Raw genomic sequence first — 72,089 nt, forward strand, 5'->3', positions numbered from 1 at the left:
CGAGTCTGACACTGAGTGCATCTCTGGCAGGTCTGTTATTAGGCGCTTGCTCTACCCTGTCCTCAAGAAACGATTTGTTTCCTTATAAGGATCCTCTTCAGCTCCCTGGATACCAAGCACTGTCTTCTTCAAGAACAAAGCTAGGACAGAGAACCTGTCCCGCCCCCATCCCACTCCCTGGGTTTTAAGCAGTCGAGGAGGCCCCTATCACTGAGGTTTCTAAGAAACCAGTCCTGCTACAGGAATCCAAGCTGAAGAGGAAAGTCTGTAGAACAATGCAAGCTGCTCACGCCAGCTGCCAGAATAAAGCAGTCTGCGCTACGACAGCTTCTCAAATCCCACTGGCACTTCCCCACTACCAGACCTCAGATACAATGTGCACTCACTGATAGGTGCACCCTCATAGAAGCACCGGACATGCAAACTCACTTCATCACAGAGGACTGGACTGGCTTTTAATGCAGTTTTACAAAACCCTCTCCGCAGCTTTCAGCAAGTCTCCATTACCAAGTAAACCCAAACTACTTAGAGGCACCCCAACTTCACATCACAGTGCCACCCCCCCCCCCCCGTTTTGAAAGTTTATAGTCTGGGGCTGGAGACTTGGCTCAGTAGTTCAGAGCACTTGCTATCCTTGCAGAGAACTCAGGCTCCATTTCCAGGACCCACATGGCATTCAGGGATGCCTTCTTCTGGCCTCCAGGGGCACCAGGAACATGATGCTTATACATATATACATGCAGGCAAAACACTAATACAGGAAAAAAATGTAATTCTACAATCTACTCCCCCCCCCCCAAGCCATGCTTTTACTTGGGAGACCCTTCCCATTCTTTCTTGGTAAGCTCATACGTGTTCTTCAAAAATTGTGTGGTTCTCTCCCTTCCAGATGCTAACTTGGAGACCCGCCTTGAGAGCTCTGGGAGACCCTGACTTACCTATCAGTGCATCCACAGCCCTGCAATTCCATTTTATCTTCCCATCTCCACCGGATGCTGAAGACAAGAAACATATTCTACACTTTCTATTGTATCCTCCTGTGTTCCGGTGAGAGGCCTGATATGTGTTAGACACAATAAATGTTTTAATGAATAGTAGATACTGCCATCTCTAAACCTTTCTTTTAATAAAAAAGAAAATTCTGCTCTTTAAAACCTGTTATAAAACCCGAGAGTCACCTTCCCCTTTTGACCGGATGCACTGCCAGGCCTCTGAGAGGATGCTATTTGGGTCGTGTGCTGGGTTCAAGAACCTGGAAGCTGCCTGCATCTGCCACGGGAAGAGAAGCAGCACCCACTGCCTGCCCACCACCATGGACCACATTCAGGCTACAGTTATCAGTTCGGCTCAGCACACAGAGTGGCTCACTTCAGTTCAACTTCGTTAAAGAACAGAATGCAAGATCAGGACTAGATTTCCTTCTTAATGAACTGAAAGATAAGGCCGGTTAAAACTAAGATTTCCCAGAGGACTGAAAAGATGATGAAAACAGCAAAAAACTTGTACATTTCAGATTGTGGGTCTGCACTTTTAGCAACATAAACTGAAAACCAGTCTGTTCCCAGCCAGCGTTTAGGTAACTACACACCCTGCTACCAGGCTGTCAAGCAATGGACACATCAGACATTCAGGTTGAGTACTGTTTCAAAACAGCTTCTCGAATTTATTGAACTCGTGGGTAACCTGGTTGAGTGTATAAAACAGAGAGAAAACATCACCACACAATGCTTGCTTAGCTTCTGCAGGCAGCTCCAAACTCAGGTGGGGAGCTGGGTGCAGGGACCAGAGACTCGTACTCTCCCTTGAGAGGAGAACCCCAGATTGCACCAGAGCTCCAATTCAAACTCGGTTTTATTAGAAATCCCTCCATAATCAGATTTAAAGAATACTGGATTGTTGCCTTGTACTTTTCCATTCCCATTTGGAAAAATGGCCAGAGGCGATGACAAAAATAACCACTTAAAACAAGGGACTCTTCTCCAGAAGCTTCTTGTCAAGCCTCAGTCCAGGCATTCCACTCTTTTCCACTTAAAAAAAAAAAAAAGGTCTGGCGTGTGCCAGCCTTTACTCAGGCTGACGTGCAAAGCCTCGGCCCTCCAGCCTTCGCCATAAGGCCAGGACTCATCTCCCAAGCTGCTGGTCCTAATCAAGCCCATGCTTGGTTGCTAAAGCAGCTGTGTTAATGCCAAGGTCAGTCCCAACCCTAACTTCCAATAGTAGGCAGCTGCTTACATCTCTGTGACACAAGCCAGGCCTCAGTGGAAGGGTTGGGTCAGACACCCCTCATCGGCTGAGAGCGAATCACATGGGCAGTCATGTCTGTGCTCCCTTCCCCCAACTCCGTGCAAAGCCATTGCCACACAACCTAGATGGCTCTCATCTCCTGCCCAGATATAATGGAAGGTGCTTGAAAGCCATTATCAGAATAAAGGCACAAAAGCCAACGTTTTCATCACTGTTTAGACCTATAACCAGTCAGTCCCCCATCTCTTCCTGGGAGCCTGTACTGCTCGAGGAACGGGAGGACCTGAAAACACAGGGGAGCAACATCTCCTAATGTGTGCCTTAGGTCTCCATGCCTTCCTGGGATGGGCATTGCCACTTCTCCCTTTACTCTGTCTCACTGTACTGGCTCCACTCTCTAGGTATTGAGACTGGAAATGTATTTGGGAGAAAGAAACTGTGAACACAAGAGTAAACTGTGTACCCTGTGTTAACACGGCAGCTCTACCAGTGGCTGCCATGCTGACTCTTGGTGAGGTTTGGTATTTGTGCTCTATCCTAACCACTTGAGTGTGAGCAAAGTTCTGGAGAGCTTCTGTGGTCTGCCTGCAGCCGAGTGTCACTTGCTATATGACAGAAATAAGGGATTACAGAAGATTTTAGTTTTAGCTTTTTGTCTGACCAAGATTTAAAAGTTTTACGGAAAAGAGATTTGCGGGGTCAGGGAACAGAAGTGTGTCGGCACGGAGAGGGAAGTGAGAAGTGGTGAAGACATCCAGTAGAATTCATAAAGTAAAAACACTGCCACACAAGCTCACAGAATACAGAGGACCAGAAGAGGAACAAGGTATGAGTGGGGCCCAGCAGGTAATTCTCAAATGAATTCTTCTAGGCAGGTCAGAAATTGTGCTTTATAAACTCATTACAATGTAACAGCTTTTAAAATATCTTTTGCCTCCTGCTTCTAGGTGACTCCCTTTTGGTTAGAAAAAAAAAAAAAAACCCTAGAAATAGTCCAAGTGTCACGTGATGGCAGTGCAGCATTTTGATACAGATGAGGCAAGGAGCTAGGCAAACTTACACAGTAAGTGACAGTCTATACTTGTTGGTCTTCTCCCTTGACCACCCCAAGTCCTGCCTGGGACAGCATTTACTTCTTCTGGAAGAAGCCAGTAATAGACACTTGTCTGTTGGCTTTGCCCAGAGCTGCGGTCCCTTTCTTGGGGCCCTTTCGTGGCTCCTCTTTGGCCTCCTTTTTCACAGCAGCGGCAGGGGGTCTGTGTACTGGTGCCACCTTCATCTTACCCTCCTCTTCACTGTCCGTGCATGATTCAGTCTCGTAGACTTTTTCAGTCACTGGAATAACAGAAAAAAAAAAAAAGGAACATGGTGGCTCTGAGTTACCAAAGGGGAGGTTGCCCTGTGCATCAGGTCCTGAGTTTTTACTTACTGGGAGAACACATTTACCCTGAGGTCACATGGCTGAGAATCCCCTACTCCTTCACAGCTAAGCCCCATGTCATCAGATTGCCCAACCCTGTTCCTTGTGTCCTTGTCTACACTGGCTATGTCTACATACGAGCTGTCTGTATCTCAAACATCTCTTCCTAACTCCATGCTCTGAGTGGCTTCCTGAGTCATCTTCTGTGTCCTACACACCTGCCCATTTCCAGTGCTCACTCTCCTGGCTCTTCATTTAGCCTGTCAGAGCTCTCACTCTTCCGCCATGGGTGCTTCTAGCTTACTCCATCCTGTGTCAACCACTGCCGCATCTGAAGCCACAATTCGTTACTCAACTTCTCAGTTCTTTTAACTGAATGACTGCTAATGAGCCCAAGATTTACTTCAGCTTACATTATGAAAATGGGGAGCACACTGACCATCAGCACACATGGATGTACCTGGCAGTCTTTGGCAAACACTTCTCAGTGTTTTTTCGCATGGTGTACTCTGCTGGAGGTCAACTGGCTACTGCCTCTTTAGCACACCCTTCACCCATATCCAGTTAACCCAGTTAGGCTACAAAACTACCTAATATCTCCCCTGGGGAGTTCTTAGAATTGGTCTTTACTTTCAAGAACCGATAACCCTCTTTGATGATTCCTGCAGACTTAGAGGGCCAAGGGCATTTACAAGTCTTTAGTCCTGGGCCTCAGGAGGCAAAGACAGTTGGATCTCTGAATTTGAGGCCAGCCTGGTCTACAAAATGAGTTACAGGACAGCCAAGGATACACAGAGAAACCCTGTCTCGAAAAACAAAACAAGGAAAAAAAAAAAAAAAAAAAGAAAGAAAGATATAGTTCAGATGAGAGAACTTGGCCTCTCTGGTAATCTAATTAGGAACACAGCATCTCAGTCAAGCGTGGTATGGCAAACACCTGAAATCTGTGCCCTTGGAGACTGGTAAGAGAACCCTGAGGAGACCATGCCTACAAAGGAAGAAAGGAAAAGAGAAAGACAAGAAAAATGCAGAAAAATTTCAATTTTAGTAAGACTTTCAGGTAATTTGCGTAGTTAATAATATTAGAGAAACGTGTCAATCTTTTTGAGAAGACACTTGAGACATTCCCATGGAATAAATACCCTGTAGTCCAGCAAGCACAATCCCAGAACACCCTCCACCCCACACACCCACCATGCTACATACATCCTATAACTCAATTCATGGACAATACTATGAACTGTTATTTATTTCTATGTTGGGAAGACCTGAGGAGCTGTCTACAGAAAGGAAATGATCTCATGGTTGGTAATAAGCCCCTGATACGTCATAAGCTGTAGTCTCTACTCAATGGCAGCAAGTCTACAGCATCATATGTCAGGATCAATTACAGTCACAGTGGTAGGCCTGTCAGGAGAAAGGGAGGCAGAGATAATAGGACAGGGACTGCGACCAACACAACGACTCCAGGAGCTTCAATCAGCACTTGATGAGGAAGAGCTGATTCTTCAGAGCCAATCAATCTTTTAAAGAAAGAAATTTAACAAGAAAATGAAAATCAAAAGGGCAAGAAAGCCAGGCATTGGTAGCACACACCTTTAATTCCAGTGCTCAGGAGGCAGAGGCAGGTGGATCTCTGTGTTTAAGGCCAGCCTGGTCTACAAAGCAGGTTCCAGGACAGCCAGGGTAACACGGGAAAGAAAAGAAAGGGGAGGGACCTTCTCTAGGAGATCTAGCTTCGTGACAGGTACCATAAGAAAGGAGAAGAAATTATTCATGCTCCAATCAACCAGAACTTTACAAATCCATGATTGCCTCTAGGTAGGAGAGCACAGTATTGGAGTCTGAGCATCTCAACAGGGTTCAAGTGCTGAATCCCAAAAGCCCCACCTCAGACCACTCATCTATGGAAGGAGCCTCACCTGGAGTAAAGAGGATGCCCAGGAAGCAGGGACCCCATCAAGTCATACTCTTCTACGGATGAATGGCACGGGACACCAGAGACTTGACACTCCCAGGTCCAATTACCCGTGGGCAGCCTCCTGCCCACTACTGAGCTGCTAACACAATCAGTCTGACCTGACTCAGAGGCCACTCTCAGAGCTTCATTTCATGGTGCAGGTGCTGACCTCACTGCAGCGTTCTGTGTACTCTGCTCCTCAGTGAAGCCTCAGAGAAGGAGCGACAGGCAGCATTGCATGGCCTAAGTCCATGTGCGCTCACACTGCAGACAGCTGCTCTGCAGGGAGTTACAGTGCCTCACTAAAATAAGAACTCAAGCCTGATGCCAAACATTTGCCTTACCTATGCAGCCCTCTTCATCCACAAAGGTTTTAGATTTCAGTACACGCTTTCGTTTTCTTTTGTTTTCTCCACTTGAACTCTAAAAGATCAGAGAGTAACAATATTAAGTCGACCTGTGAAGCTATAGAGAAAAATAACAGAAGACTCTAAATCTACAAAAACCACCCCTATCATGCCATTATGATCAAACGGAGAACGAGGAACTCTACACTTCACAGGCACATAATGCTTACTGTATGCACAGGTCTGGCATCTTCCCGATTACAGAAAGAGAAGCAGTGTGTTTGGGAAAGATTTGAGTTCTTGGTGAAAAAGACACACAGATTAAGGACCTTAGTGGAAGAGAGGGACAAGGAAAGCATACTACCGCAATATGTTGTGTCAGGACTTTCCAGGAAAGCACTAGATACTTCCATGTTCAGCCTTGGCATTTGAACGTCATACCCAACTAGTTTAGCCAGAAGCATATATTACTACTATCAGTTCCCTTTTATCTACATTTTCATCCTGTTTCTTTGGCTATGATAAAACAGTATGAGATTTACATTAAAAGTCTTAGCAGAATGAATTAAAGAAAACTAGTGGTTACAAAGGAGGCTTATCAGCATTCATCTTCTCAACATTTCACCACCCACTATTAGCAACTTTTAGAAACAGATAAGCCACAGCTAAAGAGCATTCAAAACTGCATGTCACTGTTTGCTGTGGTTTTCTCATCTAGTCCTTTCCCTAAGAACAAATTTGAGTTTTGTGTTTCCTTTTATCTTTCATAATTTGCCCTGGTGGAGGCTGGGCCGCAAGCAGTCCTGATGGCGATGATCACAAAAAAACCAAACAGCTGCCCAGAGCCATACCCCTCACACACAACCTTCCTAAGGCTATCCCCCACAGCAATGTCTGCCCTCAGGTAAGAAGAGAAGTGTGTCCACCTGGTCAACCTGAAGGGAAGCAAGATGAGACACGAGCCAGCTATTGGCCACTGGAGAAGACAGAGGGCACACAAGATTCAACACAGTGACTGTAGGGTCCTGAGAGAAGACACACAGAAGGGAGAACTGGGCTGGGTTTACCTTGACGGGAGGAGACTCAGGTTTTGGCACAGACTCAGGAGGTGGAGATGCAGGAGGAGGTGGAGATGGTGAATTTGCTTCATACATTTCAGGAGAGTCTGGGAAGACTGGAAAATGGAACAAGCTTAATGAAGAGAAAAAGCTCTAACTAGCACAATGCCTTCTCCACTGCATCTGCCTTGAAACTTCTGCTTATCAACGCGTATTTTGCAAGCAGTAATTCATGATGACCAAGGAATACAGTCAGAGACTTAAAATACACATTAATTATTTTAAATAATTACAATCAAGAATTTCTGAAGTTGGCAGTACCTTAGAGATTCTCTTAGCCAAGTGTTCTGTCGTACACAAGACCAGAACATGAAGTTGGTTGACATATAATGACCACGTACCACATATCAGGAGTCTCATTTTATTCTCACCACAACCCAAGAGACAGATCTTACTCCCATAACACAGTTGAGTAAACAGGTTCCAAGACTCCACTTGGCAAAGGCTCACGACTCATAAAAACAGGTCTTAAACCCAAGCCAGTGTGAATCCATAGCCTTTGTAATCCAACCATCCGTTCTCTTCCCAGTATGACCAAGTCAGTAGAGACAGCCTGTTCTCCTCAGTGCTCCACAGCGTCTTTGTTCCTAGTGTCTGAGGATGACTGACAGGATTGCTGGACCCAGACCATCCAGCTGGAAGTAAGTGCATGGTTTGGGGAAGAATCACCTTTGAAAGCTAATCTCCATGAAAGATCTAACAGCCAACCCTGACTGTAAGAGACTATTTCTAGTGACTTCCCCACTGATAAGCCTTATAAGTCTTGCTTTGCCACACAGAGAACGGGCAGGAAAAAAGTCAGGAGAGAAAGAATGTTGTGGAAATGGTATCTGACAATGGAGTACCACGCAGGGATCCCAGTTTCTCAGTAAAGAATCAGGTCTGAGAGAAGAGAAGGCCACCAGAAAGGAAGGGAGGGACCTCAGCAGACTACTGTTTTGTTTATTTGTCTGGTCATCTTTTTTGTAACTTTTATTTTCCTCGAAGCTGAGGTCTGAACCCAGGGCCTTGTATTTACTAGTGAGCACACTGAGCTAATCTCCCCAACTCCCAACCTACTGCTTAATCACCACCAAGACACTGCTGGCCATGGGCCTGGGTAGCTGCTTAGCCTCACCTGCTCCCTGAACCTCCTGGCTACATTCAAATTCTCTGCACAAATCTTGGATCTGAATTTCTCCCAACTGATTAGGTCAGTGTTAAAAATTATGACAGTGGAGGGTTCATGGCCAAATGACCTAAAGAGGTGGAGGAGAGTAAGAGCCAGGATAAAGTAGTAAATTGGACACCTCAAGTATGAAATGGGTCCCAACTTTATGAGTTCAGAGAAACAAGAGACAGAGACAAAGGAAAGCAGAGCAGCTTCAGTCTAGCTATGAACTCAGCTCGCGAAGGGAGTCTAAGCAAGAGCACACCACAGAACCAGGACCTCACTAGAATGCTGGGCTGTCGTGGGCCCTCTCGGACCCCTCCCAGCACTGCACGCAAGTGTTTCCCTGTGTCTGCCCTCAGACTCAGTCCAAAGAGCAGGGGCGCTACAGTTGTCCTGCACTGGGCACAGAGCAACAGTAACTCTTATATCTTAAATCAAGGAGAGTAAGTACTTCCTGGATAAAATCTGGGGTGAGGAACATCCAGGTCAAGGGAAGGCCACAGACAGTTCCCACTTCCTACTTTCCAGTTGCTCACCTCCGAGAATCATACGGTAATAAAATGTCATAATTCCCCTGGCAGAGAAGAGAGCAGAGGAATAAAGAGATTTCAACACGGCCTGAGAGATGGAAGGCAGCTGGGAGGAGCTGACAATGAGAGCCAGTTCAGTGATTCAGATGGCAGGGATTATCATCATAAGCTTTGTTTTATCGGACTTTAAAAACTGTCTTGTGTTTAAACTTAGATATTTTAAGAAGGATAAGCAACCAATATTTTCTACTTTATAAACATCAATCACTCGTTTTCATAATAACCCCACAAATCATTATTTGTCTCATACAACTGAAGTTCAAAGAAATTTAAAAAAAAAACCTTGCCCATACTCAGTCTTTACCATTAATCCAAGCATTCTAACTCGGGACATTTTTACTGACGTAAATATGACGGATGCTTTGTGCATTAGTGTGCTCAATGACGAGAAACATTCAAGAGATGAAGCATCACCTCAAGAAAGCAGTTTTTACTTGGTCAGAATTAAGAACTGTGGGAAAACTCGTGTCAGTGAACCAGCAATGTAACCACTTGTTGGTCAAGAGTCCTCTGGCAGAGACCAGTGATTCCAATTCCTGGAAAGCAATCACTGTTTCCTAGGACTCAATATATATATTTTTTAATACCTATCTTACAAAAAAAAAAAAAGCGGTGTGCGTGCATGTGCGTGCGTGCGTATGTGCGTGTGTATGTGCGTGTGTGTTCCATAGGCTTGAAATCCACCACAAACCTGCAAGGACTGAAAAAGTTAGCAAATACTTAACACAGCTATAAGCTATTTCTTCCTAGCAACACAGATATTAATGTTATTTCTTTCTGGGCCTGCCATTTTTGTTTTGTTTTAAATATGTAAAACTACTAAAGGTGCTTAAGACACTTCCAGGGTAAAGGGGGAAGGAATTTGCTGAGGAGGTATATCTAAGAACCTCTGTTACACACTGAACATTCAGTGAGGTCGGGGAAGGGAACAATGCAAAAAGCTACTGTGTGTCAAGCGCTGTCTGGGCATTTCTGGTGTGTTGTCTTAATATCCACAAAGAGCACCAAGCAGTGGTGGCTCATGTCTTTAATCCCAGCACTCAGGAGGCAGAGGCAGGCCGATCTCTGTGCGTTTGAGGCCAGCCTGGTCTACAAGAGCTAGTTCCAGGACAGCAGGCCAGGCACCAAGGCTACACAGAAAAACCCTGTCTTGAAAAAAAAATAAAAATCCACAAAAAGCCGGTTTGTAGCAACATTGCAGTTCTGGAAGAACAAAGAATGACCCGAAGTTATGGCACCTGCAGTGCAGAAGACACATTACACCTCGATTCTTGGAAAACTGCCTCTGATGGTTCCAAGTTTAGCCGAGTTTTTTCAGCATACTTCCCTGGATAGAACAATGTAGCCCCCAAACCTTTCTCTTTAGCTTCTTTCTACATACCATACATGGTTTGGGGTAAGATCTAAAGAAGACTTAGATACTGGGTTGGAGAGAGTGCAGATGCTAAGAGTACTGGCTGCTCTTCAGGATCCTGCTTCAGTTCCCAGCATCTACGTGGCAGGCAGCTCACCACCTTGTGTAACTCCAGTCCCAGGGAATCAACTGCCCTCTTTTGAACACTGTATGCATATGGTACACACAAACATGTAAGCAAAACACCCATACACATACTTTAAAAAATATTAAAAGTACTTGATATTTGTTTTGAAGCACAGCACATTAATTTTCCTGTAGAGATTCCTGTGCTTACTCTGCTTGCTTATCGTACAACCCTGTCCACATCCTGACCCTGGAAGAACCACAGCGACACTATACATGCAGGGTCTTGCAATTTTACCATTTTTATTTATTGGTATGTCTAGAATATGTACTTGAAGGCAGCCAAAGGAACACTAGCCTTAGAGAGAAAGGAAAGGGCTTAGATTGTTTTGCCTGTATGTGTCCTTGCAGGCCAGAAGAGGGCACCAGATCTCATTACAGGTACTTGTGAATCACCATGTGGTTGCTGGGAATTGAACTCAGGACCTCTGGAAGAGCAGTCAATGCTCTTAACCTCTGAGCCGTCTCTCCAGTCTTTATTTTAGGTATTTTCACAAGTTACCAAATGATCACTATTCTGATAAAAATCTGTAGCAGACTTCAGAGAGAATTATTCTCTCATTTGTTAGGACTACTGCTCTCATTGTAGTCCACAGTAAGTGAATTTTTCAGATCTTTGAGCATGAACCAAGAAATGATCCCCTACCAAAATTAACAGCAATGCCTACCTTCATCTTCACTGCTATCAGACTGAGGAAGCTTGATTCTTCTCCTCCTCTTTTTCTTCAGGTTTTCCGTTTCCTTGGCTTCCTCATCAGATAAGTCTACTCGCTTCCCCCTGCAGCCATTACACAGAACAGAAAGTGTGCACATGTTTGAGTATGCGTGTGTTCCTATGCAGCTTCTGTTAGAGCCTACAGCCATAAATCCAGAGGGTAGAAAACAACAAAGTAGGTAAGGAAAGACCGATTGATTTTTATTTGTTTATTTGAGACAGTGTTTCTATGTAGTCCTGGCTGTCCTGGAACTCACTAGGTAGACCAAGCTGGCCTCTGGCTCAGAGATCCTCTTGCCTCTGCCTCCCAAGTGGCGTACCACTGTGCCCAGCAGAAAGATTGATCCTTCGGAGAAAATATACAGCTGGCTATTCACAACTATATCACTTTATAGGGTAGTCAGAACAAAGGGTTTCACCAGTTCTTTCTAGGCCAGTTTAGAGTCCTGTCAATGCCTTTTCCCTTCTACTGGCCTTTCGGTAATTTAACATGCATTAAATAAGCAGCTGAACAACCACATTGCAAAGATCAGGAAAGAAATGCTGTCCTCAAAAAGCCATGGCAGGCCAGACATAGTGGCACATGCCTATAATTTCTGCAGAGAGGTGGGAGGATTCTAAGACTGAGGGCAGCCTGGGCCACACAGTGAAACCTGCCTCAGAAGACAAACAGGTTTTGGCCAGCAGCACTAGCTATTATACAACATGATAAAATTTAATGGACAAATAACATTGTGAGACACAACTGTTAAAAGCTAAGTAGATATTCAACAGGTAGGAAGGGAAGACAATATTCTAAATTGAAAGAACAACGTGAGCAAAGGCATAGATAAGACCGTAAATTCGTTCTAGTGATGTCATAAAAACCTAGACTTTCTCTTGACATTATTTAGCTTCTCTGTCTGCTTTCTCCATTATGGCATTCATCAATAAATAATTTAAGGGCCTATTGTGTGTTAGAGACAAATACATGTAAACCATAATCTTTCTGTCATTCAGTGCCTATGTCTTATTTAATTTTGAACATCAACTTTTTTTTTCTACTTTAGCTAGGAAAATAAAGCAAACTCAAAGCAAGCCAAAGGGATTAATATTAGAGTAGAAAACAATGCAGCAGAAAATAAAGAAAACTAACAAAGCCTAAATTGTTAGGTTAAGAAGAAAAGATTAATAAGCCTTTTACAATAGAGGGAAAGCATGTATTTCCAAGTGGAAATTAAACAGAATAAAGGACTCTGTAGTCATAACTGCAGAGTCTACAAATACTCTAAGAACAAGGCTAGATTATGAACGCTTCAACAAGCTCAGGCACTTAGAGGAAATAAAGTCCTTTAAAAGCACAAACTGGTCCAAAAAGAACTAGAAAATTTGACTAACATTATATAAAGCTCTCACACGTGTACACACACACACACACACACACACACACACACAGAGAGAGAGAGAGAGAGAGAGAGAGAGAGAGAGAGAGAGAGAGAGAGAGAGAGAATGAATGAATCCAGGCCGAGATTCACTAATAGATTGTATTATATACTTAAATGTATTAGAAATATATCCACACATAGGGCCAGAGATGGCTCTGCAGACCAAGGTGCTGCTGCCAAGCCCAATGAACCAAGTCCATTCCAGGGCCCCACACTGTGGCAGGAGAAAACTGACAACCACAAGTTATGTCCTCTGTGTCATGGTATGTACATAAACACATTAACACACACACGCTAAATGTTAAAAAATATGATCCACAAACTTCTTTTATGAGGTTAACACAAGTTGAATACTAAAACTAGCCAATTACCAGGAAAGAAAACAGCTGAGCTGTAGTCCTCAAAAATATAGAAACAAAGTCCTCCTAGGGCAATGTTCACTAATCTAGCAGTGTGTAAAAACAATAAATACGACCAGAATGCAAGGCTGGTTTAACATTTTCATGTCAATCAGTATAACCGATCATATTAGCAGAAAAACTGCATGAGCCACCTCAATAAAAGCAGAAAAAGCATGCTAAAATTTAAAAGCAATGAGTAAATGCCTCTCAGAAAACTTGGGATAGAAAAAAACCTTCTTAACCTAGTAAAGGACACCTACTAAAAACCTAACTTAACTGGCTATTTAGTGGAGGGATGCTGAGTACAGGCCTGGTAACAGCCTCCCACACTGAGTGCTGGGATCATGGCTGGGACATTTTAATCCACATATATCATGGGGCAAGGCCTACTGGGCAGAGCTTTACCCCTCTGAAATGTCACCATTTTGTTGCTCCAACTTCACCACAAAAGTTGGTTCTTTGTGGGCCTATCAGTGCTGACAGTGTCCTTTAGAATTTCTTTCAACAGACTAATTTCTACCAGCTATGAGGTAGTGTCTCAAACTCCTGGATCCATTTTTAACAGCTTGTGTGCTTTTTATTTTCTTTTCTAATTACATTTTACCACTTGAAAAATAAACTCATTGATATAAAAAGAAAACAAAGAACTTCTTTTCTTAAACTGGACTGGAAACAGTAACTTCTCACTGGGTAATTTGATGTGAAACACACACACAGGCACACTTTCATGGTGTCTACACACTTACTCTGAAGTCTGGGGGCAAAGACGATCACAGTTTGCATCAGTGGTCAGCCAGGCTTCACCAGGTGAGCCTGGGGCTTCTCTCTCATTCTCACAGCCTTAGGTAGGATTTAGTACTCAGCTGAAACTGCCTGCCGTAGAAATCCCAAACAGACCTTCTCACCTCCACAAGACACTCCCCTTCCCAAGTGACAAAATTTTCCTACCATTTTTTTTCCTTCTGCTGCATCTTCACAGGCTCTGCCTTCCTGCTGGATTTCTTCAGGGCTGTGGGAGCTGCCAGCTTTGTTTCAGTGACAGACACCGGAGGCTGCTCCACTGTTTTTTCTTCTTTCACTTCTTGCTCTGGATCCAAACTGACTTTAAGTTTATCTACACATAAAGTACAGCAGACCACAGATAACCACCGTGCACTGTTAACCATCACTCCCAAGCCAGGTAATGCTAGGAGCAAGGGTAGAAACAGTCCCTGTCCTAAAAAAGAGCAGTTGATCGAGAAAACACCTATCATCTTCATTTCTGATTCACACTAACCTCTCACTACACCACTGCCCAAATTTTGGGTTTATTGTGTTTTTGTTGGGTGTGTGCTCGCCGTGATACAGCTGTGAAGGTCAGAGGAGAACGCTCTCTGTTTCTCCTTCTACCATGCAGATCCCAGGGATCAAACTCAGTCCTCAGGCTTGACAGCCGCTAAATTCAACTTTCATGAAGTTATCCTCTTATTTTCAAATAAGGAAAACAAGAGCTGCAGGTAGTCACGATGATGTTTAAGAATACAGCTTAAAAATGGGCTGACAGCTAAATGTGAAGCAACATCTTTTCTATTCAACCTTTTGAAAAAATTATTTATTTTGCTTGTATTGATGGTTTTTTTGTTTTGGTTTGTTTTTTTGTCTGCATGTATGTCTGTGCACCACAAGCATGTGTGGTGTGTGTGGAGCCAGAAGAGGCATTGGACCTGTGGGACCGCAGTTAAAGATGATTGTGAGCTACCACATGAGTGCTAGGTCTTTAGAAGAGCAGCCATCTCTCCAAGCCCTGTAGTCCCATCTCACTACTACCTTCAATCATAAAACTTAATTCAAATCCTGCTTCCCTCTGGGCAAGCCTAAAAGCCATTTTTCTCTTTAAGAACTGGGATAATATTTATAAGACTACTATCAGGCAAAAACATTAAGTGAGTTACCCAAGGTATCACTGAGAGAAAAAGTAAGTGCTGGATATGGGCCTTAGTTAGTTCAACTCCTGACCTGGGTCCCTACATTAAGCTGAGATACCACAGCACACACAAGTGGCCATGCAGAACAGAAACACATCAGCCACCCGAGAAATACAGAAATGCATAATCTAGCCTCGTGTACCCAGTGATAGCTATTTATAGGCAAAGTCAGAACACACAGTTAGAAAGCCATACACAGTGGAGGTTCTTCAGAAAGCCGCTTGCGTCACCTGGTCTGTAACCACCTGTCTTAGTCTTGGCTGACTGTACAGGTTAGGACAACAGTTTTTCAAAGCATGTATGTTCTCTGAGAGTGCAGACGGATCAAAACACAAAATGCCATCTATTCATATTTTTGAGTGTTTATGTGGGAAACCTAATGGGTGGGCTTCACTAGTGCAATAGTGGTAACCATGGTTTCAATTTTAAATTCTCTCTTTTTTGTTGTTGTTATTTTGTTTTTCAAGACAGGGTTTCTCTGTAGCTTTGGAGCCTGTCCTGGAACTTTCTCTGTAGACGAGGCTGGTCCAAACTCACAGAGATCCACCTGCTTCTGCCTCCCAAGTGCTGGGATTAAAGGTGTGCGCCACCATTGCCTGGCTAAATTCTGTTGTTCTCATCTGTACTTTTTAAACTTTCCCACTAAATATCCCAAATTGACTAGAAAAGTGAACATTTTGCAAGTAACAGAATTTCATGCTCTTTAAGGCTAAGCAACCTTTCATTGTCTGCATCTAGCTACAGACACAGGTTTTTGTCTTCTTTTTCCATTCTATCACTAGTGTGAATAGAGCTAAGCACATAGTAGGTATACAATCAACAATTTCAAAATTTGGCCGTTTTTACTGTTAACTGTGTATTTTACGAATTTTTAAATGATAAACGAAAGAGTCTTCATTGGGTACTAGAGGCTCAGCGGTTCTATCTGCTCTTTCCACAATGGCCTGGAACACCTCTTTCTGGATTCCATGGAAAACTAACGCCACAAGTTACACAGGTACAACAAGATAACACAAATACAAGTTATCCAAAAAAGTTTTAATTAATTAAAATTCTTCACTGGATCTTATAAATACACAAAATACACAAAAACAAGAAAATCATTAAATTGTCAAGAAATAGTAACAGACTGAGTACAGCGTACCAGTCCCAGCCATGCAGGGGAATGACATCATGATGTGTTCACAGAAACAGGGGCCCCCATGCATTGCTCCAGCACCAGTCGGAGCCATGCAGGGGAATGACATCATGATGTGTTCACAGAAACAGGGCTCCCGTGCACTGCTCCAGCACCACCACCAAAGCATGTTTCTGGATAACTTCCAGGTACCACATTTTTCTACTTTCACAATACAAAAACATCCTTTTCTGAGAACCTCCACAGCAAATAAAACACCATCACTCCATTCCCCCACAGCGTATCAATCTGACCGTCGTGGGAAAGCAGAATTCAGACTACTGTCCTTGGATAGACACGCGACAAAAGGTCACAGGTCTCTGTAAACCTGATGTTCCAAGAGAGAGTGCAGTAAGCACCCTGTGGTTCCTACTCTCTACGGGGTATTCTGCCGCATACCGCCAAGGGATGTGTACTTGATATGAGTAGTATAAAAATATATAACTATTGGCTCTTTCCATTAAGAAAGAATTCTTACTTAAATAAAGGCCTTTCCTTCCAAAAAAAAAAAAAAAAAAGAAGAAGATGCATTTAAATGGCCTGGCCATTACTGCCCATTGCTGCCCATCACTGCCTATTTTCACATTGACATTTAATTCAGTGCCGTGAGTAATCTTAAAAAAAAAAAAAATAACCTAAGAGAGGCAAATCTTTGTTTTTGTGGTCCCTGGAGTCATCTGTAGTTAGGGTCACACCACGCAAACTGGCGCCAGGGTCCGTGATATTAAGTGCGACTCTCACTTTATCACCAGCTTCAGAAGCTTCACTACCTAAGTATTTTATTTTCTTCCTAAGGCCAGAAGTGAAAGCAGAAATAGCCTCCAGGAGCTCAAGTAAACCCAAAAGTTCCCTTCCTTTCCTCAATACATTGGTCAGCACACTATGAATATGTTAGGGAATGGGAATGCCTGATGGGCAAAACCCAGACCACTGGCCTTGACCGCAGGCACACGCTACTACAGTAACTTTCTTCCGAGAGTTCAAAGAAATTAAGAACATACTTACTCATAGCTGCTTTTCCAAAAAAGTTGCTCATCATATTTCCTTTTCCTGGTGCTTTGCCCCCAGCTGAAGATGCCTAAAAGCATAAAAAACAAACAAACAAACACACATACAATTTCTAATTTTGTCTAACATTCAGGCTGTTCTTGAAGTACCATGGCCTCAACCGTCTCTAACAGTATAGCATAGTAAAAGTCAGGCATGGTGGGACAAGACTGTAATTCCAGAATAATGGAGGTAGAACTTGGAAGACCATCCTCAGCTACACTGCAAGATCAAAGCCAGAATGGGCCAGGTGAAGCAGGAAAGACAAAGCATTCCAACTTGACAGTACAGACTCTAAAACATCATGGCAAAATGTGCAGATGTTAACTAAGAACCTAGAGCAAAGTCGGGCGGTGGTGGCACACGCCTTTAATCCCAGCACTCAGGAGGCAGAGGCAGGCAGATCTCTGTGAGTTCGAGCCAGCCTGGTCTACAGAGCTAGTTCCAGGACAGGCTCCAAAGCCACAGAGAAACCCTGTCTTGAAAAACCAAACAAAAAGAACCTAGAGCAGAATTCCAGACCAGCTAACAAAGCCTGCTTTCTGTTCTCACAAATTACTTATGAGTACATCTGAGCTTTTCTTGAGCATATTTTGAAGTGATCTGTCCTAAGAGAATTCAATCAGAAGTGGTATGCATGGCAAACGGGAGAGAAGGTAGAGTATTTTTAATTCTCAGGGGGATTTGAACCCTGGGCCTCCATTTCATAACAGTATGGCTGCAGGCAAATTACTTTACACATAAACAGCAGGATTCAAACAGAATGATACGAAGCTTTACACAGAGGTCAGACTCAGTGCACAGAAGGATTCAATGTGTGCTTGTTTCTGCCTTCCCTCCTTTCTCTTTGTGAGATAGTGTCTCTATGTAGCCTCCTCTTCCCGAATGCTGGGATTACAGGCACAGACCACCAAACCAAGAGAGCTTTTTTTCCTTACTGCCCTTATGTTAGTTCAGACAACTGGACAATAAAAAAAGATAAGGGGGGAAAAAGCATGAACTAGAACATGAAGGGCAAAGCTCCAGCTAGATGTTCTCAAACATCACACCCCTACAATTCCTCCAACCTGCAATTTTTTGAGCAATTTTCACATACATTATTTCAATGGCTGTCCCAATGACCTTATTTAGTGTGCAAACTGGGTATCGCCATTTTATAGGAGAATCCAATCTCGGAGAGAGTATTATGGGGAAGAAAGAACTACCAGAGGAGAAAATACAGATCCCATTAGGCCAAGCACGGTGGCTCATGCCCCTTCCCAGGCTGGAGAGGCAGAGGGGAGCCTAAGTTTGAGGTCAGCCTGGACCTGAGAGCAGGACCTCAAACAAATTATCACAAATGTCCAAACTGAAGTAGATCGCTCGGCACTGATTGTGGCCCTTCTATAAATAAACTCGCACAGAAATTCTGGAGGCTTTCCTGGACCCCATCCCGCTTTTAAAGGCCTAGTGTCGAGAGACTGACTTACATTTGTTACCTCTTTAGCCTCTGCTTTAGTATCCTTGCTGGTGTCTTGGGTTTTAGTAGCAGCTTTAGAGAGCAACATTCCCATGATTCCTTTGGGCTGCTGGGACACCTGTTTGGAGGCAGGTGGGCCATGGCCATTGGTGGTCAGTTCATTGGCTTGTGTCTCACTTGCTGCCTGAAGACTTGATTGCTCAAACTTCCTGGAAGATGAGGATTCTGCAGGAGCTCTGGGGACGGCCGCCGCACACTGAATGGCACTAAACCTAAGTACAGAAGTGTGTATAAGATTAATGGCACTACCAAACCTCATTTCCAAACCCTGTGCCTTCAATATATCTTTTCACATCAATATAAAACTAGAGAATTTAAAACTAGACTATCACAGAAAAAAATTTCATGTAAACTCTCATTTGGGTGAAGAAACATGCAGTGGGGAGAAGCAACTCTGCCTAAAATTTGCGCTCACCTAGTTACAAAGCGAGGACCAAATCAGCTAAACACACTTGCTTTCTTGTTTGGGTTTTTGTCCTTCCTAGAACTCACTATGTAGACTAGGCTAGCCTTGAACTCACAGAGACCTGCCTGCCTTTGCTCTAGAGAGCTGAGAATAAAGGCATGCATCACTACACCAACTTCTACACTTGTTTTCCCTTTACCTTTACTGTCCAGCAAACAGTAATACTCTCACCATCCTTGGGAAACAAGATGGTCTTTTGACCAAGTTCAAAGAGCAGTAATTATCAACCAAACTAGAACTAAAGCTACACATTATTAACAGTGTTCTGAAAACTCTCCTAGCCAGAGTGTGCCATGCTTTAAAACATGAAATAGGGATACACCCCGTAACTCATGCTCCTTTATATCCACTTGTTCCTCATTTCTAAAAAGACCAACTCACACCAGGAGGTTACATGCTGAAGGCTCAGCAACAACATTCGGTTAACAGTCTGCATGGCACATTCCTGGGGATAGTCACCTCCTCCTCTCCAGTCACTGCCAATGGCCCTGTTCACACGCCTGCAATGCCGTCGTCCACGACGTGAATGGGAACCCATTTACCCTCTCAGGGGTCAGACATCATATTCCTGGGGATATTCACCTCCTCCTCTCCAGTCACTGCCAATGGCCCTGTTCACACGCCTGCAAAGCCATCATCCATGACGTGAATGGGAACCCATTTACCCTCTCAGGGGTCAGACATAGAGCAGAGTTGCCCCAGCTTTTCCTAATAAAGAAAACATTTTACTTTCCAGTGTTTTGCTTATTGGGGGCAGGTGAAAGTTCCCTGAAGGCCCTCTTCGTTCTTTGTGTTACAAGCATTCAGCATAGGACCTCGTACACGAAAAGATCGAGAAGAATGCCTGGCTGAAGAGGAGGCTTCTGGCTCCCCTCTCTTCTTCAGTGTGTCACCTCAACTTGAGGAAGACACACAAACTGTGGAGACAGAAGCTATTCAAAACTAACCAGAATAACTGCCTGAGCAATGGTCCCTGAACTGCATTTCAGAGATAACTTTAGACTAAGTGGATCCAGAGCAGCACAAATCTTCACTGAGTCATATAGTCCACTCAGAACACCTGTGGTTGATGAGAGCCGAGAACCAAGGGAAACCATTTACTTTACTCTCTGGTCTCCTCTCTGGCCCTGCAGCGCTTCCAGGTACAATGGGAAAGGCAATGTTTTATTTCATTGTCAGCATCTAAAGTTGGTCTTAAGACAACTCTTTATTTGGTCTGCATTCCACACCTTAGGATCAGGACCAGCAACTGGCAACCAGGAAGAGACCAAGTTGGAAGACTGCTCAACCCTGAAACCTCACCTCCCCTGCTTTCAAAACATCTCCTAAAACACAACATCTCATCTCAGGAGGCTCACAATTCTTAGGAACAAGCACAAACTTCTTTATTGGAAATAAGCTCCCCCTCCTCCTACTTCATCTCCAGATAAGATGAGGTGGTTAATCTCAATTATCAACTTGATAAGATCTAGCATTAGCTCGGAATTCGGCCTTGATTTAGATAACTGAGGTAGGAAGACCTGCCCACTGTGGGAAGCAACCGTCCCTAAAATGGATCCTGGACCATGTAAAAAGGAGAAAGTGAGCTGAACAGACTTTCATCCATCTCTGATTTTGACTGGGACTGTGATGTGACAAGCTGCCTCAAGCTCCTGCAGTCTTGACTTCTTCACCATGAACCATGCCACTAAACTGTAAACCAGAATAAACCCTTTGTCTTTTACGTTGCTTTGGTCAACAACAGAAAGAGAAACCATGACTCGGAGTCTCACGTGGTACAGGAGCTTCACACTCCTACACAACTGAGGAGGAGGATGAGCTAGTGCTCTTCTTGCCTCACCTCCTAGTCCTGGGGTCAAAGGATGCATTTCCATGCCTGGCCAAGTCTGAAATTCTACAGAGGACATGCCCAGCAGAGTTCACTGCAATACCCTGGTATTTTCGTGCACGCGCAGATTTTGCTTCAAACTCAACCTGTGAGCTAGGGATTTTTTTTATCAGATATCCTGCATATAAGATATTTACATTATGATTCATAACAGTAGCAAAATTACAGTTATGGAGTAGCAACAAAGATCATTTTATGGTTGGGAGGATCACAACATGAGGAACTATATTAAAGGGTTGTAGCATTAGGAAGGTTGAGAACCACTGCTAACTTCTGAGTTCACTTTCACCCATTTGTCCACTTGCTGGACATTAACAGGACAGATTTTATCTGATGTCGGATATGATGAACCACAGCTTGGCATGCCACAAGATTCATCATCATCATCATCATCATCATCATCATCATCATCATCATCATCATCATCGAGACAGGGTTTCTCTGTGTAACCACCCTGGCTGTCCTAGAACTTGCTAAGTAGACCAGGCTGGCCTTGAACTCACAGAGATCCACCTGTCTCTACCTCTCCTAAGTGCTAGGATTAAAGGCACGCACCACCATCACCCAACCACAAGATTTTAAAATAATACAGACATTTTTAAATAAAATTAGCAAAGTATTTTTTCTTGAAATCCTTCTCTAAGACTTGTAAATTACTCTTTGACTGTATATTTATTTAATAAATATTCAAATACTTATTATAAGAGAAAAAAGCCAACTCTAATGCCCATCGTTAACAGTTAACATTAGTTACTGAAAATGTTTACTGTGTACTGGGCACTTTTGGAAAAGCACTTAACTGACAGGAATCCTAATCAGATGGTGTTTAAAGAAAATACAGTTGCCAATTCTGTATCAGTTTCTCCAAGGATCTGTCTCTGCCGGTTATCCCAGACCCTCCTTTGTCTTCCATCACTCCTCTCCCACTCTTTCCTAACAACGCATCTTAAGTCTTTCCCTTGCTGTACAGCCTGGCTAGTCTGGGACTCACTACTAAGTGGTAAGCTCGCTTGAGCTCAGTGATCCCCCTGCCTCAGCACCAGTTCTCTCATTCTTTCTGTGGTTGGGGTTTATTTTATTCTGCAGAGCTGGGGCAGAACTTGGGGCCTTATGAATGATAGATAAGAAAGCTTGACCACTGAGCCACATCCCCTCAATTCTAAAATCATATCTATCTATCTATCTATCTATCTATCTATCTATCTATTATCTATCTATCTATCTCTTTCAAAGTTTCAGTTTCTCCTTAGCTACTGTCCTCCTTTCCCTCAAATTCAATCACATTTTCTGGAAAAAGCTGCCCATGTTAGGTGTCTCTCTTCTTCATGTCCTATTTACCCAGCTGGGTCAGTCTGGCCCTGTACTGACGCATCGAAGGCCATTACTAGATCCAACGGGCACTTTTCATCCCTACCTAACTTGCTTCTCCTAAGCAACCGGCATCGTCCCATCAGTCCCTCTTTCTTGAAACTCCACCTTTAGCTTCTGGAACCCCAACTATTTTCATAATTTTCCACTTCACTGCTTCCTCTTAAACCCTTCTTTTTCTGTCCATTAAAATAAAAGCTACCATTAAAGAGTACTTACTGTGTGCCAAGTGCAGCTTAAGAACTCTGCTGGGAGGCCCTGTGGTCAGAGGCTGCAGTCGACCATGGCCTGGCAGCTCTCTCTAGCAGGCAACATGAAGCCCTCCGTCCCAGGGAAGGGCTTCCTGCTCTCTCCCTGACCTTATTTGGAGACCCGCTCTAGGTATGGACCCCTGACACAGCTCTCTGCAGAAGCTTTCCCCTTGCTGCTCATGTGGTAACCAGACATTGTGCTGGGAGCTTTACAACAGGACCCCCCCCCCCCGCCCCCGCTTCCACAGATGACATTGTGCTGGGAGCTTTACGACAGGAGCGTACTGTTTAATACAAATTAGGTGATACCCCAGCCACTGGCCGCATCCTTTATGTCTCCCCACACTATGAAATAAAGTTGGCTGTCTCACTAGAGCTGTCTCCAAAAAAGGTTATTCCCACCGTGTCCACAGGCCATACAAAACTCTCCATCACCACTTCTGCCCCTTTGTCCCTGTGGACTGCACTCTGCATACCTTAATCCACGTAATCCCCTATTACGTGTGAAGTTGGTACTATTGTGGGCTCTACTTTATCATAAGGAAGTTGAATCATGAAGAGACTAATAATTTGTGCGAGGTCATACAGCTGGTAAAAATCATACCCCTGAATTTTATTTTCTGGCCTTCCTTCACTCTATACATTCTGTCTGCATGGCTGTATCTGCTGCCCAGGCCCAGCAGCTTCCCTATGCTCCAAACCCAAACCATTCTGTTTACCTCAAGACTTACCTATTGTAATGACTATCCTTACTTGAGATTTCCCAGTAATTCCACATGTCCAAAACCCAACAGCTCTTCTCAGAATACAGTCTGAGCTCTATGGAAATACTCAAAGAGAACCCGACTCCAATCTTCTAACTATCTCCCAGCTGCCACCCCATGTTCTAGCCACAGACGATGACTGTACAGTGCCGAGTCTCTCTCAGCTCCATCTTTGCTCTTACGCTCCTTTATCTGGCGGTTTCTCCTGGACCGTTAAGTCTCAGCCTAGATGGTGTCTCCTTTGGAGTGACACCTGTTTGTCCACCTCACCACACCCATCCAGAAGTTGGCAATAATGCTGGCCTCCAGAATTTTCTCACATCATTCCTCTTACGACAGCACTGTGCTGCAACTGCTACCTCCTGTAAGCCACTGACCTCAGGAGCAGGCACCGCGCCACATTCTCAAAAACATGTAGGATGGAGACCTAATGGTCTTCATCAGATACAGGCCAAACAAGTTCAAATTATCTTTTAGAGGTATACCTGCTTTTACATGTGAGAGTACTTGGCTGGCACGCATGTCTGTGCACTACACACACACCTAGTACACAAGGAGACCAAAGGGGCGATTATAAGCCACCACGTAGGTCCTGGGAATCAAACCTAGGTGATCTCCTGATGTAGTAAGTACTATAAACCACTGAGCCACCTCTCCAGCCCCAAACTTACATTGTTATTAAATCAAGGTGGTAGATACCCAAGTACATTCTCAGAGAACTGACTTGAGCCCTCAGTATAACCTCACAAAGTAGGAATTATCGCAACTAATTTAAAGATGAAGAAGCTAAATATAGAGAGTATTAGGTAATTTGTCCAAAGTCACTGAGCTATTAAGCAGCAAAACACAACTAAAACCTATGATCACTAGTTTCTAAAATGCACACACATTATAGTCTGTCACTATCCAGTGCCCTGAAGAACACAAAAGATTTACAAGATCTAATCTTGGCCATGGAGCTTTGGAGCCGAGTTACTTTTGGCTGGAAGGAATAGGGACATCAAATTTAGGAACAGTTTTTTGAAGGGCAACATTTGAACTAGCTCCTAAAGGATGGGTAAGATTTAGACTCGCAGAGACTGGGGCAAAGGGGTAGTGAGGGGACACAGACATTTCTGGTGGTGATGACAGGACAAATATATGAGAAATAGATTTATGGGCAGTCCACTGGGGTTCTCAATATGGGCTGTGGCTGCTATTTTTCACCTTACGATGTACTAATAAAACTAGGCATGTGTCTTACTGCAAGATAAATGGGGTTTTACTAGACTTGGCATTCACTCTTAAGAGGCAGCCACTGTGTAAACACCTTACAAAATCAATTCGTAAAGAAGCCCACAGGAACATTAAGGAGCTTACTTGCTGCAGTTCTGCAAATTGCTTTTAAGGATGTCATAGTCGGTGTTGAACAGAGGCCCACTGTCCTTCAGCTTAGCTTTCTGGATGCTGTACACATGGACGCTGGCCGTCACAGCGAGCTTGGACTTCACTGCTACAAGTCAACAGGAAAAGCAGTCTGTTAATACACAGCTTCATAGCTTGTGGGGACTTTAACAAGAAACTCTTCTGCACTAAAACCATTTGCTGTCTATGGTGGTCCAAAACCTAAAAGGCCAACAGCTGCACACACAGTGTAACGTCAAGCCTGTCTGTAAGGGGGCGATGGTGCTGGGCCCTTCCCAAGTACAGCACCTGCGAGGGTACCGCTCACCAGGGACACTCAGCAAACACGGTGACGATGTTAAAGATAATGAAGTAATCCCTACCTGAGAAAACTTAAGTTATATGTTCCAATTTCAGTTTAGAGAAAGCAACTGCATAATATTATTACTAATAAGCTGAGTCTACAGAGCAAAATCAAAAGACCATCACAGGAGCAAACTGTGGGCTCTGCAAGGGAAGACACTGTGCCTAAATTATTCCCTGTCCCCAGTGCCTGGCAGAGCTCGAGACGTAGTAACCATCACATATGGCACAGTTTCTTAACATTTTCTTTTTCGTCAGAGAAATTTTTATGCAACATTATATATAAGAAACAGGTACATAATTCAAGTATTTACTGATAAGTCATAAAACATCTTACTTTAAAACAACCCTTTGACACATATAATTTGATTACTTATTAAAAATAAAAACAAATGATTATTAAAAAAACAAATTTAACATAATAATGGAACAAGTGTGCGTGTTTATTTTATATAAAAAATGAAATCTTGGCTGAATATTTGATACTGCAGAATGAAGAAGACATCGGTTTTTTTAGCTCATCAATATTTTGCTTTTACAATCAGCAGTGCTGACAATGCCACAACTTTGCAGCAGTACACAGTACAAAATAGAGGAAGTATATTTAGACCATTTCAAGCTTCTGGAAACCCTGTTCTAATCCAAGCTGAAATTCACTGAATGATTTAAAAACTAAATAAATAAAACAAGTAGCAACTGAAATAGCCATTTTTAGAATCAAATAATCTATCACAAATATAATCTCCAAACATATTAATTTGATACACTAAGGAACAATTATGGGAAAATATTAACTATTTGTTTTCCATAATTAAAGCATTGTTTCTGTAAGAGCACAGAAGCTTGCGTATACAGCAAAAAGACTGCAGCCGAGAACATCCAGCACAGCCCATGACAGACACAGCCTCAAGTCTGGGCCGAGGTGGTTCAGACCGTGATGTCACACAGTGCAGAGAACACTCACTGTGTTCAGAACTAAGGCTACAGTGAAGTTCCTCGATGCAGCATGGGTGAGCACTGCCACAAAACCCTCAGCACGTTGGATTTTGAATTAAGTTTTGGTTGTCAGGAGCTCTAATCTTTTTACAAGCTCTAAATTCGGTTATTCAACCCCACATGGGGTCGCGACCCACAGTTTAAGAAACCATGTCATCTAGAATTCACGGCAACTTTTGTATGTCTCTCATGAGTCTTGAAATCCTGTCATAGATTACTTTATAAATATCAGCTGACTACCCGTAAAAACGGGAAGTTAGGCAGGTGTAAGATTTTAACTTTCAGAAACCATTAATAAAAGGAACGAAAATACAGCTCTTTGGTTAAATAGCCAAATACACTTTATGCAGACTGCACCCAATCAATGCCATAGCCAGAAAAGCAGAAAGTCTACTTAGCTACTAAACTCTTACCTTCCAATTTATCTTCTCTCACTACTGCAACCTTGTGGCACTGCAAGGAATAACACTTCATCAGTGGTGAAGTTAGAGCTTGGGATTTCAGTTTCCTTGACAGTAGCTCCATGACAGTAAGTTATGCTTAGCTATGAAATTTGAAAAACACTGGGTACCCTGAAATATACTACAGTATAGAGCAGTCTGACTTATTTTTAATTTGCGTATTTTACATATTCTCAAAAGAAAGAGATAAAGGAAAATGAGAGGCCAGCCTCAATATTTTTATGAAACAAAAATACATCTCAAATCACTGTAAGAACAATTTTTGGTGAATGATCAAATGGCAAATACTGTCTAATCTATGGAACTAGATAACAATTAGACTGTGTCACTCCATGGGTCAGGGTAAGTTCTAGAGACTACCCTGAGATTAACTCAACATCCAGGAATACCCGAAATAACCTTCAAAGAAAAGAAAGCCTTTTTTCCTTTTCCTCATTGCAACTTTTTAATAATAAACAATTTTTTATTGAATTCTCAAGAGTACCCCATGTTTTTCCTGTCACAGACACTAGCTGTTTTTAGAAATCAAGAATATTAACTATCAAGTACAGCATCTGCAATTAACCTAAAACAGAAGGCTGAAAAGAAAAAGGCTTTTTAAATGAAAGCAGAAACTTTAAACAAAGTACAAATGATGAAGGAAAAAAAACTAAACTAAAATTTGTATCACAAAGGACATTACAGCTTCAAAACATAAAGACATAAATGAAGAGAGGAAAACGAAGAGCTTTTAAAGAAACAGGAAGTAGGAGAGAGACAGGAAGTGTGAGCAAAAAGTTCACAGTCAAAAGCAGCAATGGCCCTGACCCCTGACTTTAGGAGCTACACTAACTGGTGTTGAGGATGAGAGCAGAACTATCCGCTCAGCCCCAGTCAGCCCTCTGCCCAGCAACACCATCTGTAGCAGTCACAATGGCCAAGAGCTCAACAAGGGCTGACACACAACATAGTCGTGTGTGCCCACAAGAGGAACATTTCTATCACTAGATGATCAGGGTCTGCAGTTAGAGAGCTGGGTGCAAAATGGGCTGTAAATCTAAGAAAAGGGTAATATAAACCTAGCTGTTTCTATTAAAAGCATATACAAGAACTACAACAAAAGCAGAAGAGAAAGGCAAACCCAATCTAAAAGCCACCTACATGGGACACGAGGGAACCAACAAACCGAAAACAAAAAGGAAGAAACTGAGTTTAAACAGAACTTTAATTGGTGAATTGCCACAATGAGGCATTAGATGATTTAAGCAGGATCTACCCTAGAAAAAAACTCAAACGATTTTCAGTAATTGTTAGTAAATATTTGTTTATCTCCTCTAAATCTAGTATTTGACTAAAGCAACATACATTTATGTTAATGTTAGGAACCACCAAAATCCATAATATAGAAGAGCAATAAGAAGATCAAGCAAGCATTTTTGGCTTGACTGGTTTTTGACAGAAACTCACATTATGCTCAGGCCGGCCTCACATTTAGTAACCCTGCTGCCTTTGCTCCCAAGTGTTTCAGGTTATAGGTGTGAGTCCCCATGTTTGGCATCACGGTAAATTTGTTTTAGCACTGAGGGTCAAACCTTGAACGTTCTCGGCATGCCCTCTACCACCGAGCTATCTCCACAAAACTTCAAAACAAGCCTTTCAAAAACGTAATCATAAATCTGAATTTAAAAAATTCATGTATTTTTATGTTTTCTCTTTAAAAAAAAATGAAGCAGGGCAATAATTTAGTTGGTAAAATGCTTGTCGTGCAAGCATGAGGATCTGAGTTCAGTTCCCAGTATCTATGTAAAAAGATGGGCACAGTAGCACCACTTATAATTCTGGTGCTGGGGAGACCAGGGCAGGAAGGGAGGATCCTGGAGGCCATTGGCCAGCCAGCTAACCTAGTCAAGTAGGCAAGCTTTCTGGTCCCAGTGAGAGACCTGTCTCAAAAAAAAAAAAAAAAAAAAAAAAAAAAAAGAGCGGACAGCTCCTGAAGAATAATACCCAAGATTACTGTCTGGCCTTCACAGTCATACACACACACGCATGCATACCTACACATATATGTATGCATGCACACATACACGTACCTGTACACACCTGCATGATCAATATACACAAACTAGACGTTCCTCAAAATGCCACATTCTGCATATTGCACACTCCTCATGGCTTATGAGAAAAAGCATTAGGAACCAACCACTAAAACACTGAAGACTTGCACTTCAGCCTTAGGGCAGTAGTCACTTCACACCTATGGAAATAATCTAGACAGGCAGGCAGTTCAGTATGGTCAAGTGCTCCTACGCTTGGGGCTGCTGAAAATGCACAGGCCAACAGAGGACATGGCACCTTGTTGGTGCAATGGGCACTTGCCAAGGTGAAGATCCCAGCAAGTCCAGCATCAGAAAACTCAAGCCTGACAGACAGAAGATGCAGATTTTTGCTTTTAGAATTTTATTTTATGCTTTTGAGAGATGTCTTATCCGGGTTGGCATCAAAGCCTTGACTCTTCTGCATCAACCTTACAAATGCTAGAATTATAAGCATGTACGACTACACTCAGCTTCAACAAATGTTCTTCAAAGAGGTCAGGTGTGGTGTTTACACCTTTCCAGCACTAGGCAGAAGGGGGTGGATCTCTATGAATATGGAGGTCAGTCTAGTCTACTAGCCAGGCTGCACAAGTGAGACCTGTCCTTCATAGAAAGACTCCAACTTAAAACTTGACTGTTTTGTAACCTCTGGTAAATTAATAAATTAGGTGATTTAAAAAAGTCATTCTCAACCAAAAACCACTACAAAAAAGCTAATGAGAACTTGTAATGAATGGACAGACCAATCTAACAGGGCCTAATTAGCATAATAAGAACCCACTAACCAGCAGTTCTCAACCTGTGGATTGCAATCCCTTTGGGGGTCACATATGAGATACCCTGTATATCAGACATTTATATTGTGATTCATAGCAGTAGCAAAATTACAGTTAGAAAGTAGCAATGAAATGATTTAGTAGTTGGGGGATCACCACAACATGAGGAACTGTATTAAAGGGTCACAGTATTAGGAGGGTTGAGAACCACTGCCTTAAACACTTGAGAGTTTCAAAAAGCATGTGCCCACCCCTGAGGAGGATATGAAGTCAGAAAGAGTTCAGCAGACCTGAGACTGCTTTGTGGCTGAGATGAAAAAGCAGCAGTATCCAAATGTTGGTGGACTAGGACAGAAGATGCTACACACACCCGCACAGACTGCCAGCCCACGCCTCTGGACTGCACCAGCAGCTAGCCTTCAGACCTATTCCCCACTAGTGGGCCACTCTGTGTGACCTATCAAAATGAGTGCTCAAATTAAAAATAAACTAGTTTTTCTTTTTTCCTTTTTTAACACCTGAGTTTGTGGCTTGAAATTTAAAAAGGATGAAAATTAAAAACCAGTGTCCTTATACATATTCAAGAGGAAAAAGAGGTTCAAAGAACACTACTCTCTAACGTCTCGTTTCCTAGGTAACTAGCCAATAATGACAGTCACTTCATCACAGCCAAGATATCACCTAAACTTTCCTGAGTGTCAGATTAAGTTTACAATTTCTAAATATGCTGGGTGGTGGTGGAGCACGCCTTTAACCCCAGCACTCAGGAGGCAAAGGCAGATGGATTTCCAAGTACAAGGCCAGCCTGGTCTACAGAGTGAGTTCCAGGACAGTCAGAGCTATACAGAGAGATCCCGTCTCAAATAAATAAATAAATGAATGAATGAATGAATGAATGAATGAATGAATGAATGAAAAATCAAAATACTCTCTTCAAGAGATACTTATAACTTCCACACCACTCAATCTTGGTTCTTCCTTCTGTTATTTCTAATACTGTTTATACCTCATACACATGTAGGCTTGTTACAAGAGAACTTACAGAATGTCCGTTCTGTATAAGACTGCCAGACACCAAGTAGGTAACATGCAGCTGAGCTCCCGAATTTTCCTTCCGTTTCCTTTCGACATATTCATAGAGCATCCTGTTCCAAACAAGACAGAAATGATTAGTATGCATCTTCGCCTCATCAACTCTTAACTCATGACTTAAATCATACATTTTTTACTTACTGAACAGGCAGACTTGTGAAAAACAACGGATGGACTTTAGATGGCGCATGGAACTAGAGCCAACTTGTTTGAATTGGCTCAGTGACCAGGAAGTAACTGAGATAAATCTAGAAATATGCCAAGAGGGACAGAACCCACAGCCAAACAGTGGCAGTGATTAAGTAGCAGATACATAGGGAGTCACTATCTAGCTGTGAGATCCAGAATAAAGTTTTCTAGCCTTCATATCCTGAGGCATAAAAGAGAAGTGCCATTACTACGAATAATTCTTGTCATCTGAATCCATACACTGTACAAACTCTGTTCTCAAAAAAAGCTGCAGGTCTGTGCTTTTGGGAACAGAGAAGAGATCGCCATGTTGAACATGATGGCAAACATATGTCCACCTCTGACATTGCTGAATTACTTAGAATCAGATGTTTCTTGACTATAGAATGTAGCAAGTGCTTACACCAACCAGTATCTAAATGTTCATTAACACGACACAGACACTGCCCATCAAAATCCCAGCAAAATTCTTCAGAGACCTCGAAAGAACAGTACTCAACTTCATATGGAAAAGCAAAAAACCCAGGATAGCCAAAACAATCCTGTACAAAAAAGAACTTCTGGAGGCATCACAATCCCTGACTTCAAACTCTTCTACAGAGCTACAGTACTGAAAATAGCCTGGTATTGGCATAAGAACAGACAGGAGGACCAATGAAACCAAATAGAAGACCCGGATATCAATCTACACATATTTGAACACCTGATCTTTGATAAAGAAGCAAAAAATATCAAATGGAAAAAAGAAAGCATATTTAACAACTGGTGCTCGCATAACTGAATATCAACATGTAGAAGAATGAAAATAGACCCATACCTATAAACATGTGCAAAACTCAAGTCCAATGGATCAAAGACCTCAACATAAAGCAGGACACACTGAACCTCATAGAAAAGAAAGTGGTAAGTACATTTGAACGCATTGGCACAGGAGACCTCTTCCTAACTATAACTCCAGTAGCATAGACACTGAGAGAAACAATTAATAAATGGGACTGAAAAGCTTCTGTAAAGCAAAGGACACAGTCAACAAGACAAAACAACAGCCTACAGAATGGAAAAAGATCTTCACTAACCCCACATCAGATGGAGGTCTGATCTCCAAAACATACAAAGAACTCAAGAAACTAGTCATCAAAAGAACAAATAATCCAATAATAAAAAAAAAAATGAAGTACAGATCTAAACAGAAAACTCTCAACAGAGGAATCTAAAATGGCTGAAAAACACTTAAGGAAATGCTCAACATCCTTAGTCATCAGAGAAATTCAAATCAAAACAACTCTGAGATTCCATCTTACACCTGTGAGAATGACCAAGATCAAAAACACCGATGACAACTTACGCTGGAGAGGTTGTGGGAAAAAGGGAACACTTCTGCATTGCTGGTGGGAATGCAAGCTGGTACAGCCCCTTTGGATGTCAGTGTGGCTGGTGATTTCTCAGAAAATTAGGAAACAACCTTCCTCAAGACCCAGCAATACCACTTTTGGGTATATATCCAAAGGATGCTCAATCATGCCACAAGGACACGTGCTCAACTATGTTCACAGCAGCTTTGTTTATCATAGCCAGAACCTAGAAACAAACTAAATGCCCCTCAACGGAAGAATGGATAAGGAAAATGTGGTACATTTACACAATGGAGTACTACACAGCAGAAAAAAATAACGACAGCTTGAATTTTGCAGGAAAATGGATGGAACTAGAAAACATCATTTTGAGTGAGGTAACCCAGTACCTCACTCACATGTACTCACTCAAAAGTGGTTTTTTAAACATAAAGCAAAGAAAACCAGCCCACAAATCACAATCCCAGAGAACTTAGACAACAATGAGGACCCGAAGAGACTTACATAGATCTAATCCACATGGGAAGTAGAAAAAGACAAGATCTCCTGAGTAAATTGGGAGCATAGGGACCTTGAGGGAAGGTTAAAGGAGAAGGGAGGGGAGAGGTAGGGAGGGGAGCAGAGAAAAATGTAGAGCTCAATAAAAAATTTTTAAAAAAAGGACAAGACGCACATTAAATGCAGAAATGCTTAGAGAAAAATCTTTACTCACTTTTATCCCAAACACCCAAAAATCCTAAAAGCTGACTCCCCACAATACCTAGTCTAACGATAAGGAGATGCACATCATTTGTTTTTAAGAAATATTTAGCGAACTAGAGAAATATTTAGTGAGCTTCTACAACACCTCACACTTCAGTCAACAACAGCCAGAGGCTCAGAAGTTCTGAGAGCTTTGAACCCTGGGGTGGGGGGGGGGGGGAAGTGGTGCTCTGTGAGTTTAAGACCAGCCTGGTCTCCACAGTGAACTCCAGGTCACCAGGAGCTGCATGGTAAGATGTGGCCTGGAGAGGGAAGGTGATTCCCAGTTCCTTACCTTTCCTTACTGCTGATGCTGTCTTCAGCTATCTTCTTCCCCTATTTTAGTATGACCAGCCGCACCTTAGCCTGCGTCTATGGTTTCCTGAGACATGGGATATGGTTGGTCTCCCCATAGTATTCTCCATGATCTATTTTATACAAGTCCATGGCTTCATTTTTCCCTGATGACATCACCATTTGTTCAAACCGCCTTAGCCAGAAATCTGGGAATCATTACCCTTTACTTCTCCTTATGCAATGGGTAACAAGTCTCATTAGCTCTCCCTCCCAACTAATTTTTGACTCTACCCGCTCCGAACCTCGACTAGACTTTCTCAATCCAAGCGTCAACTGAACTCTCTTCTCACCATCATTACCTGTGAGGCTGTCATAGTGAATTTTAAAATGCAAGTTAAAAAAAAAAATCACAACTTTACTGAGCGGCCACTTCTGTTCTAAGCAGTGAACAAAGGGTCAAAGCTCAACCCCTTAGGACTGACTGTTCACCTCTTTCCCAGAGTGTAAGCTTGAAATGGTAGGAACCTGAGTCAGAGATCTGTTTACCTGTTTTAATCCTAGGGAGGCAGAGGAAAGCAGATCTCTTTGAGAGAGAATTCCAGGCCAGCCAGGGCTGTAAAGGTCTAATTCCTCATCAAGACAAAAGCTGAGGACGACCTCCTACTCCACGCCTTCCCTAACACAGCCCGTCTAACAGAGCACCTCTGCCTCCAAGCATGACACCTAAGCTACACTCAACCTCTGTTTATGTGGCTGCCTTTCCCACCACACCATCAGTTCTGAAGGCTATCCCGTCTTCTGCCAGTTTCGTGGCTTCTTCCACCTGTTCTCTCAAGTCTCCCCCACTGCAGTGACTATGTCAGAAGGGGCGGTGGACTTGACGGTTATGTTAATTAGAACCATGCAGTACAAGACCAGATAGGCAAGTACCATGTCCCAGAGCTCTGGAGCGCTTCGGCCATGCAGTCTTTTCCCCACAGCCCTTCATCTTGTCTATGTCAGCAGTCAGTGCCCTCTGCACAGGTTTCCCAGGTTTTTAATTAGTTTTTTCTCACTTGTTTTTTGTTTTGTTTTCTTTTAAATCTATTTCCTTTTCTATTGAGAAATTCACAATAAGCCCTTAAAAAAGCAATTTACACATACTTTAATGTTTGTCTCATTTAAGAATGCCAAGCACTCTATTTCTAACAATATGTAAAATAATTTTTTAATAATGTATTTGTTTGTATTGTTATGTACATTGTACTGCAAGTATGTCTGTGTGAGGACGTCAGGTCCCCTGGAACTGGAGTTACAGGCAGTTATGGGCTGTCATGAGGGTGCTGAGAACTGAACCCAGGTCCTCTTGAAGAGCTGTCAGTGCTAACAACCTCTGAGCAATCTCTCCAGACCCTGTGAATCATCTTTTTTTTTTCTTTCCAAGACAGGGTTTCTCTGTGTAGCTTTGGAGATTGTCCTGGAACTCGCTCTGTAGACTGGGCTGGACTTGAACTCAGAGATCCACCTGCCTCTGCCTCCCGAGTGCTGGGATTTAAGACGTGCACCACCATAATCTTAAAAATGACAGAACATGACTTCCTGCAGAATATATTTCCTACACATATGATGAATTACAACTTCCCCTTATCAGTTCTAATCATAATTTCCCCCAGAACTAAGTCAATTTTAGTCCTCCATAACATTTTCACAATCTGAAATTATCTTGTTTAATTCAATGAGAAAGAATATTGCCTGTCAGACACAAAGACTAAGATAATACTTTTAAAAGTACGAACTGAAAACAACACTTTTCTGTTGTTTCTTTTTGTTTTTTGAGGCAGGGTTTCTCTTTGTTGCCCTGGCTGTCCTGGAACTTGCTCTGTAGACCAGGTTGTCCTTAACTCAGAGATCCACCTGCCTTTGCCTCCTGAGTGCTGGGATAAAAGGCGTACTTTTTTATTTTACACTTTCTTGTATTTTTGGTTGTGTGCCTTGCCTTTAGCGGCTGAGTCATCTCTCCAGTCTAAACATGGTTGAAACAGCATCTCCTAGCCTACCTGCTATTTTACATTTTCTTATTGAGAGGTGGAGCCCAGCACTGAATCAGGAAGGACAACTTAGGCACTGCTGGCATGTGATACAAATCAGAACGGGGAGTGGCTTCTGTTGTGTTACAGCCCAGAGGGGCTGTGCAAGAAATATGACTGCTTAAAGACACCATGCTGCAAGGAAGCCTAGCCATAGAGGCAGATCATCGATCAGAACACCCTGGTCCACAGCGACGGTTCAGCTGACAAACAGCATTAACTGTCAGACGTACAAAAAGATGAATGAAGGGCTGGAGAGATGGTTCAGCGGTTAAGAGCACTGCCTGCTCTTCCAAAGGTCCTGAGTTCAATTCCCAGCAAATACATGGTGGCTCACAACCATCTGTAATGAGGTCTGGTGCCCTCTTCTGGCCTGCAGGCATACAAGCAGACAGAATACTGTATAAATAATAAATAAATAAATACATATATTTAAAAAAAAAAGATGAATGAGGATGACCAGGCTTCAGTCACTGACACTGCCCAAATAAGGCCCCAGAAACCACAGAGCTAATACAGACCATTCCCACTGTGCCCTGTCCAAATTTCAGAATCTGTTTGTGTGAGAAAATGGCTATTTTTGCCACTAAATTTTGGGCCAGTTTGTTACACATTCATATAATCAGAATAGTGACAAACTTCATCAACAATCAAATTAGCTGTGCTTCAAACACCATCAAGAATGTGCACAGACAACCTGCAGAACAGAAGTCAATACATCTCTAGTGTTTTCTCGTTTTCAGTACTCTGTTACAACCTTGGAGCTAGGAAAGTAGTATATCATATAATGGAATTATTATTTGGCCATAAAAATAAATTAGGCACCACACAGCCTGGAAAACCTTTGAGAACATATTAAAAGAAACCAGACAAGTATACTACGATTTATATACACTATGTATATTATATATGTAATATATATACACACATATATATCACACACAGACATAAAAATATTTTATAGACAGAAAGAATGGTTGTCTAGGAAAGGTGAGTTGATACAGAGGTTAAAAAAACACTGACTGAGCAGGGCAGTGGTGGTGCACACCTTTAATCCCAGCACTTGGGAAGCAGAGGCAGGTGGCTCGCTGAGTTTAAGGCTAGCCTGGTCTACAAAATGAGTTCCAGGACACAGAGAAACCGTGTCTCAAAAAGAAAAAACAAAACAAAACAAAAACCAGTAATCATTAACAGTTAACAATTCATTTTGGACTGGTGAAAATACTCTAAAATTGCTTGTGGTTGCAACAGAAGGAAAAAGTACCACACGGCATTTTAATTTGCATTCAGCTTATCACTAGTGATGCAAAGTATGTCAGGGCTGTTTCCAATTTGTTTGCTTTTTAATGCTCATGAGTGAGTCGTGTATATCTGTGCAATGCATGCAAGCAGTGCTCTTGGAGGCCAGAAGATGTGGGATCCCCTGGAACTGGAGTTACAGATGGTTGTGATTTGCTGTGTGGATGCTGGGAGTTACTGCATCTGGGTCTCTGGAAGAGCAGTCAGTGCTCTTAACTGATGAAACACCTCTCTAACCCCTCTGGTTATATTTTGAATGGTTCAAAACTTTTCATCATGCTTCTGCTGGGTTGCTGCTGTTTTACTAAGTGGGATGATGTCTGAATTGGCATTAAATGTCTTTCCTGCTTTGAACAGATAAAAAAACAAACAAAAACTGATGGTGGTGAGAGCTGTACAACTCTGTGAAAACACTAAAAAACATTAAATTGTATACATTCAATGGTAGTTCAAATATATTTTATAGAACTAACAGCAGTGTGACAGTATTACAGATTAGAGAAAAAATGTTACACATGAAATCCTAATTGAAACCAGAAGGTAAAAACTAGAAAGGAACATTCCAGGAACCTAGGCTGAGAATGAGTTTAGCATACCTGCTGAAAAGCATGTGTACTGAGACTACAGGAAGGGAGGTATGGAGCATGAGATGAAGTCGGTACACAGGCAGCAGCCAGACGGTTGCTAAGGCTAGAACCTGTCAAGCACATTGCTTCGCTGCCTAGTCAAACCCTTACCATTGAAAAGAATACAGCACGCCTGGATTAAAGGCGGAGGCAGATCTCTGAGTTCAAAGTCCTGGCCAATCAGAGCTACACAGCAAGGGTTACAAGCAGACAATAAATAAAGCTCTTATATGTGTCCATTCCCAAAGTTATTGCAGCTCTTAGGTTTGGGTCAAAGCTGACCTTAGGCAGTATTGGTAAAAACAGGTCTAAACCTGGCTCCAAACTAACACTTTCAGGTCTTGAAAGTGTAACCATCACAGCTAAAATCAGTCTCCTACACCCATAGAATGTTAGATCAAATAAAGCCCAACTGACCTGCTCTAGAGTGCAGGGTTTTCTAAGACATGCACCATGTTGGCATGGCTCAAAAAAACTCCAACCACTGACGGAACAAATAAAAATCAGACCACCCAGGAGCAGGACAAACTAAACCAGGCATTTAACCCTTGCATGATTTCTCATATGGTTAACCCATCCTTCCTCTTGGGATTTAGACAGCATTCTGTTCCTCTGTAGATCAAAACATTCTAACATTGATTTCAAAGTTGCCTTTTTCATTTTGGCCTCAAGTCAGATCTGTTTTAACAACAACAATAACAAAGATGCAGCAGAAGGCAAGAAGGGCAGTGCTCTGGCCATCATAAGCACTCTTTTTACTTTCACTTAAATAATCTAGTATCTTCTAAACTACATTTAATTAGTGTGTGTGCGTACACACTTGCAACAGCTCGTGGGTGGAGCTCAGAAGATCACCTGTTCTCTCTCTGCTGTCTAATCCCCAGATTTGAACTTTGCCATCACGCTCAACAGCAAGCACCTTTGCCCACGTGCGCCATCTCATTGGCTCTAGTTCTCACACCCTATACTATCAGACAGCTAATGTCAAACACGTGTTGGCCTCTGTCATAGCTTCAGTTGTCAACTCAGCACACTCAGAAACAGGTGACCCAAACTGAGGACCTTCTTCAGTTGGACAGCCTGCGGGCATGTCTGGGGGGCGTCTGATGTAGGTGGGCCCAGCACACAGTGGGCAGATGGTCCTGAGGTGTATAAGCAAGCAGAACAAGCCCAAAGAGAGCAAGCCAGTGAGCCCTGCCTCTTCATGTTTCTGTTTCAGTCCCTGCCCTGTAAGACAAACTCTCTCCTCCCCATGTTGGTTTTAGTCAGTGTTTTATCACAGCAACAGAATCTTTATGAGAATGTGGGCTAAAGTCAGGCCTAACGAACACATGAAGATCTAAGATCTAATGCAGCAGACGCACGAATCTGAGCTATAAACAGGAACGGTTGACCCATCTGATAAAACTGTCGCTGTGATAAAAAACCATGACAAGAACAACTGTTGAAGTCAAGAGTTTCTTCGGGAGTACAGTTCCAGAGGTGTAAGAGTCAGTCATGGGAGGTGTGACAGGCAAGGGAGGTTGAGCAGGAAGCCAAGAGTTCCTATCTTCACCACAAACATAAACACAAAACAGAGAGTGAACATGACGTGGGACAGGACTAGAAACCCGCACAGCTTGCCTCCAGTGAGGCGCTTACTCCAGCAAGGCTGTACCTAAACCTCCCCAAACAGTGCCACCGGCTGGTGACCAAAAGCTCAAATATATGAGCCAAATCAATACACGGAGTGATGTTAACCAGAGGCCAAAGTCTGGGGAAAAAAAAAAAAAAACCTCCAGCAAAATTATCACAACACATTTGTAGACAAGTCCGGTGAACTAAAAGAGAGGAAAAACAGGGCTGGGGAAATGGCTGAGTCAAGCACTTCCCACGCAAGCTCGAGGATCTAAGCTCAAATCCCCAAATCCACACAAAGCTGGGTAAGGGAGCACCGCTCTCCTGTGGTGAGAGGGAGGCCGACAGAAGGAGCCTCAGAAGTCTGCAGGCCAACCAGTCTGGTGTACGCAGCAGAGAACAAGTTGGAAAGGGAAGAACGGAGCCCAAGATCATACTGACCTTCCCATGTGCTCCGTGGCCTCTGGGCATCCGCATTCACGTACACAAGCACGCGCACACATACACACACACACACACACACACACAAATACAAAATACACACACATACACAATACAAAACAAAGACAAAAATGATATTCTTTTCTATTAGCCCGGGGGTGGGGGGAGCGGTTCTAAGAGTTCTACAAGCATTAAAAACAAAATGAAAGAAAACTCCAAAATCATTAAAGTTAGCAGTAAATGGGACTTACTGTTTTGCCTGGTTAACATGAACTCCTAGTGTATAGCTTAGCCATTTGTAGGTGACCTGAAAAAGAAAGAACAGCTTTTAAGGCTTTTTTAGACGATTCCAGGGTACAGGTAAGTGCCAAGAGTCTGCGCCTAAACATTCTTGTTCTAGGATGATTATGTCCTGTAAACCATCTTTGTGACAAGTAAGACTAAGATACTTATTTTACAAATATTAAGATGTTTCAGATTGATCGGCACCAAACTGTGTACCCCTGGGCTCACGAGGGCAAAGACCTTGATCTTTCCTGATCTTTACACCAGCCCAGAGAGGCGGGTCCTGTTGCTTTCAGTATTTAAATATCCCGGAAGAGAAAACGTTTCCCGGACGATAAACCACCAGGAGTCGGTAGCCCAGAAAGACGTCGTGTCTCCTGCACCGCACACTCGGGGCTGGAGGGACCCACCACCCGACAGGGCATCGGGGAGGAGGCCTCACGAGCCCGGCCAGCTTCCTGGGCTCCGCGCCCAGCGCCCCTCTCGCCCGCCCGGGCCCGCGGACTTCGAAGCCCGCGAGAGGCTCTGCCCGCCGGGACTGTCTGCCCGACGGCTGCGTCGCGGTGCCCCGTGCCCGCTCGGCCGGTCCCCCAAGCACAAGCACCCGGTCGAGACCCCCCGCGCCGTGGCAGGCCCAGGACCCCTCGCATCCGCCTCCCCCGGTCCCAGCTCCTTACGATCTTGTTCTGGTCCGTGACGAACTCGTCTATGTTTTCCAGATACAGCTGTTCCGCCATGGTGTTGCAGCTCCGACCCCTTTGCTCAGACACAGCCACAGCTCCCGCCGGCGGGAAACGGATTCGTTCTCTCCCAGGTCGCGGGTCGTCTCCCACGGCAACGAGGCAACGCGCTACGGCAGCAGACGAGGGACAGACTACTGAGAGTCAACCCGGGGCTGATGTAGAGGATTTACACCGGAAGTGAAGGGTGCGCGCTTGGTTGTCTGAGTGCACCTGGGAGCTTCCCAATCTCTCCTTTGTCAGTAAGACTTTTGCTGACTCAGGACCATATATGTCACCCCTCTGAGCAAGAGTTTTTCCGCTTGGAAAGTGAGAAGAATACCTTTTGCTGTCTAGCAGTGAAATTCAATGGTAGCTCACTTTCCCAATTGGGTTTCATTCCTAATGCGGGGGGGGGGGGGGGGTGAACTAAACTCTTGCAAAGAAGCCACGTCTACGGAGACTGCTGGACTGATGAGCATTTCGGTGCTGTGGAGAGATTGGAATGTTGCCGGTCCAGAGGCTAATTACCTTATCTTGAGCTAGTTCTAGCCCTCTTCTGTAACAGAATCACCACATTGTGACTTCATGGATAGGAACCTTTCGGAACCTATTAATTTAGCAGACTACTGGCTTCCGCCAACCTAAAAACCAAGAAGGTCATCAGATAGAATCTTGTCCTATGGGAAAACTTCCCCCATACGGATGTATCCGCCTTTCTGAATGTATTTTAAACCTGCCTTGCTTTGTGTCTTTCATTGCTCCGTAGAACTATAAAACTTCATGAAGCTACTTCCACATTGGAACGTGGAGTTTGGGGTAGCCAAGCCATGGTCACTTAAAATAGCTCCCTTTAAGCATAAAAATTTGTTTTTGTTTTTGCTTTTCGAGACAGGGTTTCTCTGTAGCTTTGGTGCTTGTCCTGGAACTAGCTCTTGTAAACCATGCTGGCCTCGAACTCACAGAGATTCGTGTGCCTCTGCCTCCCGAGTGCTGGGATTAAAGGCGTGTGCCACCAACGCCCAGTTTAAGCTTAAAATTTTAAATTTAAAATTCCCTTTAAGGGGGCTGGAGAGATGGCTCAGAGGTTAAGAGCACTGGGTGTTCTTCCAGAAGTCCTGAGTTCAATTCCCAGCAACCACATGGTGGCTCAGAACCATCTATAATGAGATCTGGTGCCCTCTTCTGGCCTGCAGGTATACATGCAGACAGAACACTGTATACATAATAAATAAATAAATCTTAAAAAAAATTCCCTTTAAGGTGAGAGCTATGGTTTTGCATCAACAATGAGGTAAATAGAGTGCCCCATCCTTGTCATTTGATACCTGTATTCAACAACAACAACAACTAAATGGATTTTCTGTTCTAAGGGCTTCTTCTCCAGCACTGGGGTCCAGCAGTGGGCAATGGTGGCAGAGTCCAATAGAGGACTGCCTGTTAAAATCCTTCTCAGCTAAGAGAGTGGTGAAGGTTTTTCCAGAGGGGGATGGGAAGGAAGACTGTCTCAGATGGTTCTAATTATGAAACGCTGGGAGAAGAGGCCAGTGGAGAAAAAAAGGACTTGGAAGGAACCGGATCCTGCTGTGTACTGGGCTCACAAACCTTATTCCCTGGAAAACTGGATGTGTTTACTATGACTTAGCATTCATTGAATGGGCAGGCGCCACGATAGACTTTGTACTTAAATCTTCTCATGTAATCTCTTCGATAATCTAGGATGTAAATATTATGCATATACCAGTATACTTATTGTACAGATGTCGCACAACTTACGTCTTTATCTCAATTTTATAGAAACTGTTCACAGTTAAGTAGTTCGCTCCACACCATAGAGGTTCACGTAACGGAGCTGCGTTTCTATCCCGGGTTTCCCTAGAGGCCACCTTCCCATACTGTGCTCGCTTTAATGGTAGCATCGAGCTGCCTTTTTTTCTCTTCCTTGTTTTTTTATTTTTATTTTTTCTTATAACTGAGTTTTTACAGGTCTATATAATTTTTATAATCAGAGAAAATGTGGTGGAGGAAAGCAAAGCACTTAACAATGTAAAATCAATTTATTGTCTTCTTCCGGATATCTGAAGTGTTTCTTGTACTTGAAACATAAAGTGTAGATCTTCGAAAAGGAATGGAGCTACCGTGACTGCCTACACCTTCTAGGCATTTAAAAACAAACAGAGCTCTTACTCCCTCTGTCTTAAGGATGAAGTTTAATAGCAGTGTGTTGTGCTGGGAGTACCTAAGAACCAAGGACGGCCAGACAAAACTTAGGGTGTCAGTACCAGATGAGACCAGCAGTGGGAGCCAGAGAGTCAAGGCTCAGCCTAAGGTTGACAGCAGCTATAGTAGGCTGACCGTCCTTTCCCTTCCTTTCCATCCCCTGGATGGTTGGCAAGGGTGAGTACTGGGACTCTGTTAGGGTCCTGAGTGGGAACACAGACAGTTCAGCAGGGTGAGAGCCGTCAGGATGCCAAGACCCAGTTATGAGGCAGGGGGCAGCCCTTGGTTAGGAAGGGGAGGTATGGAGGAGCAGACTCAGGAACCCCACCCTGTACTCCAGAACTGGAGATAGCAGGGTGACAAACCAAAGTCAATAAGTTCAAGATTAATAACCATGATTCGAGGTCTACATAATTTACTCAACGGGCATTCCAGAGAGCCAAGGACACAAGCCTTATTGATACGAAAATATCAGATAGATATTAATGCATTAAACACCTGTTGCTTGCTTGCTAGCCTTATTTGGCTAGTAGGGACACAATATGGTCTTCATTTTACAGAACTGACAATCTGGGGCTACAACTAGATGCATTGTTAAAGCATCCCATGTTACCAGGGGAACCCAAAGGAGGTGACTATACACACTTAAAAACAAGAAATGAGGAGACAGCTTTGAACTTGGGTGTCTGAGGACAGACACCATGTCTCTTCATTGTAGACAAAATATGTAAGAAATAAGCTAATAACATTGTCTTTATTTGTGCTGCTCAACATATAACAAGTCCACAGTTCCTCTTCTCAAAGCAAGAGTCTGCCAGAGCTACAGAGAAACCTTGTCTCAAAAAGGGACTGAAGAGTTGGAAGAACTGTCTGCTCCTCCAGAGGACCTGAGTTGGATTTTCAGCCCCCATATGATTCTTCAGAACTGTCTAAAATTCCAGGTCCAAGTAACATGCATATGTGTGCAGGTACCCACAGAGGCCAGAAGAGGGCACTGGATCCCTTGAAGCTGGAGTTGCAGGCAATGGGTTCTCAGAACTGACTTAATCTCTGAGCCATCTCTCCAGCCCCTCAGTTGAGGGACAATGAGGAAGAAGCCAAAAGGGGGAACTGAAAAGGAGAAGGAGTTCCAGGAGGCTCCCAAGGAAGCAAAAGAAGTAAGTTTGAGTCACCAAAAGTTCTGGTGCCCCTCCTCATATCACCAGGAGGCTTGCACCGAGTTTGGTGATTAGAAGTCCTCTGAGGACACCAGTCAGGGAGTGGGGGCTCCACGGCTAGGGTCCTGTGAGGTGAGACGATGAGAAGAGGTGGGAAGACCTGAAGACAGGGTGGAGACAGCCCTGGCCAGTGAGGCAGCGGAAGTGAGGAGCTGGATGGGGCTGGGGAGGGCCATGTGGTTCCTAACGTCTGTTCCTCCCCCAGAGGAGATGAAGCTGGCATCTAGAAACAGTCCGATAAGCATTCTGGGGGCGCCTCTATGTGAGGTTGGGGTACCCAACTATTTGACATCGTGACACATTTTCACCTACAAAGTCCATGCTTGAGAACCCGCATGATCTAGTTGTCATGCACACACACACACACACACACACACACACACACACACACACACACTGAAACAAAAAACAAAGCCCTCAAACTACTTTAAGTAAGTTCATGATTTCATATCGTGCTGGGTTACCTTCATGCTTCTTGCTTCCACACCCAATGGAGGGAGCTTAATCAGATACTCTAACTGCAGGAACAAAAGGCCTGAACGTGCACGAGGGTGGCATGAAGTAGGGCTTCAGTTCCCGTGGAATGAGACATTCTCAAAACGCCTTTTCATTCCAATCCCCAGCCCCCTACTTGGCCTTGGATGATGGCATGGGATAGTCCCTTAGCAAATATTTATTGACAGATAACCGAAGGGATGGAAGGATGAAACTGAACTGCGTATGGTTCTACTCTATAATCCCTTTTGTTGAACTATAGAATGTTGTTTGTGGAAGGCGTTGTTTCCTTTTCCTTCCACCACTGAAATTCTTTTATGGGCTGTTATCAGAGTAACCATTATTGATAAGCTAACCGGGGAAATCCAGCTTACTTCAAAGGCCCAGTGATCAGTTGGGACCCAGTCCAGGTCCTACCCTGGCTTGAGCGCCACCAGGCACAGCGCTGCTGGAGACCCCAGAGTCTGATCTCAAAAGTCCCTCACACACAGCCTTTGTACACTGCAACTTTAAGACGCACACCGTGGAGATGGCCCAGCATATGCTGCTCTGGCAGAGGACCCAGGTTTATTTCACAGAACCCACATCAGATGGCTCACAACCACCTATGATTCCGGCTCCAGGGGATCCAATGCCCTTTTCTGACCTCTGTATCCCACACATAGACACAGACATTAAACATGCAATTAATTTTTTAAAAAGATCTGTATGCTGTAGATTAAAAACCCTATCATTGATATTTCACTGATTTTTATTGCCAAGTAGTAGTCCACTGTCTGAGTGTAACATATTTTGTTTTCTTACTCTATAGATGATGGGCTTTTGGGTTGTTTCCAGTTTGGATGCTAAAAATTTGCAAACCAGGTTTGTTGTGATATTGGTTTCAGATCTGTTGGGTGGATCTTGAGATCTAGTTCTCAAGATTAAATCCTCGTCTCCCACCTCTAAGCCCGTGTGTCTTACCTGTCTTCCGCCAACACAAACTGATATTAAATCCTTGAACACTGAGCTGGTTAATTGATTCTCTTTACTCATTTATTTAGTACAGTGTTGGAGATCAAACCAAGTGCCTCGTGCATGATCCAAGAAGACTCTATCACTGAGCCACACTCCCAATCCTGTATTTCGAGTTATTTATCATGAGTCTTTGCATTGCTGGGCCTTGCTTAGAGGCACACCCTCATCCAAATTCCCTTTTCTGGTGCCTTCTCTGCCTCCCCACTCTCCCGCCACCACTAGTTTAAGGCTCGTTTGTGTTTCCATAATCATTTGAGTTTCTCTCTAGCACACTACAACATGAGTTTGTTTCTTCTTCTAGGCAAGTTCCTTATGAAAAGGTATGCTCTCTACTTTGGTATTGTCACTGTCCCTGTGTGAAATGGTGCTCAGTAAATGTTTGCTTAAAAATATACCCGCTGGGGCTGGAGAGATGGCTCAGAGGTTAAGAGCATTGCCTGCTTTTCCAAAGGTCCTGAGTTCAATTCCCAGCAACCGGTGGCTCACAACCATCTGTAATGGGGTCTGGTGCCCTCTTCTGGCCTGCAGGCATACACACAGACAGAATTTTGTATACATAATAAATAAATAAGTAATATATATATTACTTATATATATATGCGCCCATATAGATGGATTCAGTCATCTGATAAGTGTTCACTCAATTCCTGACAGTACCAGTTGCCCACAGAGACCACACGCATAGACGCAATAACATTTTCATGTAAGGGGGAGTTCTAAGTCCGCGAGGAAACAAGACCTGTTGAGAAGAAGGCAATAAAGAATGAAGCTGCTGAGGCCGGAGAGATGGCTCAAGGGTTAAAGAAACTTGTTGCTCTTCCAGAGGACTAGGGTTTGGTTCCAAGCATCCACGCGGTGGCTCACAAACTTTTTTAACTCCGGTTTCAAGGGATCTGGTGCCACCTCCTGGCCTCTGGAGGAACTGCATGCACAGAAATACGTTCAGGCAAATATCCTTGCACAGAAAGTGAAAGGAAACAATTTTTAGAAAGTTTTTTAAATGGACAAACCCAGGAAATTTCACACACTAGGCAAGCACCCTACCAACTGAGCTAAATCCCCAGCCCTACCAGACCTTTTTAAAATGCTCTCCTACCCTTCCTGATTTGGCTTAGTGATTTTTTTTTATGACTAGAAAATACTTGATGATGAAGGTTTGATTTCTCTTGTTACACTTAGAATCCTGGAACCACCATGTTGACAAGTCTATGCTAGACTAGGGGAGGATGGGAGACTACGTGGAGGACAACCAAGGTGTCCCAGCAACTGCCAATCACCAAACATGCGAACGAGGGCATGCTAGATCATCCAGTTTCACTCAAATCACCACTGACCACAGACACACGTGGGGCTCGGCACAGAAAGCTGAGCTGGCCAAGACCATAATTGTGGGCTACGTAAATCTACAGTCCCATGTAATTGTGGACTGTAGAAAGAACAATTGTTCTTAAAGCTATTAAATTTCGGTAAGTCATTAAACAGCAAAGGCTGAGACAAATTTAGGAGACAAAACCATGGCATGAAGCAATTTGGGTATGAATTGCAGATCTGCCCTTTCTAGGAAAGAGGCCCTCAGTAAGCTGCTTCATCAGTTTTGGAGCTTCAGGATCCCCCAGTAAACAACGAGGGGGTGGAAATGTCCATTCCCCATGGCTGTGTGGACTCAGTAAGATGACGTTGAATATCAGTGTCTATGGAGCTTCACCCCAGGATAAGGGAGCCATGGTTATCACGGCCCATCACTCAGACGGCTAACTACAAATGAGAAGGCTAAATTCTAAGGTGTCTGGCGGCTTTCCCCAAGGTACACAGCCACAGAGTGATGCACTGAGGACTCACACTCAGGCCTCTTGACCCTCACTATCATAGGACTCCTGATAGTGAGTGGGGGGTGGGAGTGAGAGGGAGTGACTGGTGGGGTCAGGGAGGAACAATTACTCCCCACCTAGTAACAGACTGACTTCTGTCATGATGTCCCCAGAAAGCAAAAGCAGGGCGGAGTTGGTTTTCAAATAAAATTTATTTTTGTTATAGTTGTTATTGTGGGTTTGGGTTTCTTTAATCTTTGTTTCTTAGGCAGGAGTTAATGAGTGATCAAGCTAAACTTTTATACAAGCAATCAGTCACAGAAACTGCAAGTGTGCCAGGCACTGGCGGTCTTACCCCATTCTTCCCCAGAGTTCGGTTTTCTTCCTCTAATAGTTTTCAAATACTCACCCCCACCCCGTGTGTGTGTGTGTGTGTGTGTGTGTGTGTGTGTAGACAAGGCCTCAGCTGCCAAGTTCTGCTGCTTACTGGGGCTGGAACATGGCCTCCTCATTCAATTACATCTTCCCTAACTTTCTGGTTTTGACTGTCCTGGCTCTTACTCTGTAGACCAGGCAAGCCTCACACCTCTTCAGCTCCTTATTAGACCAAACAAGTGTTTTAGACAGGCATAGTAGCACAGATTGTAAAGATTACATGATGAGATCATAGGCCTGAAAACACTTTGTACACTTGTGCTTTGAATGGCCCCACGGGCTCATATATGTGCACGCTTGGTTCCCAGTTGATGGACTGTTGAGGAGGAGGTGGTGTGGCCTTACTGGAGTGGGCGTGTCACTGGGGATGACAAAGTTTCAAAAGATCTGCACCATTGCCACTGTTCTTTCTCTGCTCTCTCTCTCCCCCCCCTTCTCTCTGTGTCTCTCTCTCTCTGTCTCTCTCTGTGTCTCTGTGTGTGTCCCTCTCTGTCTGTCTGTCTCTGTCTGTCTCTCTGTCTCTGTCTTTCTCTCTGTGTCTCTCTCTGTCTCTCTGTCTCTTTCTGTCTCTCTCTGTCTCTCTCTGTCTCTGTCTCTCTGTCTCTGTCTCTCTCTGTCTTTCTCTCTGTCTCTCTCTCTCTCTCTGTTTCTGTCTATCTCTGTCTCTCTCTCTCCCCTGTGAATCATGATGTAAAAGCTTCCAGCTACCTCTCCAGCACCATACCTTCTCAATTGCCACTATGCTCCCAGCCGTGATGATCCTGTACTAACCCTCTAAAACTGTAAGCAAGCCCCCGGTTAAATGTTTTCTCTGTTAGAGCTGCCTTTGTCATGAGGTCTCCTCACAGAAACAGAACAGTGACTAAGACAGGCTGTAATATAAGCCTACCAAATCTGTACTCTATCTCAACAGTGCCCAACACACAGTACGGCAGACAGAACTGCTCCTTCAACACTTGAGACTAGAAGAAAAGATAATCACTTTTGAAATAATGGCTATCTTCCTAGGATACTGTGGTAATTGCTTGTCAACACTATCTTCCTAATAGCCTAAGGCTATAACCATTGTCTGCCCCCTCCCAAGCCCCTGATAAAATGTGGTCCCTAAGGTAATTTGGAGGTGGTGGAATCTTTAAGAAGTCTTTATGTTTAAGAGGTGCTTGGGACATTAAAAAAGATTACACAATTATTTGAGAGATTAGAAATCAATTTCAAAAGGATGGGTTGTTATAAAAGTGAGTTTGACTTCCTCGGCTCCCCACTGCTGTCTCGTCCACTGTGACCACGTGTCCTTTCTCTTTTACACCATATAAGTCAAAGCACAAGATCCTCAACTCATCAGAAGCAGAGCAAACAACAGTCAAATAACTTCCTCTTCTTTATAAACTGGGTATTTCGTTAGAACAACAGAGAACAGACTTGGACTGCTGCCGATGATCCCAATTTGCCCGGGGCTCTATCTGTGCTGGTCCTGAGTTTTACACATTGGCCTTCTCCCCAGATGTGGGCAAGGGTCTGTCTGTCATGTTTATCTTACAAGAGGAAAAACTAACACTGAGATCTAACAACATGCCCCAATCACACTTAATGACAGAATAAAAAAAAAATCGAACCAAAATCAATCAAGATTAAACAACAACAGTAACAAAACCCATAGAGGTGGAGAGCCAAGAGATGGTGGAGTATGTGGAACCCCTGTTCTCAGCCCGTAGCTTTCGGGGTGCCAGCCCTTTGGGCGTGGTCTGAGGTGGTAAGTGTGGACTGGTGCACAGAGAAGCACGCTCACTATTTTGTGTGGTGGTTGGAGGTCTGATCACAGCTTCCTGCACCACCAGAGCAGAGGACCGTGAGTGTCCCCCAATATATATTTGATATCTCTTTATTTTGGGCTCTCGTGGACGCAGTTACCCTCATTTACACCTGGCACCCAACGTGGGACATGAACCCACAACCCTGAGATTAAGAGTCTCATGCTCTACCAACTGAGCTAGCCGAGCCAGTTTGGTCTGGAGAGCTATTCGGGGAGACTGCCCAGAGGAAATCTTAGCACCCCAACCCCCTCAAGGGCAAGTCCCTGGAAGGGCACGGTGCCTGCTCCGCTTTGTATTTTTATCCATAGAAACTGCCTTGTTCTGTGGGGTGATTTAAGCCTCTCCTGCATGATCCTGTTTATATTTTCCTGTGTTTTATTTTTCTTTAAGCATGAAGGAACAATTTAGCCTTTCTAGTTTCAACTGCCTGATCCCCAAAGCAGGTGGCTTTGAGTCTTGGGCAATAGAATTGCAATAAGGATTTAGATGGAGGGGGGGTGAGAAAACTGTGCCCAGCCTGCCTCAGAAATAAGTACTTCTCAGATGCTAGTGAGTGAGTACAAGAGCAATAACAGGGAGAAAGAGAAAAGCTGGTTAGCTTCAGGATTGCTGCACCTGGTTCCCCTCCAGTAGTTTGTTCTCTTGCTACGCTGAGAAACTGGAATTTGAGGCTAGCCTGTGGCCCTCAGCACTCTTCCTCCCTCTCTGAGCTTTAGTATTCTCACCTACCAAATGAAGGAGTCACGTGATTAGGTCACATGCTTCCCTAGTGGTCCTTGTGAGGTGGACACTCTAGGAATCTATAAGAACACCCATAATCCAACTATTTCTGCAGGCAGACCTGGGGCTAGGTGGTGTAAGTGGCTGAGAAGGTGAGAGAGTGCACGCAGGATTTGAGTGTGAGCCAGGGTGTTCGATTGTGCGTGAATGTGCACACAGATCATTCACTAGTAGGGTCTCTCTAGGTTCTCTTGAAATTCCAGCTACGGCGCAGGCCCCCTCAGCCCCTCCCTGACTCCCCACTGACTCCCCACAACTGCCTTCCCACCTACATCTCTCCTAGGTGGAGGAAAAGACACTGACATGGCCAAGGATTGGCAAAAGCCCTGAAGTTGGGCTTTGGCTGGAATCCTGACTCCATTCTGTACTAGGTACGTGACCATCAGCGCATTATTTACACAACCCTAAATTTCTCTGGGTGGTCACAGCTCCTAGCTCAGCACAGTTGTAGGTTCAGTGTGAGAAGAGAGTGCGAAACTCCTAATGGACCCCAACCAGAGATGCTCAGATAGGACCATCAGACAGGACTATGTAGGGCCTGGAGCAAAACAAGAACGTAGGTTCTCTTTTTGAAAAAAAATTGAATTACATTTATTTATTCATTTGTGTGTGTATGTGTGTATGTGTATGTATGTATGTGTGTGTGCGTGTGTGCGTGCTTGCATGTGGACTGAAGAAATGGCTCCATGATTAGGACTGTATACTACTTTCCCAGAGAATAAAGTTTAGTTCTTAACAGCCACATCAGGCAACTCACAAACACCTGTAATTCTAGTTTCAGGGGATTCAAGTTCCTTCTTTGGGCCCCACAGACACCTGTACTCATGTGTATCTACCACACACAGATACACAGCCATAAACATAAATTTAAAATATAATCTTAAATTAAATAAATGAAAAGAAAATTTTTATTTTCCTTCCCTTAGGCACTCTGAAACCCATGAACTTCCTTCATTTACAGTCTGGGTCCCAAGTGCATTTAGTTAGTTCTGCTGTCCCGATAAACAAACAAACAAATAAATAAATAAATAAAACCAAACAAACAAATGGTTTAGCTGTGGGACTGGGGCTGTAGTTTGGTCAATGTTCTAGCATGTGCAAGTCCCTGAGTTTGATTCTCTAACTCCACATAGAATAAGTTTAATTGTGAAAGTGTTTTTCCTGGAGAGAGCAATTCCTTGCACAGAAAACCTAGTGGGAAGGTGTGTGTGTGTGTGTGTGTGTGTGTGTGTGTGTGTGTGTGAGAGAGAGAGAGAGAGAGAGAGAGAGAGAGAGAGAGAGAGAGAGAGAGAGATATCACCTATGGGCCTGGGATTTATTCGATGCCTTGTTTACACACAGGAAGCTCTCTGCCACTAAGTCACAAAACCTTGTCATCTTGAGTTTTATTTGTTGCTTCCTTTGGTTTGGTTTTACTTTCTACTCAGCATATAGTTCAAATTTGGCTGAGTCTTCCAAGCAAGTTAGCTATGCTATCGGGAGAAGGGTGACTGAAAGGAGGGGCGCTGTGGGTGAGGATCCCCAAGGAATCCAATAAACAAAACTCAGAGAATTGGGACTCTCTTGCATTCCCAGCCCCTCCTGAACCTACTGCGGTCCCGGAAATGGCCAGATGAAGGCCGGAGCCCTGAGTCACTCACTTCCTTTACGCTTACTATTTTCCCACCCCACTCATTCATCTTCCCTCCGGCCCGGATGCTAAGGCTTAAATGAGAAAGAGGACATCACACATCCTTTCTCAGAGACTCAGTCATCTTCTCACTTACTTCTTTTGCGTCACCTGAGCCCTTCTGGATCCCCAGGAAAGGAACTGAGGGCCTGGGGCCCAATGGCAAGGAAAGAGCTTTGGAAGGAGGTCACTATCATTGGGTAGAAGGGATGCTGCAGGCCAGATCGTGGTCAGTGCGTGGAGCTGGGAAGCTAGCCAGTGTTTCATCTTTTGTTTTTTCCTCCTAGGGTTTCCTGTCTCAGAGGTGGTTGCAGAGGGGTCATGGGGACTTCCTGGCCTCTACAAATAAACCTTTCCTTTGTCGTTGGTAAGGCCATGCTTCCAGGTCAGACGGATCAGGTTGGTGGGCAGTAACAGACAGCAACGCAGCTCTCAGAAGAAACATCCCCCCAGACCCCACAAAGGTCTCTGCAAGAGGAGGCTAACCACTGCTGCCTCCAATGTATCATAGATGCATAGCTTATTCTCTGATGAGTCCCAGTACCTACAATATCTCTGGCACATAACAGGAACTCAATAAGCATCTAAATAAGTGGATGGTGACTCAAGGCAACACCTGCACTTCCCTGAGCCAGGGGAAATAGGCCCAGGCTGAAAAAGTTTCTGAAGGACACACCATGAATTAGTGTCAGAACCTAGATGAGAGCTGCATTTATTATTGTTTTCATTGCTGTAAAAAAAATGCCTGGCAAAATCAAGTTGAGGACAGAAAGAAGGGTTTATTTTGGCTCACAATCAGAGGTGTCAGCTCCTCATGGCAGGGAAGGCATGGCAGCAGCTGGTCACACTGAGCACACTGTCAGAGCAGAGAGAGATAAATACCAACATTCAGCTTGCCTTTCCCTTTTTATTCAGTCTTAAGACTCCAGCCTCAGGAATGGTGCCGCCCACAGTTGAGGTGGGTCTTCCTGCCTCAGTTAACCTGATCTCTAGACCCTTCACAGGTGTGCCCACCTGTCTCCCAGGTGAGTCTAGATGCTGTTGTGTCAAGGATCCAACCTTAACTATCAAGGGTGCTCAGAGTTCCTAAATCCTGGACAAGTGTTCTTCGTTGGATGATGATCTATGCATAAGAAGAGACGTATTCTCCTTCCCTAAGCCAACAGAGTTAGGAAACTTCCATGAAACCCCCAGAGAGGTTGGCATCTGAGGATACTGCTTAGGAATCATAAACTACAAGACAGTGAGCTGAGCATGTGCTTCAGGAATTTAAAGGTGAGTACATCCAGACGATGTGCTGGATGGAAATTTTAGGACAACGGGTGAGCTAGTTGTGTCAAGAGCAAACTCTTCTCCTGGGACTATGAGGCAATAATGGGTGTTTTCTAGAAACTAGCGTGGACCTGGATGAAGAGAAGTGACCTATGGTTTTCAACGTGACCCTCCACCAAGGTGCTTAGTCCTACAACAACTTGCTACCAAAACTTGCTTTTGGGTGCCCATGGGAGGCCTTCCCCTTTCTGAACAGAAACAGAGAGGGAGTGGACAGGGAGGGGCGTGGAGAAAAGGTGGGGGAGAGGAGGGAGGGGAAACTGTGGTCAGGGTGTCAAAATAAATAATTTTTTAAGAAAGGTGACCCTCCATCAAGTGTGGCTGCACATGATTGTAATCCCAAGTTAATAAAAGGAAAAGCATACACATGGTTTTTATGTGATATTGGCGTCCTAATGCTGTGACCCTTTAATACAGTTCCTCATGGTGAACTGACCCCCAACCAAAAAATTATTTCATTGTTACTTTATAACTGTGATTTTGCTACTGTTTTGAATTATAATGTAAATATCTGATAGGTAACCCCTGTGAAAGGGTTACTCCACCCTCAAAGGGTCATGACCCCCAGGTTGAGAACCTCTGTACCAGCATCTTCCTTTGGGAATAATACCTACTCATCCCCCACCATAGGTAAATGTGTGTGTTTCTGATGCTGGTAAAGAAGCATCCACAGAGAAGTATTAGTGTGTAAGAGAATCATCCATGGTACTATGCTGGGAGGTGATGTAGCAAGACGCATTGTTCGGACTCTCCTCTGTGGCCATTTGTCCTCTTTTCCCTTAGTTGCTGCAGGACGGACTCCTTTCAAGCAAGGCTCTCAAGGCCAGCCTTAGAGTGAGGTCAGAAACTCTCCCCTGACGTAGAGCGAGGTCAGCTTTCATGGCCTGATTCTGAGAAGATGGCTGGAAGAATGTGAGAGAGACTTTCCTGTTCCTGCCATCTCCTCAAATGCAGGGTTGCTGTGGGATAATCCTTCTATATGCTGTGAATACATGTTATTCTCACTGGTTAATAATAAAGCTGTTTGACCTATACTAATGCAAGATAAAGTTAGGTGGGACAATCAAACTGAGGACTGGGATGAAGAAGGGCTGAGTCGGAGAGATGCGAGCAAACCGCCCAAGAAGCAAGATATCAGAGAACCAGTAAAACCATGAGCCACGTGGCAATACATAGATGAATAGAAATTGGTTAATTTAAAAGTAAGAGCTAGTTAGTAATAAGGCTGAGGTATTAGCAGAGCATTTGTAAATAAATAATTAATTAATGTGAACTCTTGTGTGTTTATTTGGGACCAAGCATTTGGGAAAAACTCTGACACAAGGTGCTATGTTTGGGGACAGCATGTTCTGAATCCCACTATTGTTGAGTGAAGAACTGAACATTTCCCACTGTGGGTGAAGACATAGTGTTATACTATAATTATCTAGAAAGTATTCCAGAACAATCCATTACATTTCAAAATGTAAACTCCATTGGACTAGACATATCTCCTTTAAAAGTGTATATTACTAGAACTAAAGTATCATTACCTAAAAGTAAAGCTTCAGGGATATTCATAAGAACATTGCTTATGGTGACAAAACTGGAAATGACCTGGGCTCCTAATAGCAGGAACACATTTGAATAGACTTCTGTGCATCTGTCTTATACCATGGACATGACCTAGCTATTCAAAAGGCAAATCAAATCTCCCTCAATGTGACTTAAACAAACTAGGTGGAATCTAGGAACCATAGTTGTGATGCCGTGACAGGTGAGAGCAAATTGCCCCGTGTGTATTTTGCAGACCGGATTTCTTAAATCACTAACGACAAAGACAACCCTTTCTGGGATTTTACACCTGTATTAGCAAAAGTGTGACAACTCATAAATCACGGTGCTCACATAAAACAGGCACGGTGGCGAGAGAGGTAAGGTACTGAAAGAAGGGGAAATGGCTAACATGTTGATCCTGCTTTGTGTTTGACCTGTGAAAAGAATATACTACACTTTTAAAGTTGTATTTTTATTTATATGTATGTGTTTCTGTGAGTGTATGCCACCTGTGTGCAGGAGCCCAAGGAGGCCAGAAGAGGGCATCTGATCTCCTGGAATTAAAATTATAGGCTGCAGTAAACCACCTAATGTGGGTGCTGGGAATCAACCTCTGATCTTCGTAGGAAGTGGCGAGTGCTTGCTTATAAACGTCTACACTTCTAATTTTAAAGGTATGCTTAAGAAATAAAAGGGAAGCGAAAAGGCACAGATCAATTCAACAGTTAGAAAAAGTCAGCTTCAGACCCCTGTCCTGTTGCTTACTAGTTGGGTAAGCACAAACTACTTACTCAAAGTCTCTGAGTCCTAGGCTTTCTTATCTGACAACAGGGGGTAACCCCTAATCTTCTGAATCACTGTAAAGATTAAGTAAGGATTAGGGGTGTAGCTCAGTGGTAGAGCACTCACTAGTATACCCAGGGCACTGAGCTTGAACTCCAATACTGGAATAAAGAAAATAAATGTGTGAGCTAGGTATGGCAGCATGCACCTATAATTCCACTGGAAGGCAAGATCGTGAGTTTGAGGCCAGCCTGGACTACAAAACAAGACCCAGTCTCCAAAAAGATGATATAAGGAAACCCATTTTGGCCTCCCGTTTCTCCACAGGACAACTTCCTCTCAAACACCTTCCTGCCATGATGTCCAACACAAGATATGATGTAGCCAAGGAGGTTATCGCTAGAGCCAATCATTGCTGGGCGGCTAAACCTGAAAGCTAAATAAATATCTTTTCTTTATAAAGTACTCAGTTTTTTGGACTTCGTAATAACAACAGAAAATCGACTATTACGACTTCCCAAATATTAAGTTCATTGCATCAACTGGTGTATTCATCTCCACAGCCATTCCACACAAACCAATCACAGTGAGAGCATTAATTACTGGATCTCCTCCTTGTAAGAGATGTCTCGTTTCTCCTGTCACCAGTAATCTGGTCGTTATGGTCAAGTGATTCAGCTCATCTTTTTTTTATTATTTTTAAAATCTACTTTATTCTCTGTGTGTCTGTGTGTGGTGGTTCACACTCATAATACCAGCACTTGAGAGGCTGAAGCAGGAGGATCACTGCAAGTTCAAGAGAACCTTGTACTACAGAGGTGCTAGGGAACCTCCTTCAGCCAATGGCCTTTGAGATGCTGGACCAGGTTGGACATGGCCTTAGAAACCAAAAAACATGCACACTCACCCGCTGTATCTTGGCAACTGGATTCAGTTCCTGTTTCCTGCTTCTGCAGAGGACTGTGGTTTGTGAGCCTGCCACCCTAAATAAAGAACCCTTTATTATACTCAATTCTGAGCTAGGGTGGGACACTTTATTCATGTTCTCTTACAACAGAGTGAGACCCTGTCTCAACAAACAAACAAACAAATATCCAAAAGAGTAAGAAATCCCAGTACTGAGATCAAATCAAAGCTGACATGCAGGAGGCAGGAGCACATGACTCATAGTAAGGAGAATTAGATGGAAATTGATCCATAATGGACACAGAAATTAGAATGAACTGGGGGAGGGGGAGGGAAAGGGGAGGCGGCGGTGGGGAAGAGACAGAAATCTTTAATAAATAAAAAAATAAAAATAAAATAAAAAAAGAAATTAGAATGAACAGAGAAATACATTAAAACAATTATTATAACTGCATATTATGCGCTCAAAGGTAAAATAGAAACACGAAAAGGGCAAAAGAGACAAAACAAACAAAAAACCTCTAAAACATTACCAATGAGCACCACGAAGTGCTATAGGCCATAAACTAATAAGGGCAATAAAATCAAATAATAAGACATTTAATTAAACAAAAAAAAATAAGGGGAAGAGACTCACCCCTCACATTAAAAAAGCTGGCTAGGGTATTTTTCTAGGCAAACAGCGTCATGTGTATGGCAGGCTTTGTTTCACTTCCATGTCCCTGTCTTTTGCTATAATTTGTGATTGTGCAGTACAGCAAGGGTAAGCTCAGGAGTGCCCTGCTGCCGCCAGAAGTCTATTCCTTCCACAGGGTCCCTGCTGTCACTGCAGCCACGGCTTTAAAAGTGTAAAACATTAGCCAGATAATGGTAGAACGTGGAGGTAGAGGCAGGCAGACCTCTGAGTTAGAGGCCAGCCTGGTCTACAGAACGAATTTCAGGACAGCCAGAGATACTCAGAGAAACCCTATCTTGAAACAGAAACAAACAAGCAAGCAAACAAAAAAAGTGTAGAGTATTAAAGGTTGCTAGGACTTCTTCAAACATCCGTTTTGCAGCCTGTGGCCCGGGGAGTGAAAGTGACTTGTCAAATCAAACAGCACAGTCACGGGACAAGAGCTAGAGTCCAATTGAATAGCTTAGGTCTATTCAATTCCATTCACTGTAACAAAGAGCTAAGGGAGGCCCTGGGGACCCAGCCAAGGAGAAGGTGTGGGTGACTTCACTGGGTGGGAGCTCATAGCCAGGGAACACTAGATTGTTCCTTAGATAGCTGACAAGATGTCCTCACTCCCAGTGGATGTGTCCTGGGTAAATTGGCTCATGTTTCAAAGCTGATAGATTTCTGTAGTTCAGGAGGCCATGCTCATTCTTCCTAAGGATCTCCTCACCAGAGCTAGGTTGTCTGCCTGTGCTCATTGCACCCAGTCTAAATTCTTTGTGATCTGCACAGCAAGGCAAATAGTAAATAAAGTCACTGACCTTATATAACTTAAACATCTTCGGTACCATGAACCAAAAGGCATCGTTCTAAAAAGATATTATTTTCATTTTTCAATTGATATATAAGGGAGAGAGACTTATGGCTTTGTGCATATGCATGCAGTGCCTGTGGAAGCTGGAAGATGGGTCAGATACCCTGGAACTGGAGTAGCAGGCGGTTAGGAGCTTGACCAACATGGGTGCTGGAGTCTGAGCTTGGGTCTTTGGGTAGAGCAGTCCTTGCTCTTTACCATTGAGCTATTTACTCGAGCCCAAGAAGGCACTGTTTTGTTGAAAGAAAATTTTCTGAGGGCTGGAGAGATGGCTCAGTGTTAAGAGCACTGGCTGCTCTTCCAGAGGTCCTGAGTTCAATTCCCAGCAACCACAAGGTGGCTCACAACCCTCTGTAATGAGATCTGTCGCCCTCTTCTGGCGTGTGGGCATACATGCAGGCAGAACACTGTATACGTAATAAATAAATCTTTAAAAAAATTTTAAAAAAAGAAAAGAAAAATTTCTGAGTACAGACTGCTTTGACTGACTGACCCCTAGCCCTGTGTAGAGCAGGAAGCTCCCACCATGCTTCTCTGGCCAGATCCCTGAAAATGTTTTTCCTCTAGCCACACAACGGCTGTTTGACTTTCACTTGGTAAAGAAGCGTCATACCAATCATGCCCATCTCCTGATGCTGTCCCAATTAACATCAATGCCAAAGGCGCCGAATGATCTGTTGTCTGGCACCAAAATGCCCACAGAAATGACGGTAACATCAATGTGTCAGGGTAGGCGAGCATTTTCCCCTGGCTTGTTAGCTTTCCGTCGGCATTATTATCAAAACGGAATAGGACGTTAAAACTTTTTTTGGATAAGTTCAGGCCCCTGCAGGAGTTTCTATAAACCAGGCTTTGAGAAACTCTGTTCTAATCATTTCCAAAACCCCAGGCTATCTTTACCTGAAGGGCTATAAAACAGGGCCCCAGTGCTGTGGAGAAGCAACCACATATGCAGTACTGCTGTTTCCCCACTATCCGCGGGCAAGCTTCTCCTTACCCTTTGAGATTTTTCCTGGAAACCATTTTTGACTCCCACAAGTTGATCAGGTCTTAACCTCCTTTGCACCCTTATCTACATGACACACTCAGCCCCCAGTTCTTAGGCAAGATGGTTTCACTTCCTGTCTGGTCCTACATCTCCTCTGTACCCTAGATTGCAACCTCCATGAAAGCAGGGTCTGAGTCTATTCCTCTCCAGGCCCTCCCTTCCCCGTGCAGGACAGGCTCAGGAATGAATGAGTGAGAGAGTGAGTGAGTGAGCTCAGCTCTAGAATTTTAAGCTCCACCATTCAGGTTAGCGTTTTCTTTCCTTCTCCAACTCCCAGTTTGGTCTCTGCAAAGGCTTGAAAAGAGCAAAGCATAGAGTTGCTCTGTGTGGGTGATAAAAGCTCCCCTGTAGGGCTTGAAAGCTCCCCTACTTTGTTCTTGAACTAGCAGAGATGCAAACAAGGAAAATCACCTGCCTCAGGGCACCCAGGTCAGATATTATGTGCTGGCTACTTCCATTTCTTCCAGCACATTGTCTGTTTGTTACTTATTCATTTGGATGTTTTTGGTCAGCGCTGCCACAGGGAAAAGCAATGTTCCCTGTGACCTCACCTCCCGGTGGCACTGTTTTGAGAACAAACTGGATTCTCACGGTTCTCCCAATGGTGGCAGGGTGCCCACGTCAGGCAAGGTATTTTTCATATTGAAAAGAAACAAAGATAGCGTCAGCCCTCATTTGTAATTTTCCCAGAGCAGCTTGAATATAAAAATCTCTTTGTTTCCATTCTCAGCTTATACGGCTTCCTTTTGTCCTTAGTAAAGTGGAGTAGAAAAGTGCAGTTGGCGGGAGGAGGGGGGAATCTTTTACTTATTTACATATATATTTATTTCTAGACATATTTATTTTTACAACATGGGCCAAAATGGACATCCTGAAATGCCCACCCACCTTACCTCCTTAATATAGATACCTCATTTCTCTCCCATGGCCCCAAACACTAGTGTCATCCCTGACCCCGGACATCCTTCTTCCTTCCAGACCAGGAGGCAGCTCACCTCCTCATGCCTGGCCTTCCCAGTGGGCCATCCCGGCTCAGACCTCACACCCACCAGACCCTCTTTCAACATTTAATCACTTCCGCTCCCAACACCCTGCCAACTCTCCCTCACCTCGCTTCTTGGCCACTGCCCTGGAACCCAGTGGGAGAGAAATCTAGGCAGGAAGAGGAGGAGAATGTGGTCCCACAGCCAAGTGTTATTTATGGAAACACACCATGGCAAACTATAGAACACATGATGATATGGATACACGGAAATAGATTTTTTGAAAATTAAAAACACAAATAGTAAATTATAGTTTTGTTTCACCATGTAAATCACTACCACTTTGTCTTAGGGGTTTCCATTGCCGTGATAAAACACCATGATCAAAAGTGACTTGGGGAGGAAAGATTGAATGATTTGAAGTAAGATGGAGGCATGGTTTCATGTATATGGTGCTCTGAGAGTCAAGACCCCTACTTTTAAGTGACCTTTGGGTCTTTTCATGACAGCAGTATCCACCTGCTCTTTATTTCTCCAGCCAGTCAATGCCCCCAACCCTTCACACAGGTTCTTCTCCCTGCCTGGAATGTTTCTTGGTCAACACCAGTTTGGCCTTCAGCCTCCTGAGAGAGACCTTTCTGTAGACATTGTCTCAGAATATTCTCCCTCTTTCCTGTCTATCACTAGCCCAACAGATTGATGAACTACCTGACTTAGCCAGAGAGACAGGGACTGTTATATTCACGAATCTGTCTTGTTGATGATGTCCTGATCCTTTAGGCCAAAGTTCATGGCTCCTTCTTCTGTGTATTGTGTTGCCATTGTTTGTGGACATGTCTGTCTCTGCCCCAAGATGACAGCTTCTTAAAGACAAGGACAAAAACACATTTTCATTTACTTTATTTTGTGGGTTTTCCCCTTTTGTCTTGTTTTCTTTCTTTCTCCCTCCCTTTCTTTCTTTCTTGAAACATGTTTTCATGTATCTCAGGCTGGCCTCATCAAACTAATGTAGCCCTAATTGACCTTGAGTTCCTGATTTTACTACCTAGATTTCCCAAGTGCTAATATTACAGGGATGAGCCATCATATCTAGCAAAATCGTATTTTGAATTCCTATCACCTATTACCCAATAGGAAGTGTGGAGCAAGGCAGTATTTCATTGGGTGGATGCACCCACATGCTGATGGGAAAGGCTGGGGCTTAGTAGGCACAAAGGAACTCAGCAACTCCATTCCCTTCAGACACAAGCCTGAAATACTGTAAGACAGAACTAGGGGGCCAGACATCAATAAAAGTGGGTGCCCAGGCGGTCCAGCTTCTCAGGGTGCCTCTGCTGCAGTTTCCTCAGAGTTCTGCATCCAAAACAGCTTCAAGGCTGATAGCTGAGATGGTCCAGCCTCACCGACTACTACAGCCAGACTTCCAATAAGCTTTATGTTTTCCCATCATACTGAGACTAGACAACATCTAGCATTCCCAGGACTAGAACATTACCCCAATTTTTTCAGAGTTCCCTAAAGACACCAGTGTCCCCAGACAACAGGAAGCAATCTAGAGAACACAATGCCCACATTCCCAAGAGTTGAAGTGGGCGAGTTTTGGTCTTTTGGTGGGTTATGGATATTTGTCATCATTTAGGGGAGTTGGTTACAAAGTGTTATTGGTCATGGTCAGAAACAAAAATGAGAAAAAGGAGATTCGATTCAGGAATTTCTTTCTGAAGAGAAAAAGGGAGAATATAGTATAGACATGATGGGATAAAAGGGTGGATTGTGGAGTCTACTTTTGGACGACTACTAGTCTCAAATATTTTACACTGGTATAGATTTTTGTATATTTGATGAGGAATCTCTGTCAGCCAATGAACTTGAAGAGGTGGGACCAAGTTGGGACGTGACCTTTTGGGTGCCCAGGGTTCTTTATCTCTGTGCTTCCAGCGCTACACAGCTAAGCTTGAACTTCTCATTCCTGTTTCGTGAGTTTGCCTCTTATAATAAAGAAAAGTATACTTGGTCTACCTTGTAACTAGCCTGGTATTTCTCAACCCAAGATAATTCAATATACTGATACAGATTTAAGGTTATTTTTGTTATACTGTATATATGTTTCTATCCTTGTTTAAGATATTGTACCTATGCAGTTCATTTAAAACATATTGTAAAGTTTTAATCCTTGAAATCTATTTAGGATAATAAATAAATACAGGTTAGGGCTGGAGAGAGGGCTCAGAGGTTAAGAACACTGACTGTTCTCCCAGAGGTCCTGAATTCAATTCCCAGCAACCATATGGTGGCTCACAACCATCTATAATGTGATCTGATGCCCTCTTCTGGTGTTCAGGCATGCATGCAGATAAGAATGCTGTATATGGAAAAAAAATAAATCTTATAAAAAAGAAATGCAGGTTAATAGTCATCTCTAACAATCAAACTTATAGTCAGGTAAGTTTTCAAGATTAAACAGAGATATATTTTAGATAGGTGGTCTTCAAACACTTCAAAATCTACAGAATATGGCATTTAAAATGTTTTAATAGCCTAAGAGTTTGCATGACAGTGAGCCACATCTGCTCCTGGCAGCCCAAATGTACTTCCCAAAGGAGCACAAACACAGTGACAGATGAAGTTGACGTTCACTTGGGGGTCGCCAGCCACCAAATAATGACACAGAGACTTTTATTATTAATTATGAAAGTTTGGACTTTAGCTTAGGCTTGTTCCCAACTAGCTTTTATAACTCAGATTAACTGTTTTCATCTACTTCTGTCCTGTGGCTTTTACCTCGCCCCCCATTGTGTATGTCGGACTCATTCCGTGTCTCACTGGCGTCTCTCATGCACTGGGATTAATCTCCAGTTCCTTTCTCTCCCTGGAAGTCCAGCCTGTTCTCTCCTGCCTAGCTCTTGGCCATTCAGGTCTTTATTAAACCAATCAGAAGGCAGCCTAGGCAGAGATACCCTACAGCATACAAAAAGATCATCTGAGCCCAGATCCTGGCTTTCCTGCTTATACTGTTTCACACCAGGACACGTCGTAGGTAGAACCTCCGGGTTTCTCTTCTACAGGAACCAAATCACTGCCGTTGCTTTCCCCACCCTAAACGTAACTATTTAGGTACTCCGGAACAGGGCCTTATGCAATCCCATTTCCCAATTTCTCTTTTTCTCCCAGACCCTGGGGCTATCTAAATGTCATGTTTATTTTCTAAACCACATCCCCACCGTTGATGACTCACAATAACTTTTGTCATCTGCTCTGAAACCTCCTATTATATATGTTTGCCCATGCCTGTCTGTCCACCTCGTTAATTCTTGGCGTTGAGCCTTGTTCTGGCTGGTATTCTTATTCTATTCTTCCTCCTTTCACTTTCTGCCTCACCCACACCCCGTGTTACTGGAGATATTAAGAGTCAAAGTCTATCTCAGCACTTGGGAGTCAGAGACAGGCAGAGCTCTGTGAGTTCGAGGCTAGCCTGATCTACATAGTGAGTTCTAGGACAGCCAGAGCAAACAGCAAGACCCTGCCTCAAAAAAAACAAAACAAATCAAAAACCCTCAAAACCTCCACGAACAGCAAACAAGAGTCAAGGCCTGGGACCCGACAGTTCTAATTATCAGGGCTTGGCCATCTGTCCTCTAGGCCAGCCACGCAGACAGTGTAGTAGGGAAGAGCAGAGAAGAGATTTAACGCTGTCACGTGAGTAAGAACAGCAAAACCCAATGACCTCCCTCTGCCTCCACATCCCCAAGTCCATCTCTCAGGTCCTGATTTGAGGTTTTGGTTTGAACAGAAGGCAGTCCTGGGCAGGGACCCATCATTACTTGGACTCTAATCTCTCCTGCAAGATTGTGCAGGAGAAAGTCAGACTGTGTGAAATCTTTCACAGGGAGACAAACTCCCCCCATCAGCCTTTTCCTTTACCCAGCACAATACTCCTTGAGAAATCCTATTTCTAGAGGTCCACTCCTTCAGTAGTCTAATAGCTGAAGGGAAGTTACAAGGGTCTCTTTAGTATATTTTCATTCCTGCCAGGTAGTTACACCAGTTATATGAAGATTCATATTTATGTTTGAGAGACTCCACCCTTAGCCCCACACATACCTCATCGTGTAGCGGGTTGTTTTGTTATCAAGAAAGGCAGTCAGACAGATCTCTCTCTCTCTCTCTCTCTCTCTCTCTCTCTCTCTCTCACACACACACACACACACACACACACACACACACACACACACACACCACACACACACACACACCTCTTGTAGCCATCAGGCCCAGCATCTGGAGATAGCAAGCTTTTCAAGAGCCCGGAAACACCTGTCAACAACAGCCCCTCACCCTTCCCCGGTGTCATCAGAGGAATCTGGGTTCCCTCTTTTGGATTCCTAGTCTCTTAGTAAGATAATTTTAAACAAATTGAGTGGAATTGTATTAGAACTTGGGAGAAAAACAATCAGACAAACAGGCTGAAAAATGTCATTGGTTGCCAAGGGGGCGGGGAGAAAGGGGAGAAAGCCACGCCTTTTGAGGTGGAGGTGGACGCTTTCACAGCACAGACGGGAGACTTCTGAGATGATACAGAGTGCCAGAAAAGCAGGCTTAGGTTTTGGGCCAATATCTGAAACGGAAATAAAGGGGGGGGGGGGCGGGGGGAGATATGCTTAGCGGCCAGAGCAGAACAGAAGTCTTGTGTCCCAGGTCAGAGGCTTGCACCACAGACACATGACGAGGTTAGAACTAGAGACTGCTTTTTAAGGAAAGAAAAACACTCCCGAAGAATGGGAGTGCGCGAGTGAGCTAAGTAAAAGTCTCGCGGAATGAGGCTCGGGATCCTTTATAGGACTTTTGCATGACACCTGCCTCTCCAAATGGTAGTTCTGGGGGCTTTTCTGGCACATGCGGTGTTGTATGAAGCTCAGGTGGGGAAGGGTTTCTGGGTCAACTGGCGTCTTTTACAAATTAATCTTGATGTTCTAGCCTCCAGCCCCTGTCCTTCTCTCAACTTTGGGGAACAGGTTGCTGGTGACTCACCCGAGTTCCCCTCAGAGATCAGCCCTCCATAATGGACGGAACCTCTACAAAGGCAACAATACCTTCCCAGGAGTAGCCTGTTTCTGCGATTCATCAATGCAGGACGCGCATTTCTGCCCGTTTGCTTTCATCTGGAATAATTCTAATGAGTCGGCCAGAGTCATCTAGAGCCTCTGCCTATTTCCATTACGTCTTTACGGATTTTTTTTTTTTAAGTTCTGGCTGTCTTGGAGCTCACTCTGTAGATCAGACTGGCTTCGAACCCTTGAACTCAGAGATCGGCTGAAGTGTGCACCACCACCCCTCAGCTTGTTTTACAGACCTTAAAGCAACTCCTATGTCCCACGCCAAACCACAATAAGCCTCCTTGCACACTAATCTCCCTTTCAGTTTTTGAGGAACACAGCATATTATTGAGTTCTGGTTGTTTTTTATGTTATTGTTGCTTGCTTTTTCTTCCAACAGTATACAACTTTAATACTAGCTTGTCAGTTGCGAACACCTCAGCTCCCAGAGCTGGATCTTCGTTCCTCACACACTGCACACTGCATGGTCACGCTTTTGGGTCTACTTCCTGCAGATCGCAGCACGTACTGACCATAGGAATGAATGGGAGGGTCAGGCCGGTCAGTAGGCGGGAACGGGAACCCACACCGGAACCGCAGCTCAAGGGCGTGGCCCTGAGTCCCCGCCCCGAGCCCGACAGAAGGCGGGGCTCCGGCACGCTGCAGCCCTGGCAATGCAGCTGCCCGTGGTCCGGCTGGTGTGGCTCGGGCGGGCTCACTACTCCGAACTGCTGGCGCTGCAGGAGCAGTGGCTGCGGCGGCTGCAGGCTGAGCCTCGCCCGGGGGCCCCGTCGGGGACCGAGGCGGGCGCGCTCTTGGTCTGCGATCCGGCTGGGCCCGTGTACACCGGCGGGCTACGCGGAGGCCTGACCCCCGAAGAGATTACACGGCTGAGGGCCTTGGGAGCCGAGGTGCGCGCCACCGGCCGCGGCGGCCTGGCTACTTTCCACGGCCCGGGGCAGCTGTTGTGCCACCCTGTGCTGGACCTGCGGCTCCTAGGCCTGCGCCTGCGCACTCACGTGGCGGCGCTGGAGGCGTGCGCCGTGCGCCTGTGCGAGCTCCGGGGACTGCGGGGAGCCCGAGCGCGGCCGCCACCCTACACCGGTGTCTGGCTGGGCGAGCGCAAGATCTGCGCTATCGGTGAGCACGCCGGGGCGGAGCTGGGGCGGAGCGGGGAACAGGGCCAACCCCGAGCAACTCTGGGTTCCTAATACCCCTGACCTGCCTGCCTCAAGGATATTTAATTTTCCAAGACAGAAGAGTCCTCTAGTTAAGCACTCATGGATGGAGAAACACCAGGCATGAATTGCCAAGTTACTTCCTGTGTCTCACAACGGGAGGACAGAATGCCAAATGTCAAACTTCCAAAGCAACGTAGTCCCTGTATTAAGGAATCTCGAAAATAAGAAAGGCTGATGTGTAACCACAGCCCCCGCCCCCACACCTCATAGAATTAGTCCCCTACCCAGTCTGTGCTCTGTCCAGGCTCCAAGCCCACTTATCTTTATGCACTAGTGGTATCCCGAGGCTCCAAGGAAGGGAAGTAGAGCTATTCTAAGACATTTTGGCTTACTTTGCAGGAGTCCGCTGTGGAAGACACATTACATCCCACGGCCTGGCTCTGAACTGTTCTACAGACCTCACTTGGTTTGAGCACATTGTGCCCTGTGGACTAGTTGGGACAGGAGTCACTTCCCTGAGTGAGGCGCTCCAGAGACTCATCACTGTGGATGAAGTAATGCCATCTTTCCTTGTGGCCTTCCAGGAGACTTTCAAGTGCACGTTAATCTCTGAGGATAGCCCCAGCTGACGGGCATGGTGGTCCTGCGATAGAACGCCCCTAGTCTGACTTGAGTCCCCAGAACCCCATTCTAGAACTGCTCTGTGATTTACTGACCATGACCGAGGACAGATCCTGAGCTCTGAGCTGTTGCTTCCTGGGTCTCCCCACCTACCTCATGGATCGAGATGAAAACACTATGCTTCCATGTTTCTCGGCTTGGCGACACTCCAGTGTTATAAACTGTCGTTTCTTCATTACTTTCTCAGTGCTGTGTCTAACATCGATTTTGGTCCATAGGTCTTTTGAGTTCTGTGGGAATCAAATCTCTGTGGCCCAGGTGCAGTGATGGGATAAAGTGATTTCATTCTCAAAAGACCTGGGTCTGTCTTCAATAAAGAGGACAACCTCTTCAAAAAATAAAATGAGATTTTTGCCTTTGGGGGTTGAATCCCTCAGGTTTGATATTTTGCCTGTTTGTGTTTGGGGTCAACAGAGATGGGTTAAGAGGCCATGGAAAAGACAAGGGTACTTCCTCCTTGCACACAAATACTGTATAGAGAAGATTTTCCTACATGGGATCCCTGGGTCTGTAAGAATGTCAGCTCTTGTTCGAGACCAACCTGGTCTACAAGAGCTAGTTCCAGGACAGGCTCCAAAGCTACAGAGAAACCCTGTCTCGGAAAACCAAAAAAACAGAAAAACCAAAACCAAAACAAAACAAGAATGTCAGCTCTTGCTCAGTAACAGAACAGAAACTTTGTGATTCAAGACAACCAGGAACACATTACCTCGTTCTTTTGTGGGTTGGGAATTTGGAAGAAACATACCTAGGTTGTTTGGAGTCTTACTAAAGCTTGCATTAAAAGGTGACAGTTGTCACTTGGATGCTTAGTTGATGCTGGAGGTCCCTTTGCATGGTCACCCCATTCTGCTTGCTTGGCTGTTTCTTGCTGTTGACCAGAGGCCTCGGTTTCTTGCGAACGCCACTGCGGGGCAGTGGATGGAGCCAAGTTAGGAACTCTCACGTTGTTTGTGACCTAGCTGTGGGAGCCACATAGTCCTTTTTGTACTCTCCCAAGAGCCTTATATAGAGTGGAAGGGACATCTCAGCAGAAAAAGATGGAGCTTTTCAGGGGCCATCTTCGAGACGGGTCCTCATAACTTGGGTTCCACACTTGGCGCTGTGAAAGTCATTTCTTCTGCATCCTCTCTCCAGGCTTCAGTGCTGTTCACTGGAAATGCAGTGAGAGCTGTTTGTAGTTTGACATTCTCTAGGAGCCTCGTTAAAAAGGCTTTTGTTTGTTTGTTTTTTCAAAGTGGTTTCTCTGTGCAGCTCTGGCTCTCCTGGAACTTGCTCTGTAGACCAGGCTGGCTTTGAACTCACAGAGATCCACTTATCTCTGCCTTCTGAGTGCTGGGATTAAAGGTGTGTGACATTACATCCTGGGTTAAAAGGGCTTTTTTAGAAGGTGGTTAGTTTTAATACATTTGCCTCAATTCATTAAAGAAATCTATGAAGCACACAACATTACTATTTTATAGTTATCATACTAAGTCATCCAAAGTTGGGTGCGTGCTTTGTACTTTTTAGGCACCTCATTTGACTAACCTCATTTTGCAGGTGCTCATTGCTCACATGGGGGTAGCCTTAAAACTGATTTTAAAAAAAAATTGATACACTTATGAGCTCAGCTGGTGTTGAACTACTGATTCACCTGTTTCTACCTCCTGAATATGGAGATTATAAGAACGTGCCGGAAACCCCTGCCTCTGATTGCTTGGTTTTTCACAATGGCCTCATAGCCCAGGCTGACCTAGAACTTGCTGGGTGGTCAAGGATGACCTCAAACTCCAGATCCTCTCTGAGAGCTAGTACTGTTCTTCTGGGTCATAGAGAGTAGCTGCATGGTAGCTGACTGAGTTTGCCTTCCTGAACCACACTTTCACAATCTGAAACACTGTCGTCTGCCTAGACATGAGAGGAGTTGCATGGCTTAATGCCAGGTAAAGTAGCTGAGAGCAGTATTGACACAGACCCAGTTCTTAGTAACTAGTCTCATGATTGTTACCTTCTGCTCTCCGCTGGTTTTCTTAAGGAAACTATCCCCAGGTCCCATAACTTCCCCTCATGGCAGCAGGGTCTTTAAGAACAGAACTGTGGGGGCTGGAGAGATGGCTCAGTGGTTAAGAAGAGCACTGGCTGCTCTTCCAGAGGACTCAGCTTCGATTCCCAGCACCCACATAGCAGCTCACAACTGTCTGTAACTCTAGTTCCAGGGAATCTGACATCTTCACACCAAATAAAGTGCACATAAAATAAATAAATTAAAAAAAATAGGTCGGGCAGTGGTGGCACATGCCTTTAATCCCAGCACTTGGGAAGCAGAGGCAGGCATATTTTGGTAGAAAAACCATGAGTTAATTGGACTATTCACCCACTAGCTCACACTTGTGAAGACCTATGATGGCCAGTGTAAACCGTCAACTAGACAGGATCTAGAATAACTTGGGAGGACGTACTGAACCGAAGTGGGAATATCTGTCCTTCACTGCCTGGGACTCTCTGTAACCAAGTTAAGTTGTTGATGGATCCAGTTTGAGACAGTCACGGGAGATTAACATGGAGACAGCTCAGAAACACCTGGCTATATGGATCTGGTGCATGGGTGTGGTGAGCCCTAGGAGAGAGAGGAAGGCTGTGATAGATGAGGCGCGGGCTGAAGAGGAGCAGGTGGAAGAGACTGACAAGAAGGTACCCCGGAAATGGTACAGGCTATAGAAAGAAATAACGCTTCTTTTGTTTTCCCAGCAGCTTGCCAATATAGGACGATTTTATGGGTGGGAACAGGTAGGATGGGGCTGGAGAGATGGCTCAGCAGCTAAGAGCAGGTGTTGCTCTTGTAGAGAACCAAGGTTCAGTTCCCAGCATCCACATGGTGGTTCACAACCATCTGTAACTCCAGTTCAGGGGATCCAACACCCTCTTCTGAGCTCCTTGGGCACTGGACAAATGTACACACACACACACATACACGAGGCAAATTACTTATACACATGAAACAAAACAAATAGGTTTCTAAAACATGCCACTGAGAAGCTAAGTGTTTTGAATGAGATCATATACATGGTCAGGGTAGAAGGCTGGTCTCTAATGGGGAATGGGGCTTCTGTCCTGAAGCAAAGTAGCCTCCAACAGCAGGTGGGCAGAGCCAGGGACGATAGGGGGCAGAACACCAGAGTTAAGCGGAGGTTGGACCGGTGGCATCATGTTAGGCTGCTGGTGCAGATTCCTGGCTCTCCTTCCTGACAGGACAGATCTCACCTCCGGTTTCCCACTGGGGACCTTCCTTCAGGAAGGAAGCTGAGCAAGAGGAAGATATGTAGCTCCCTGGCCTCCCCTTGGAGAAAGCCCCCTCTTGTTTGTTCAGAAGCTTTTCCTCATGCGTAAACAGATTGTCCAGGGTCTGGTGGGCCAGCACTGAGGGTACGGACGTGACTGTCTGCAGTTAATGGTCTAGGATCTTGTTCCCTCAGTGAGGATAGCCAGGAAACCAGACAGAACCAGCTTTGGGAGCATGGCCAGGTGTATCTTGCTGCATACAAAAAGCCTCTCTTAAAGTTTAGCATCAGTTTTCTATGTTGTTATATGGTCTTTATAATTGCACATATTTTTGTTTGTCTGTTTTGTCCTTTTTTTTCAGATCTCAATATGCAGCCCAGGCTGGTCTTAAACTCAGTGCAGTTCTCCTGCCTAAGCCCCCCAGGTATTGAGATTGTGAGCGTGTACAACTTGGCATATGATTTGTGTTTTTGAATGATTTATTTTTGTTTTACTAAAAACTTGCATTGTTTTTTGTTTTTGTTTGCACAAGTTTGCTATGGAGCAGCAGAAGAACTTGAACTCCTGATCCTTCCTTCTGCCCTCACCTTCCAAGTGCTTGGATTATAGGAGCTACCTATAATCCTGGCCTTCATCGTTTAATAATGCATGTACGCAGAATAAAGATTTAAATAGTGCATATATGCAAAATAAAAATGTAAGGGTATAGCATGTGGAAATGTAGGAGTTGTTCCAGTCCCTCAGCCCTGCAGCCCCGGCCTCCTTCCCTGGGAACTTACAGGACAGTATGTTTTACTTATATGTTTTAGAATATTTGTGTGTGTGTAAATGTATATGTGTGCATGTACGTGTAAATGAGTACACATATGTGTTTATGCACACCCTTTCTCACATAGTAGCATTATCGTGTGCTAGCCCTCAGCTTTGGATGTTGCTTCAGATCAGAACATAATGTTACACCCAACCCGTTATGTGTTATGGGGAAGGAGAGAGACAACACTTATGGGTTCCAGAGATTTATTAAATCACCACATAAGCGGGTCACTGATCGATCAGGGCTGCAGTACAAGTAAGGACTTGGCAGCCTCGTTTCTTCTGATAGCCCTGAGCAGGGGCAGAAGTGGGGTTTTTAAGCCTAACATTTATCGCCAAGCTACAGTTACAATTTTTCACCAGTCAGGATTGAGAGATTAGGGGCTTCCTTGAAGGCTCCATCATTGTCAACCGATACACAATGCAAGCCTCTCAATCCAACCAATCAACTTCATCTGTTCCTTCTGTTCTTGGGAACAGTCATAATGTTTCCAGAGAACTAATAATGTATGACAACTATTTCTACGTTTTAGGGAGGAGGTTGGTCAGCCATTGGAAAGTTCTCAGCTTCTCTAGAGCTTGGGAGCCTGAATTTATTTCATCCTGCAGGTAAAAGGGAGGTTGAAGTAAAAATGGCAGTCCTCAGGCTAAGGGGCTTTGGCCTACTCCCTTCCCATAAAGAACATTTCACTCTGTTGAAGGACTCATTCAATATTCCTTTGAATGATTTTCTGTGCCTTGTTTATTTAACTAGTTCCTAGTGGAGACATTGAGGTCGTTACTAATCTTTTGCTTTTGAAAACAAGGTTGTGGGGCTGGGGTTATCACTCAGTTGGTAGAGTGCTTGCTTGGAGTGCACGAAACTCTATTCATTACCCACCTCTGTAGGAAACCAGGTGTGGTGGGGTGTGTTTGTAATCCTGGCATTTAAGAGCTGAAGGCAGGAGAATCAGAAGTTCGATATTATCCTTCAATACATATCAAGTTCAAGGCCATCCTGGGCTACATGAGTCTGTGTCTTAAAAATACAACAAACAGACACTAAACTAAGGTCATAGTGTTTAATTTTTCAAATTCCCAGAACTATAAACTTCTTTATATGAAAGACTAATTTTGGTAGCTTGCTTGTTTTTTGTTGTTGTTGTTGTTGTTTCTTTGTGCAGTTACTATGTAGCTGTGCCTGCCTTTGCCTCCTGAGTGCAAAGACTAAAGGAATGTGCCACCATGCCCCTACCTTCTGCTTTTGTTTTATATCTGCATTGCTAGCACAGAGGAGGAAGTGGTGGTTTAATAGCTTGCATGATAAGCCTCCACATTTGTCCTTCTGCTGATACACACCAGTGTTCAGTCT

At 44.1% G+C, this 72,089-nt stretch overlaps 2 protein-coding genes across 3 annotated transcripts; one reads left to right on the forward strand and one right to left on the reverse strand.

The window, feature by feature from the left end:
- Window positions 1–1,632: 1,632 nt before the first annotated feature.
- Pold3 (DNA polymerase delta 3, accessory subunit) lies at window positions 1,633–40,432 on the reverse strand. 2 transcript variants are annotated; one of them, XM_050154422.1, is made up of 12 exons: window positions 40,093–40,432; window positions 39,382–39,437; window positions 30,453–30,555; window positions 26,512–26,551; window positions 24,716–24,848; window positions 18,579–18,831; window positions 17,059–17,131; window positions 13,861–14,026; window positions 11,041–11,150; window positions 7,039–7,145; window positions 5,969–6,047; window positions 1,633–3,579 (listed from the first exon to the last, which is right to left on the reverse strand). In XM_050154422.1, exons 1-12 carry the CDS (start codon window positions 40,150–40,152, stop codon window positions 3,374–3,376), a joined length of 1,386 nt encoding a protein of 461 aa, XP_050010379.1. In that variant the 5' UTR covers window positions 40,153–40,432; the 3' UTR covers window positions 1,633–3,373. The 2 variants fall into 2 exon arrangements, with proteins under 2 accessions (XP_050010379.1, XP_050010378.1); XM_050154421.1 differs by having other exon boundaries at window positions 18,570–18,831; window positions 40,093–40,425.
- A 24,271-nt stretch (window positions 40,433–64,703) lies between these two features.
- Window positions 64,704–67,047, forward strand: Lipt2 (lipoyl(octanoyl) transferase 2). The gene is made up of 2 exons (XM_050154425.1): window positions 64,704–65,942; window positions 66,383–67,047. The coding sequence occupies exons 1-2, from the start codon at window positions 65,477–65,479 to the stop codon at window positions 66,610–66,612; spliced, it is 696 nt and encodes a 231-aa protein (XP_050010382.1). The 5' UTR covers window positions 64,704–65,476; the 3' UTR covers window positions 66,613–67,047.
- The last annotated feature ends 5,042 nt before the right edge of the window (window positions 67,048–72,089 follow it).

The sequence above is a fragment of the Alexandromys fortis genome, unplaced genomic scaffold, assembly GCF_014885135.2.
Source record: "Alexandromys fortis isolate MF-2015 unplaced genomic scaffold, M_Fortis_MF-2015_v1.1 scaffold_77, whole genome shotgun sequence".
Classification (NCBI taxonomy): domain Eukaryota; kingdom Metazoa; phylum Chordata; class Mammalia; order Rodentia; family Cricetidae; genus Alexandromys; species Alexandromys fortis.

Coding starts and splice junctions, on each gene's coding strand:
- Pold3 (XM_050154421.1), bottom strand. CDS start 40,152: ATGGCGGAACAGCTGTATCTGGAAAACATAGACGAGTTCGTCACGGAC. Junction 24,849..26,511: donor GAGAGAAGATAAATTGGAAG/GTAAGAGTTTAG, acceptor GTTGACTTGTAG/CAGTGAAGTCCAAGCTCGCT. Junction 3,580..5,968: donor GGATGAAGAGGGCTGCATAG/GTAAGGCAAATG, acceptor CTGTTATTCCAG/TGACTGAAAAAGTCTACGAG.
- Lipt2 (XM_050154425.1), top strand. CDS start 65,477: ATGCAGCTGCCCGTGGTCCGGCTGGTGTGGCTCGGGCGGGCTCACTAC. Junction 65,943..66,382: donor GCGCAAGATCTGCGCTATCG/GTGAGCACGCCG, acceptor CTTACTTTGCAG/GAGTCCGCTGTGGAAGACAC.